General features: G+C 40.2%; 1 protein-coding gene and 1 pseudogene across 1 annotated transcript; both read left to right on the forward strand.

Moving 5' to 3' along the window:
* Positions 1-9,833: 9,833 nt before the first annotated feature.
* WNT2 (Wnt family member 2) lies at positions 9,834-48,702 on the forward strand. Its single transcript, XM_011384438.1, has 5 exons — positions 9,834-10,219; positions 12,230-12,456; positions 17,444-17,721; positions 31,685-31,949; positions 47,867-48,702. Exons 1-5 carry the CDS (start codon positions 10,137-10,139, stop codon positions 48,094-48,096), a joined length of 1,083 nt encoding a protein of 360 aa, XP_011382740.1. The 5' UTR covers positions 9,834-10,136; the 3' UTR covers positions 48,097-48,702.
* A 9,979-nt stretch (positions 48,703-58,681) lies between these two features.
* LOC105308472 lies at positions 58,682-59,600 on the forward strand (annotated as a pseudogene).
* The last annotated feature ends 3,887 nt before the right edge of the window (positions 59,601-63,487 follow it).

Raw genomic sequence — 63,487 nt, forward strand, 5'->3', positions numbered from 1 at the left:
AAACTAAAAAAGACAATAGAAAAGCCAATGAAACTAAGAGCTGGTTCTCTGAAAAGATAAACAAAATTGACAAACCTTTAGCTAGACTCACCAAGAAAAAACAGCGAGGACTCAAAATCAGAAAGTGAAAAGAGAACTTATGCAATGAGAGAAAATATATTAACTCCTTATCTGAAAACAAGTGTTCATTGACAGATGAATGAATAAAGAAAATGTCACACACACGTGCGCGCGCGCGCGCGCACACACACACACACACACACACACACACACACACAGGAATATTATTTAGCCAAAAAAAAAGGAAATTCTGTTTTTTGTGACAACATGGATAGACCTCGAGGGCATTTTGCCAAGTGAAGTAAGTCAGGCAGAGAAAGATAAATACTGTATGATCATTAAATGTCGAACCTAAAAATACAAACTCGTACCTACAGAGAACAAATTGGTGGTTTCCAGTGGTGGTGGATGGGAAGTAGATGAAATGGGTGAAGGTGGTCAAAAGGTATAAACTTTCAGTTATATGGTAAATAAGTCCTGGGGATATAATATATAGCATGGTGATTACAGTCAACAGTATTGTATATTTTAAAGTTGCTAATATAATAAATCTTAAAAGTTCTCATTACAAGAAAGAAAAAAGCATCACTATGTACAATGATAGATGTTAACTAATTGTGGTAATCATTTCACAGTATATACATATATCGGATCATTATAGGCATACTTTGTTTTATTGTGCTTACTTTTATTACACTTCACAGATATTTCATTTTTTACAAATTTAAGGTCTGTGGCAACCTTGTGCCTTCTGGAAAACCTTCTGAAAAGGATTCATTTAGATGCCCTAAGAATATTCGTAATTCCTTGGGAAGAGGTTAAAATATCAACATTAGCAGCAGTTGGGGAAAGAGTTGATTCCAACTCTCCTAGATGACACTAAGGGGATTTAAAACTTCAGAGGAAGAAGTAACTGCAGATGTGGTAGAAATAGCAAGAGAATCAGAATTGTAAGTGGAGCCTAAAGATGTGACTGAATTGCTACAATTTTATAATAAAACTTGACAGATGAGGAGTTGCTGCTTATGGATGAGCAAAGAAAGTAGTTTCTTCAGATGGAATCTGCTCCTGTTGAAGATGCTGTGAAGATGGTTGAAATGATAACAAAGAGTTTAGATCATTACATAAAATTCATTGATAAAGCAGCAACAGAGTTTGAGAGGATTGACTCCAATTTTAAAAGAAGCTGCTGTGGGTAAAATTCTATCAAACAGCATTGCATGCTTCAGAGAAATTGTTTGTGACAGGACAAGTCAGCCAATGAGGCAAACTTCATTGCTGTCTTAATTTAAGAAATTGCCACAGCCACCTCAACCTTCAGCAGCCACCATGCTGATCAGTCAGCAGCCATCAAAATCGAGGCAAGACCCTCTACCAGCAAAACAATTTCGACTTGCTGAAGACTCAGATGATAGTTAGCACTTTGTAGCAATAAAGTATTTTTTTAACTAAAGTATGTATATTATTATTTTAGACATAATGCTATTGCACACTTCATAGACTACAGTATAGTATAACATAACTTTCATATGCACTGGAAAACCAAAAAATTAATGTGACTCACTTTATTGTCATATTATTTATTGAGTGGTCTAGAACCAAACCCATTAAATCTCTGAGGTATGCCTTTATGTTGTACACCTAAAACTAATACAGTGTTACATGTCAATTATATCCCAATTTTTAAAAAGCTGTTATTTTGGGGATGATTTATTATACAACAATAAATAACTGGAAAACTTATTGTGTTATTTCTTTAGTGGTTAATCTGGAGATTGCAATATGTATTCTTGTAGTATCTATTAAATATGGTTTTACAATAAGGTATTCAGGATAAAATATTGTATAATAGCTCTTGAGACTTTTTTGATTAATAGATTATTTAGAGGTATGTTGCATAATTTTCAAGATTTTAGAGATATTTTGATTCCTCTTATTGATTTCCACTTAATTCCATTATGAGCAGGGAACATACTTTGTATGATTTCAATTCTTTTAATTTATTAAGATTTATCTCATTACCCGGCATGTTATCTAGTTTAGTGAATGTTTCATGTTCACTTGGAAAAAATGTATATTTGCTGCTGTAGAGTGACTTATTTTATAAATGTCAACTAAATCCAGTTTGTTGATGGTGCTATTGAATTCTACATCTTGCTGATTTGGTCTGTTCATTCTTTCAACTTCTGAAAGTAGAGTGTTGACATCTCCAACTATAATTGAATATTTGTTTTTATTTCAATTCTGTCAATTTTTGCTCCATATGTTTTGAAAGTCTATTTTTTGGTGCATACATATTTAAACTGTATTTTTTCTTGGTGAATTAACTCTATTATTATTACGTCACGTCTCCCATTTCAGGTAAATATTTTTGATCGAATACCTATTTTGATGTTGATACATCTACTTTGGCTTTTAAAAAATTGTTTGCATAATTTATCTTTTTCTATCTTTCTCTTTATTATATTTGAAGTCAGTTTCTGGTAGGCAGCATACAGTTGGGTCTTATGTTTTTGTTCATTCAGACAATCTTTGTTTAAAATTTTTGTGTTGGGACTATATATTTTATATAACTATTGATATGTTTTGATTTACATCTAACATTTAATTATTTGTTTTGTTTCCTGTTTGTTCTGTTTTCCATTCTTCTTATTCCCTTTTCTTGCCTTCTTTTGGAGTATTTGAACATTTTTTATTTTAATGTATTATGGGGTTTTTTGCTATATTTCTTTGTATAGTTTTTTTTAGTGGTGAAATATGGATTATGTTATGTACACATACCTTTTTTATAGTGTACTTAGAATCGTTTTATGACTTCAAGTGGAATGTAGAAAGCTATCACCATGTAAGTTCCCTTTATCCCCCCTGCTTGATATAGTCTCTATGTATTACCTCTACATACAATGAAAACACTACATACAATGAAAACACTATTTTTGCCTTCAACTATCAAACATACTTTATATAACTGGAGAGAAGTGGAAGTTAATAATATTTACCATTTCTCTTGCTTTTCCTTCATTCTGGATTTTCCTAGTTTCCTTCTTGTATCATTTCCCTTTTGTCTTAAAAACTTCCTTTACCATTTATTTTAGAACAGGTCTGTTAACAATGAATTCTTTGTTAGTCTTCTTATAAGAGTGTCTTTATTTCACTTTCATTGATGAATTTTTTCACTGGATATAGAATTCTAGGCTGAGCGTTCTTTTCATTCAGAGCTTTAAAAATACCTATTCTTTCCCTTCTAGTTTCATAATTTCTGTTGAGAAATCTACAGTCATTCAAATCATCGTTCTCCTTTGTTTCTCATAAGTAATATGTCATCTGTCTCTGTTAAGACTTTGTCTTCGCCTTTAGCTTTCAGCAGTTTTATTATGATGTACCTTGCATAGATTTCTTAAGGTTTGGAATTTGCCGAACTTTTAGAATCTCTAGGTTTATACCTTAGACAAAATTTAGAAAGTTTTTAGCCATTATTTCTGTAAATATTTTTTGTTGCAATGGATTTTTTCTCATCTCCTTCTAGGATTCCATGAGACAATGTTATATCTTATAAAATTGTTTCAGAGATTAGATCTATGAAGCTTTGCTCACTTCCTTTCAATCTTTTTTTTTTTTCTTCTGTTGTTAGGACTGGATTATTTACATTGATCTATCTTCAATTTCACTCATACTTTCCTCTGTCATCTCCTTTTCTATATTGGCCTTAGCCAGTGAGATAAATATTTCACTATCTCACTGTGAAGGTAGTACATACATTTTCAGTTTTAAAACTTCTATGTAGTTCTTCTTTCCATTTTGTGTGTCTTTGCTGATATTTTCTATTGTTCATGTATTTCAAAATTATTCACCCTTATTTCCTGGAGCATTTTCAAAATAGATGCTTTAAAAGTGTTCAATCATTTCAACATCTGTGTCATCTAGGACTTAGTGTCTGTAGATTGTCTTTTCCTATTTGAGTTGGAATTGTCCTGGTTCTTTATAAGCAAGGTAATTTTGATTCTATCTTGGACATTTTAAATAGAATGTTAAGAGACTCTGGGTCTTGTTTAAATCCTATGGTGTTCTTATTTTAGTACACAATCAACCCAGTCAGGCCAAAGATTCTGACCAGATTTCTCTGGGTTCTTGTTCTGATGTTATTTCAGTTCCTGAGGCCTTTGCAATGCTAGTCTTGCCTGCCTCGCACGTGTAAACCCAGTGGTTCGTCTGGGATCTGGGGGATGGTCTGTCTCATAGTTCAGTTCTCAAAGTCTTTGGTGTGCTCTTCAGGGTCAGATCTACATGTGCACAACTGTGGGGGTGGGGACGGAGAGTAAGAATAGCAGTTCGCATGTGACTTTTGGGGGATCACTTTCTCAAGCTCTTCATTTTTCATGACTTTCCAGATGCTTTCTAGTTCCCAAGAACTTCCCTTTTTGGTCCTCTGGCCAGAAAATGAAGCTTTAGTTATCTCACTCTGCAATACACTTTCTGTGACTTCACCCATGTCTGGAGCCACATAGCAGAAGAGAAAGAGAAAGAAAAAGAAAAAAATGGATTTTTGTCCCACCTTCTTGGGATCTCAGTTGGATTTTTGTCCCACCTTCTTGGGACCTCTGTTTGGAAATGATTTTTACCATTTCTCAAAAGTTTTAGGCTTATGCGGGCTCTCACTGCTGCCTCTGTCACTACTGCCAACATCAACACAGGACTTCCCAGGGGACTGGGATATAAGAGAAATGGAGTGGAGCAGAACCAAGGGGATTTCTCCCACTCTGAAGATGTTAAGAGTCCCTTTCGTGCTTCTTGAATTGAAATGAGATGGCTTCTCTGGAGACTTCTTCTGTAGGTCTTTTTGTCCAGGAAAGGTACCCACTTCAAGGTTTTGGCTGCCTTGGATCCAGGCTTTAGGATACCAGAGGAGATACAACGTAAGAAACTCACTGTCATTTAGTGGTCCTTAAAATTTTGGTCTTTCTCAACTCACCTGCTTTCATTTACTTTTCAGAGTCCTCAAATAGCTTTTCCATGCATTCATTCCAAGACACATGACTATATTCAGAGAGAGAGAGATAGGGTCAAATTTATTATTCCATTTTACCTGGACTCAGTACTCTCCTGCTTTTTGTGCTAATGATTTCATATATTTTCCTTCCATATGTTTTAAACCTCACAAGATATGATAATCATGATTTTAACATTCAGTATTATTTTATGTTTTCCCACAAATTTACCCTCCCCAGTGTTCATTACTTTCTGCAATTTCATAATATCATCTCGTATAATTTTTCTTTAGCCTAAAGAACTGGCTTAATACTTATTTTCTTAGCTTTTGTTTGAAAGCATCTTTATTTTGTCTTCATTTTTTAAAGAGCTTTACAATGATTATGAAATTCCATTTTAGCAGTCTCCCTCCCCCCACTTTAAACAAGTTATTCTACTCTCTTCTGATTTCAATAGTTTCTGTCTAAAAGTCAACCATGTCTTATGATTTCTCCCATGAAACTATGGTGTCTGTTTTTTGTGTAGCTTTAGTATTTTCTCCTTGTCTTTGTTTCTTATGGCTTCTATTTCTTTACTGATTCTGCATCTATTTGTTCACTGTGACCATATTTTCCTTTTCTTGAACATTCAGTATATAAGAGCTATTTTAAAATTTCCTTCCTACCTGTTCCTACATCTGGGCCATCTAAGAGTCAGTTCTTTTTGACTGCATTCTCTCAAGTATGGGTCACATTTTTCAGGTTTTTCACTTGCCTATTAATTTTCTATTGTATTCTTAAGATTATAAATGATGCAATTTTGTCTTCCTGTAATGAATGTTGGTTTTATTCTTATAAATTCCCCTTGGCTTGTCTGTTTTCATTCTTTGTTAAAGCTTGTGATATGGGGAAACAAAATTTTGAATTTTTTTTGTTCTAAGACATGCTTTTTACATTAAAGTATGACCCTTACTTTAAGGGGATGTCCTTTCTAGCATCTCAGCTGGATGTCTGAAGTACTTAACGAAGTCTCTACATCCTGCTAAGTTGGAACTCTAACGTCTCTCAATATCACATGACATGCCGCAGGCTACTTCCGCTAGATCTTGCAGAGTCTCATCATATCTACATTTAGTTCAGCTCTTGGCCAAGGACCATGGTGACTCTCCATGTAGACTTGTGGGACCCCCCTTTTCACAGATACCTACTTTCATATATGCTACCTTGCCAATTTCAGCTGCTTCAACAGTGCAAAACTCTATTCTCTTCCTCAACTGAGTCTATTGCCCTGCTTGTGTTCCACTTCCTTGCACCCCAGAAAAAGTGCCCTTCAGTAGAAAAAACTTCATGTATTTCCCTTCTCTCAAGGATCACAGCTGTGTGCTGCCTATTGTTCAATCCCTGAAAAACATTTGCCCCATCTAGTTTTGTCCAGTCTTAGAGAGTTTGTTTGTTTGTTTGTTTGTTTGTTTGTTTGTTTTTAGCAGGAGAATAAATTAGGTACCTATTACTCTCTCATGGCTGGAAGCAAGCTTTTGGTGCACATTAATTTAAATGCACGTTGAGATTTAAATCACTGATATTAAAATTTTTCCTTAAAGCAATTTCTGACAAAAAAAATAGGTAAATAAATGTGTTAATAAAAATTTTAGGAGTGACTAAAGGGAAAAGGGAGTAATCTTTTAAGGGCATTGCAGGCAAACTTCAAATTTTAAACTTAACCTATGATAGTCTTAGTTGAATAGATTTAGTAAATAAAAGAGTTCTAGTGACATATATTCTATGTTATTCGATATGTAACCTATATTGTTATGTATATAATACTCATAGATTTAGAAAGTAAAGAAGACACATATATTTTTATTTCCCATTCTTGGCCTGTGCTGTTAGTACACAATGTTCTCTCTTAAGGTCATTGAATCTAAGTTGGAGATACTCGACCTTTAAATCATTGGTTAGTAGCTAAATTAGGAGACACTGCCTTAGGAAGAAGCCAGTTCAGACTGAAAGGCAAATGACTATTTGGTTTTAGAAGTAACTCTCCATTTTTAAAGGGTGGAGATAGTTTGGTAGTAAATTAGTTCTCTCTCTCTGCCCTGGGAGATTAGACAAACAATGGATCTAACTAAGAAAATAGACTGACTCATTTGGCTATAATGCTTTACTGAAGTTACAAGCAAACTATCATTAATCTCCAGAAAGAGAATTGGATTCTGCATACTGTAAATGAGTTTTACAGCCAATTCTGAGATTTCTCATTGAAGAAACCAAAATTCAGACATTAAATTCCTAGATCTAAAGGCACTCTGAACCCTGTCTTTCCTTACCTCATCATGAGCTATAGCAAGGCTGAAGTCATATGCAATTTACTTCATTATTTATTAACTCTTCTTTAGAATGGTACTTTTTATTGCAAGAGAAGTGAGGTTTGCGACAACCTTCTTTCCTACTAATTTTCTTGAGCATTTCTGAAATTCTGCTGGTAGTGAACACTCTGTCTTCAAAGTGAAAATGTCCATCAGGAGAAGAGGTACAGATGAGAGGAAAGTCAGACCTGTCTGGAAGGAAGAGACGTTTCACAGGGCTGTTAATGGCCATACATGGTCAGGGGTGGAGAAAGAGAGGGCAACGGAATCACAGATGTGAAAGAGACAAGTCATCTGGTTTAGGCAGCCTCTAGACAGGTAGGGAAGGGGTGTTTGGGTGGGCCTTTTAGCTTCTTTTGAACTTTTTCAGCTTTTTGCCTCTCACCAAGCCTGACTTCTTCTCTGCAAGTGGTGTGGTACTTTTCCTCCTGTCCCAGGATGAAGTCTTTGGGTAGGTTTCATCTGGGGGATGGTCCCTTTTATCCCCAGGAGATCTATTTCAGGTTTAAGTCTCCCTCTTGGCCACACCAACATCAGGGCAGACCTCCTGGCCGCTCCATAATTCCCTGGGCAGAGAGAAAGGACCTCTAAGCTGATGGTCACACTTCATGTATTTCTAATTCCCTGTGGCTGTGAGAACATGAAGTGATGAGGTGGGTGGAACTTTGAGTTGAGGAGTTTTTTAGGTAGTTTCAGGTCTCTTTGTCTATGAGAGAAACATACAACTGCCTACCTTTCCAACATACACATCCACACCCCTACATTATTCACTGGTAGAAGTGGAATTTTGGCAACTTATGGTTCCTCTGGGGCCACCCATCTCTTGTACATATCCCAAGTGTCTGGATTTACTGTAGGAGACTGTGGACAAAGGAGGGCGAAATTAAATGTTAGCTTCTGCTTCACCCAGAAGAGGTTTGTGAGCATAAGCATAGAAGTAAATGAGATATTTGTTGCTATTTGATGCCTATCACATCACGCCCCTTGCCCTCCCCCCGCCCCCCACCAGTGTGTGCATACACAGTGAGCAGAGACGCAGTGGCCCCTCCCTCGCGACCGGCACAGACCGACCAGAACTTCCCCTGGGTGGTGGCCCAGCGATACGGAGCGGCCCTGGCGCGGAGCCCTGCTCTTCCCGAGTCGTGGGTGGCGCGGTACTTGTTTCCCTCCCCTCCCTTTCCGGACCCAAACGGGGATGTATCTGGGTCAGCCTGGGAGGGGCTGGACCTGCCAGGGACCGGCGGGGGGAAAGGGGGTGGCGATGACAGCATCTTTCAGGTTTTTGGCGTTTCTGAGCTTCGCCCCGTCTAGCCTCTCGCTGCTCTCGCGCCCAGCAGGGCTGCTGCTCTCGCCGGAGGACTGGGTGGAGGGAGAGCGGGTTCTTCCTATCTGGACCGCCACCTCTCCACGCTCTGCAAATAATGCGGCGCTCGTCTTCATCCCCGCCCCCAGTACGCACACACATTTCGGGTTCCCCAAGGCGTGTTTCCCAGGCGGGCGGCGGGCTCCTCCGCCCTAGGAAAAGAGCAGTGGAACAGTTCACGGCCGCCGCGAGTTCCTGGTCTTCCTTCCTTTCCGGTGATAAACGGCGGGGCTACAAGCCAATTGCTGCTCAAGATGCTCCACCCGCGGGCCCGAGCCTCTCTCTCTCTCTCCGCTCTGCAGGGGCCCAGATCCAGGACGGAGAAGGTCCTTTTGCCTCCACAAAGCTCAAATGCTGAAAGCCAGGGCGGCGGGAGGCGCGACCCACGGCAGGCTCTTCGCCGCCTGGGTGCCTCCCTCCGTGATCTTTTGCGCTCCACAGCGCTGGGGAGGAGCTGAGTGTGCGTCAAAACCGCATCTTCCCCGGACGCTTTGGCCGAGGACGCCTGGGTGAGGTCCATAGGGTCATGGACCTTCTCGACTCCCCTCCCTGCGAGCTCTGCATATTATCCCAGCACCGAGGAATCAAGGCCACAGGTCTTCATTTCCCTGAGGCCCGGCCCCTCCCTCCCCAGCCTTGCCCTGCCTAGACTCGGCAGCTCCAAATTTACAAGTGCTCGCTCTTCCTCTCGGCGTTAGAGAGAGAAGCGGAGCAATTAGTTGAAAATCTTCTCTGGTTTCCTGATCCTGTACACAGTTATCTCCTTATCCTCTCTCTCTCGATCCCTCACACATCGCACGCTCCGGGACTTCGGACTGCAGGAGGGTAGCCTCGCTTATCCTGAACGCGCGTCCCTGTGGCCGGAGTCCACAGATGCTCTTTGGCTGGGAGCTTCCCGAAAGGTGTCTCCATCCTCAGGAGCTCGAGGTCACGCAGAGGTGTTCCTCCTCGCCCGCCTCACCTCGCCCGCACACACCTCTTGCCATTATTTTATCCACCCTTGTATAAACCCCGCGCCCCTCCCCGCCGGCGCCGGGCGCAGCGCCCCCTCCCTCGGCTGCGCTGGAGCGGGCGGGGAGCAGAACGGACAGGGGCGCGCGGGAGGTGCGCAGAGCTCTCCCGCTGCCTGCGCTCGCCGCGCCTAGGGAATTGGGCTTTGGGCGAGGCGGCCCAGGCTGGCCTTTATCGCTCGCCCCGCTGGTCGTTTGAAACTTTATCAGCGAGTCTCGCCACTCGCCGCAGACCAAGAGGGGGGCGGGGGCGGGGGCGAGGCGCGGCGCCGGCGACCGTGACGAGGCGCTCCAAGCGCTGAGCGCTTCTGCTCTGGGCACGGATGGCGCCCGCACACGGAGTCTGACCTAATGCGGACGCAAGGGGGTTAATATGAACACCCCTCTCGGTGGAATCTGGCTCTGGCTCCCTCTGCTCTTGACCTGGCTCAGCCCGGAGGTCAGCTCTTCATGGTGGTAAGTCCACGCGCATGGGCGCGGGGGGATTTTCGAGATGGAATGGGGACCGCACTGGATACAGAGACCCTCCCCGGCGGTGGTTCCCCGTGGCTGCGGCAGTCGCGGATTCCAGCTCCAGCACTGGCTGCTGCCCTCTCCTACCGCCCCATCCTGAGCCCCTTTGCTTTTCCTCTGAAGCCCGTTCCAGCTTTGATAACTCCAAAGGGGGAATAAAAACAACCCACATTCCCCCTCAAATGAGAGATGTGATGTTTGGTTTATTTGGATCCAGCTGAGCGACAGCAAAATCAGCCAATTTCTTATCCCGTTGAGAGACGCGCTAGCTGGGTCTCTAGCTCAGACGTACGTGTGTGTGTGTGTGTGTGTGTGTGTGTGTGTGTGTGTGTGTGTGTGTGTGTTTTCACCTTGAAAACTGTAATAGTACCCCCGCCACCACCAATCCCACCCGCCCACACGCACAAAACCTCAGGATAAACCGAGGGGCCAATACAGTCAGTCAGGAGCTGTAGAACCCAAAGTGTGTGATTTTGCATTATTTCCCGTCCTTCCACATTCCTAATGCTTTGCCCCAGTGGGGCGGAAGAACGTTGTGCTGCCTCCAAGTAGAGACTACCTCTTTAATGCGCAGCTCAGGAGCTGGGAGCTTTAAGATGTTACCTTGTTCAAAACCATAGTCAATCCCCCTCCTCCCCCGCCAAAAGAGTAACTTTTGCTGCTGTTCTCTGTACGTTGATCAGCGACTTATTTATTTTGCACAGTGAACGTTACAAGTCTTAGCATCGTTACACGTGCCAAAGGGAGATTTTCTCCCTACCCAGAAACTCTTCTGCATCTCCCCGCCTAATGATCTTGAAAAGATGGAGTTAGGAGGTCCTTAACTTCCTTGCACCTAAAAGTTTCCCAACAGATATTAAAATACTAATTCGGAAAGATCTGTTACAGTGGGGTGTTTTTTCAAGAATCTCGCAAAAGTAAGGAGTCTTAGTCAAATGAAAAACCAGAGCAGAGAACTTCAGGAAGACACTGGAGCTCTTCAAAGGAGCAAAGCAGAGACGTTGATGGCAAGAAGAGTTCAATTCCTTCTTAAGCCACTTCGAACAGGAAGGCGTTTAGCCTTGACATTGCTGACACAGGATCAAAGATTGATTTATCAGAATGACCATTTTTCAATAAAATGACTACTTCTGTTTCCGTGGGTGTATAAACATTATTTATTGCCCAGGCTTTTTGTCACATTGTCTCTCACCTGTCACTTAAATATATTTTTTGGAAGTCACAGCTGTAACAATTTTATGATCATATAAAATAATGAAAATACAAGAAAAAGACATTCTCCTTGTTTGATCGCTTCAAAAGACACCTATGGCAGCTTGGGTTATATAAAAGGTACCTTTCTAAACATTTCACAACTAATAGAGAACATCTGGGCAGAGATGATGATGTAATTTTTTGTTAAAGTTTCTTTTCAAAAGTACTTTATGGAGCTATAACACTATTTGATTCTTCCAAACATTTAGTGTCCTTAATAACAATAGAAAGAATTTTTTCCAAAGGTTCTCTATAAAAGCCAAGAAGAGCTGGAAAATGGAAATATTTAAAGGATTCTTTAGTAAGGAAGGAATGGCATGTCTGTGAAGAGAGTGTAACATCAGATACCAGCAGGTGTCAGTTAGACAGATACAGACAGTTTCTCAACACACTTAAACCTAATGTTTAAATAAATGAGAAAGAGAAACTTCTAAAGGTCGGCTCCCCCAAAGCCAAGTCCAGACACATTGCGTCCTTAAGATGAGAGCCTTCTTGGGGGGTGGTTTCAGCCACATCACTCTCCCTGCCTGCCGTGTTGCTTCTTCACCGAACTAAAATTAAATAACCTTTGCTTTCTAATATTTCCCAAAGCATAAGGAATTCATATTTGAAACATGCTTTGAACGCGTTAGTCTCCCAGGAAACACTGCTCGGAGCCTCATAGTTCAGTGTTCTCACCTCTGTCTTGGTCCTTGCCAGGTACATGAAAGCAACAGGAGGCTCCTCCAGGGTGATGTGCGACAATGTGCCAGGACTGGTGAGCCGCCAGCGGCAGCTGTGCCACCGACACCCAGATGTGATGCGTGCCATTGGCCTGGGCGTGGCGGAGTGGACAGCCGAGTGCCAGCACCAGTTCCGCCAGCACCGCTGGAACTGCAACACCCTGGACAGGGACCACAGCCTCTTTGGCAGAGTCCTGCTCCGAAGTAAGTCTCCTGCCCTTGGGCAGCTGCATGGGCTTTCCTCTCACACCACATCCTCATAGTTGGTCTTCAAAGTTCCTGCTAATTTTTTCTTGCATTTTATTCAGCCAGAAGCTTCTTCTGTTGCGGGGTAGAGGGAGCATTGTCCCTATTTACAGATAAGGACTTGAGAAATCAAGGAACTTGCCTAAAGTTTTATTGGAGGCCAGTCATATATTAGTATGAATACCCCAGGCTGGTGTCTTTTTATTCTTTGCTCTGTCCATCTATGTCATGTCACAGCCATGCCTGTCCCTCTGGGTTCAGATTTTGTCAATTACACATAAACATTATTGAGAAGCAGAGACGATTCTCTGCTCATCACCTTTGACCTTCCATTCAGCCACTCAACTTTGAGTCACACTGTATCTAAATATTTTTTTCAGCAAACTGTGAATTCTATAAAACAGGGCTAGTCTGGCTTCCCTGCACCTCACTTAGTGTTTTGTGTGTTGCAGGCACCATTCATTCAATGAATGGTCAAATGAATGAATGAATGAACTTGTAGTGAAGGCCTTGTGTTTTCCAGGTGCATTTCAGGCAGGTGGGGATGCGAACCATGAATACATAGTTAGTTTTGTTGTTGTTTTCTTAGAAGGAGCATTAAACATTATCTAATTACATGATAAACGCTGTAAAAGTTCTTAATGTGGAGAGTAGCTCACTAGCTGGTGTACAATCAGAGAAAATTAACTGAAAAATAGGTTTCATTTAAAAAAAATATCTATCTCTTAACCTGACATTATTCTCCAAGAAATAACATGGCCTATTTGCTACTGGGAAATCTGACTGAAAATACAACAGCTTATGTGTGAACCCCAGAAACAGATAACTTTACACTTGTTTTTGCCCACCCCTCCATTCCTAAGAAAATCATCCAGGCTGTACACTTGGTAATGCTTAACAGAGGGTGTTTCTATCATGTAATCATCACAGCCCTAGGGTTTTATGAGGCCAAATGCATAACTGAATGTCTCTGAAATCCCCCAAGGGCGTAGTGCACTCACTCGAAGTGTATCCCTTAAGTGAATTTACTGCCATGTTCTGCAATTTTATTCTGTAGTTTAAGAACTATATTCTTCTGCATTCCTTTTGGAGTTTCGATATGACATCGCAAATTTTTGAAAGGTTAATAGTAAATTTCAGCAGCATGGAATTTTCAGACTTCACCTAGATTAGCTCACCAATGAGTCAATTAAAGTGCCGGACCTTGTCAGAGAGTTTGCAAATATCTGGCACAAGACATCGTTGGGTACAGACTCTGTAGTTAAGACACATCAAGGTTTTTCCTTTTCAAAGTGCTCACAACCATTTTTCAATGTCTACAAATTAAATGTGCTTCTCATTTATGAAATGATCACCTTTCAATTCTGTTTATGAAAATTAAGATGTCTCTATGTTGAAAAAAACCCCTTTAGATTATAAATTAAAGGAAGTTATTTTGACCACCGATCCTAAAGATCTGCTAAAGCTGGGGATCCATTCGTAAAATACTTTAACTTAATCTTGGCAATGTTTGTTTCTTCAAAGCTACAGAGTTGCTGAGAAGGAAGAGGTTGGAACTAGTTTGACTTAGTCTAAGGCCACAGGTAAATAAGAGATTCTAACTTGTACTCTCCTCAGAGTTCTTTCAGATAAAGCTGAATGCTTTGTTAAAGACTCAAAACTTAAAACACACGTGCTACACAATTTCTTTTCATTCGTCACAGCCAGATTTCTTCCTGGACATTTATGTAAACTCCTGTGATTGTCAGTGACAATTCTGTGTTGGTTCTGGGAGGGCCAAATTTGGCCTATGGTAGCTTATCCTGGAAATAATCATGAAATTCCAGAGAAGCTAACCAGAGACTTTTACAACTGATTGCTTGGAGGGAAATTCACGTCTTAGAGTTGTGAAGAACGCTCCTTTGGAAAACTAGATGTCTTTATAGGTGACTAGGAAGGTAAAAGGGGAACATAAAAATCACAAAATACCCCACGGTCACCTAGACAGAATTTAGAGGTGATCATTTTATAAATGAGAAGCACATTTAATTTGTAATCATTGAAAAATGGTTGTGAGCACTTTGAAAAGGAAAAACCTTGATGCATCTTAACTACAGAGCATATACATAATATACCCAATGATGTCTTGTGCCAGATATTTGCGAACTCTCTGACAAGGTCTGGCACTTTAATTGACTCACTGGTGAGCTAATCTAGGTGAAGTCACAGAGAAATGGAGAACATTTGCCTCTTTTGCTCCAAGGAAGACAGAACGAGTTTTCAGAACATTTGTAATTCACTCGTTCAATAGACTGCCATCAGTCACAGGCAGAAAAACTTAAAAACTACAAATATTTACAAGAATATACTCTAGAATTCTAGAATAAGCCTTAAACGAAAAGTGATTAGGTCTTATCCTTATAACTGTTTAAAAAAAAAAAAAAAGAAAAAGAAAGAAAGAAAGAAACAAGCATTTTAAAAGAGTTGAACAACCCATAAACTTCCAGAAAGCCTATCTTCTAGTGTTCTGCCCTCCTAGATCAAAAATTATGCCTACACACTTAGTAGACATTGCTTGACTTATCTCAATCCAAAAATTAGAGAAAGTTCAACAGTAACACATCAAGAAGTCTAAATATCACTATTTAGATTTAGATTTTGTTTTATATTGTGATGGCTTTAAAAAGAATTCATTTTTCTAAGAAGAGCACCAAGATCGAAATTTGTTTTGCTACAAAGCCAACTCGTGAAATGTGCTACTATTTCACACATAGCATTTTGGTGATTCATCTAAGACATTTAACTGAAAACATCTTAAGGCAGCATCTACATGATACCAAAACAGCTGGATGTCAAATGAAAAGTCAATCCCTGTGCTAAATTTTTTATTTAAATAAATATCTAGCTATTTAGTAATATGTTTGAGTAATAAGTGACAAATATTTAGAAAGGTGATATTTTTGCTTTGGATATTATTTCTAAAATGTAGCAGATTTTAAGTGATTTTTTTTTCTTTAAGCCAACAACTCAATGTAATTGTTCGCAAGTTAAGCCAGAATGAGTGCTTTGCCTAGACAATTTATTCCTCTACTACTTTCAAACTATTGACACTGACATTCTATCATTCACATTTGCCATATCTTCCCCCTAAAAGACCACCTCATAAGATTTCTTTCTCCTTAAAAAATAAGACTAGTGCAAAGTACATTAAGCATTTGTGAATTTTCTCACTATGTGATATCTCTAAATGTGGACGCTGAACTCTGAATCCAAAACCAGCCTTTAGCAGCCTCAGGGAGTAACTACGGACAAAGAATTTTCCTAAACTGCAAATGGATACAATATCTTATATATCTGAGAGCCACCACCTGAGATTAAGCCACATTAGCATCTATTAGTCACCGTCTTTTAGAAAACATCTCAATTGCACTTAGAAAATCTGTGATCCTTATAATTTGCGACTCTGAAACAGCCCCCACGCCCATCACATTTCTCTCTAGAGAGTGCTACCTGCTACTATGGCAAATATTCATATAATTGATTTTACCTAACTACAAGGCATGACTGATTCCTTTTTATGATGGTTAGAGGTTTCGGGGAGATATTTTTTGAAGGCTGAGGTAAGTGCCACTTAATATGGTGTAGATATGTTTTCCTGATTTTTAATAATGAGACTAGCAGAGCAAATATTGCAAGGGGCATATAATAAATTTTAGCACTGAATGACAAATAGAACCAAGCAGGGCTTCGATACGAAAAAGTGGTTTGTTCTCTCAGCTGTGTGGTTCAAAAAGTCACACTCGTCTTGACATATTGAATCACCAAATGGGTCTCCGTTTTCTGCCTTGCATTGGCATGAGATTGTTCAGCTTATATTTTGATTGTTAATAAATTCGCTGCAGCAATCATTAATAAAAAGGCATGCTAATAACAATGAAATACAGCTCCACTTGAAAAATGAGGTGCACATGTACCCTAAAGAGCCTTATATCTGTCACTGCACCACAACACCGTGTTATGAGTTACTACAGATTATTAAAATAATTTAATGTAGTTATTGCACTGAAATATGTACCTTTCAGCCTGTAAGTGAAAGTAGCCTGTGCGCTAATAAAGAACAATTCTAAGAAAGCACCCCAAAGGGCTCTTGCCCAAGTCTAATTATAGGCGGTAAATTTGTTTCCTTCCAGAAAAACCAAAGAAAAGCTTTTCACTGTCTTTTACCAATACCAGTGATTAGTGCAGGTGTTCCAGAAGAAAGTAAATTCACCTTAATAGTCAGACACAGTATGTAACTCTAGGATATTGCATATTGCCTTCAACAATCTCTCAATTACTTGTGAAAGTTGATGCCAAGCCAAAGCTCTCCGGCGTTAGAGCGGGGGGCTGGTTACTGCCTCGAATTCTCTTCCCACCTCAGCTCCCAGATTTCTTTGAGTTCAGTATTTCAGTCTCCACTATCCAAATACGCATGAGTGTCCTCAGTAATGCCTGGAGGCTTGGGAGGTTTTCTTCGAGCTGTAGCAGCATTAATGCCAAAATATATTATGAAATAATAGAACTGGAGAATTCAGACTGTCAGTTACAGATGAGGAAAGAAAGGCACAGAAATGTTACGCTTCTCTCTTCTAGGACATTTAGGATTCTAGAATAAAGCAAGCATGTGTCTGAGACCAATGTGAAGCCAGGAGCTGGGCACGGCAGGCTTTTGCTGTATTTTTAGAAATATTCTATTTACTCCAAGGATAGCTGTCATACAGGTTATCTATTGACCATGGCTTATATTAGATGGTGATGATTCATATTAAAGAATTCCTCTAGAGAGGAATCCTTCAAGAATACCACTACCTTTTTGTCTAGTGTTGAAGCATGTCAGAGGCAGAGCAAGTATTAACCAGACATCAGGCAAAAGTCATTCCCAACTAGAAACTCCAGACCGCTTTTAAGAAAAGCATTTTTGTTTCAGGTAGTCGAGAATCTGCCTTTGTTTACGCCATCTCCTCAGCTGGAGTTGTATTTGCCATCACCAGGGCCTGTAGCCAAGGAGAATTAAAATCCTGTTCCTGTGATCCAAAGAAGAAGGGAACCGCCAAGGACAGCAAGGGCACTTTCGACTGGGGTGGCTGCAGTGATAACATTGACTATGGGATCAAATTTGCTCGAGCGTTTGTGGACGCCAAGGAAAGGAAAGGAAAGGACGCCAGAGCCCTGATGAATCTGCACAACAACAGAGCTGGCAGGAAGGTATGGACTGCGATGGTGCTTATTTCATAGACTGCATGGCCTTATAGTCACCTGAGTTGAGTTTATGTTATACTTTCCTAGCGCAGATAAAATGCTATATAGTCACAACTTCTCACTGTCCCCCAGCCCGGAGCTCTTTGTTCTGAAGAATACCACCAACTGGGTTGAAATATCCCCACCCACACTCCACCTTCCTTCCCACAGCTGAGCTGAAGGAATCCACCCATTGCTTTTGGCAAAGTGTAGAGTCAAGTGTTATATGGTTCCCCTGGATACAGCATCATCTAGATAGAAGATATAATCTGTGGGTGAGGCTAGTGCTTCATCCCACATACCAATGGGACATTGAATGCTTGTATCTAAGGGATAGCAAGACCCAGAGCACCTTCTCTCAAACTTATCACAAAAGCCGCTCATCAGGCACAGCTTACTGGCTTCTTCTAGATTCAGAGGTGCTCTTTTTAGAACCAGACTGCCTTGGAGTTTCTGGCACTGAATAAGTAAGTACCAGGGAAAGAGATGGCCTCAACGCAGTACTCTAGCCTCTTATCCTCTAGTCCTAACTTCCTGGGCTGTGGACGCCTGGTCAGTATTCACTCCCTATCCCCTTCCCATTTGTTAGATGAGAAAATAGACCCTCAGGTGTTGAAGGTCACATGGAGAATCAGTAGAAAAGTCAGAACTAGAACTCAGGTTTCAAATCCTAGCCCAGAAGTATTGTGGCCTAGGGGTAAATCATTTCAATGACAGTGTTCAGATCCATTGATGAGCCACATCTCTCTGCATGACCAGAATAACTGAATGCTGCATGTTGTGCTTTTGGCAAAAAGCATAAAATGGCTTGGCTAATCAAACATTTAGTCAGAATGATTCTAAAATTATCTAATTGCCAATAAGAAGTGATAACCATAATTTGTCTATTGTCAACACAAAATTAAAACATGCTTGATATTAATATGTAAAGGAAGATCAACATAAAATTGAAAGGTCCCAGGGGAGGAGGGCTTTAATATGAAAAAGAATAGGAAAAAATGCAGATCTGTTTGGTTGAAAACTTTTACTAGGCTCATGGAGAGACCAAATCTCATTTAAAGGAAGTTGGAAAGAAAGAATTCTTGCTTAGCACATGGAATAAGATGAGTGTGACCTGAACTGTTTACAAATAGTAACTTTCTTGAACTTTAAAAATCAACATTCCTTATTTCCATGAATTTATGAATTTGTAGTGACTACTGCCAAGAATATAAACTATGGTTGTGCAATCCTATAACTATTGGTAATTATTGTTCGTGCAATAGTTAGGATAAAGGAAAATTTACGTTGACCTTTGTGTTGACATCGATATTGCATGTGTAAGTTATAAAGTGTGGTGTCTTTGATAGGACTGTGCTGCTTAATTATTCAAGCAGGAAAAATAGTTAGATTATTTGTAAAGATAAAGGCATATAGTCATGCATTGTAGCCAAAAGAATGTTGACTCATCAAAATAAATGTTAACTTTGCTTAATAGGTCATTAGATATTGAATGTTTTAACTCTCGAAGACAACAGATCTTAGCTATTATCTTGTAGGCTCTGAATAAACATGACTTTTAATGTAAGTCACATGACTCCTCACTGTGTAGAGGTGAACAGCTGTCAGGCCTCAGATCCTCCTGCCTACTCTGCAAAACTGAGGCTACTTTTGATTGGAATAAAAGTGCACACACTGACTTTTTAAAATGTGGCTTTAATTAATGGTGGGTGGGCAGACTTTTTCAAGGAGATGCATGATGTCAGTGAATATGAACTTTAATGAGAGTAAATGTATTGAGATAAACATGCGTCTCTAATTCTCTTTTTGCGGTCATTAGACCCCTAGTCTCTACTCCCCCTTTGTATGAGCAGAAGGTCTGTGGAATCAAAATGAGAACAGGCTGCGCTCGTGTTTGGAGGCAGGCCTCCTGAGCTAATCCTCCGACTGGCCTGGCTCTTGAAAACCCCAACCTCCCAGAATGACAGCAACACCAGCTCATTTTTGTTTCTTCTTTGTGCTTTTCAGTATTTCCCAAATTGTCCAATATGAACATCTACTCCTTTAAATGGTGGTAGTGGTCGGGAGAACCAATGCATTCCAAAAAAAAAAAACTATTCCAAGATTGTTCTGTTTAGCCAATGTTATAAACAGGAATTCAACACTGCCATTCACAAAAGACCTTAATTTCCCCCAATATTTGAGCAGTTTAATTCATTTATTATAGCAGCTGGTTAGAGCACCCTCATGTGTCTCTGTATGGTAATATCATTTTAGATCTTCTGTGCTGTTATATCACTTCGTTTCAATCAGAGCTTCAACAGAATTTATGATGTTTCTTTCTTTCATGTTTACTTGAAACTCATTCTTGATTGAGTCTAGTTTTCTACCTTGACATAGGACTATTAATAATTCCTAAATAGATAAATCTACCTGTTCAATACAAACATTCTATCGAGAAAGATATTTCACAGCTTCCCTCAGTAGTTCTTTTTACATCTAAAGAAGCCATACTATCAAACTTCTAAATTATATCTTAAGATATGTTTAGGTAAATTATCAGCAAAAGGTACATGGATGATATCCACCATTTGTTCCCTTTCAGGAGGTTAAAAACGACTTTTAAATGAGTCCACTCTTTCCTCTTGGTGAGATAATTGCAACTTCTTTCTTAAGAGAATCTGTATCAAAATCATCCATGTATGCAATCAAATACTGCCCCCAATCACTGGACATTTCTATAATAAGGAATTTCAAAACAATACTTTCCCCAGAAGGTAAAGCTTAGAACATGGGATTTGAAATAAGACACACCGTAGTTTCATTTGCAGTACCAGTGGCTTTGCTCACTGAATTTCAGGTTCTGTCATATGGAAAAGGGTGCTGTGGGAAGACAAATGTAAGGCAAATAGCAGAGAACCTGGCATATAGTAGGTGTTCAATAAAAATGAGTTTCTTTCCCTTTAGTGAAGTGACCTTTATTTGTAAGTCAGGTAATAGAGCTAGACATAAATTCAGTCTTAACTGTTACTTAGGATTCACTCTGATCACTCTATGTATCTATATACTCATCTTTGGTACAGTTTAACATACTAATAAAAACCAGACATATAATAATTTGCTAATGTATAAAATGCTGTCAAACATTTTGTAATTTGATCTTCCAAAAACCCATATAGGAATAAAAAACAGTATTAGTATTTCTATTTTTCAGATGAGAAACTGGTCCTCAGAGGGATCAAGTGACTAACTCAGGGTCACACAATTATGAAGTGCCGGGCTTGGAGGAGCAAACCCAGTTGTCTTCACCTTTATGTCCTTATCTACCTTTCCATGTCGCCTCTGTTGAGAATTTCACACACACACACACACACACTATTTCTGTATTTAAAAAAGTAGCAGCAGCCACCACCCTTGGAAGGTAGTTTACCAATGGACATCTTTATTTTACAAGTTTTCTAAAAAGAATAGGTATTATTTTTTAAACAACAGGAAAAATGTTTTTAATGTCAGGAACATAACTGCTAGTATTGAGAGCAGCCCAAAGCAACTTAAGTCTTTTTTGGTGGATTCACAAAATTTTAACTAATAGCACTGTAAGTTTGAGAACACTATTCTTATGTGCTGAACTAAATTTGTTTCAACAGATAATTTATTATGGAATTACTTTGGAAAAGCACTGTTTTTTTGGTACAAGACAAATCCCCTGAGCACAAGAAAGTAAATTTTAGTCAGGGAGACAAGTGAAATACAACTGTGAGACAAGGTCTATGCTAGGTAGTATATAGAAAAATTAGCCAAAGGGCCAGTTAGTTAAGGAGAGAAAGGTTATGTCATAAAACAACTGGGTGTTTGAGCTGGAGATATTTTCTACTGAGATAGGAGAGATGCTTTCCATGATAAAGAGATTACAAGACCAAGAAACATACAGGAACAGAAAAAACATCAGAGTTGAGGAATGATGAGACTAAGGTCTATAATAGGGTGGTAAGAAGTAACAAAAGAAACTGAATTTATTTGGTAGCTGAAATTCAAGCTTTACTTGACATTTTATATGAGAGAAGTTCAGAGGGTGAAGGGATCCAGAGTTTCTGGTTCCACGCCCTGCCCAAACCAGCACCACTCAAGGTCAGTGCTGTGGAGCACTGGGGCGCCCAGACAAAGCAGATGCGTCTAAGTTCTGTCTACAGGAAATACCACCAGAGTCAACAGGAATGGATATTGTACAAAATGTAAACACAACCTTATAGGCAAGTAAACCCAGGGCCTAATGAAGGCCTCCAAGAATAGATCCTGTGATGCCATTTAAGATAAATAATAAATAGGTCTGAACCAAGAGAACTGGATAGGATTCAAAAGAAATCACTCTCAAAGAGCAAGGAATATCAATAGAAAAGAAAATGATAAAGCTGAAGGGAACTATGGAACCAGATTGCTTTAACCTCCTATTCATACTAACCCTCTTGTTTATAGTGTTCAGCGTCCTCATGAGGCACAACCTTCATTTAGTAAATATGTTTTCTGATTGGTCTCCTTAGTTTATCAAATTAAATGCATTTTGAAAAATTAGATCAGCTCTGCCAGCCTCACCTCTGTCTTCTTGGACCCAAAAGTAGTATGTGCCTGATACTGTAGATCTTTATATAGCATATGAATCAAAACCCAACCAGAATTAAAGTCCCAAAGCAGAGAACAACTCTTAACAAAATTGTTACAGTTCCATGTAAAGTTCTATTATTCATAGAAAAATGTCTTTTAGACTGGCCTCATTAGTCAACAAGAATTATTATACATATGGATAGTCAACAGTAATGTTCTTGAATTCCACAAATATAAATTCCACACCTTATATTTCCTAGCTAAGCCCACCCGTAGTCACTGTTTTTAAAGAATGACAGTGCTCAAGAAATCACAATGTCTTATTTAAGTTAATAAAAGACTGCATAAGCAAATTAACTGCAGTCTTCTCATAAATATTCCTTGTTTTCCTAGTTCCAGAACATGTATTTTTGAAAGATGTAAGTTGGTCTGATTTTTAGTAACTCTTAGAGATGTGGACATGTCAAAAGGATTTAATTGTTTATAAATGTACTTGGCTTTAAGCCAGCATTTGAAAATTAAATAATATGTTTTTAATGTGCTTCTCTCAGGAAAACTGATATAGGACCAGAAATATGTTAGTTGTTTTATGGCATACACCCAACTAAAAAGTCAAGTACTAACACTTCTTTGAATGCTCAAGTTAACTAAATCAGTTAGTTAAAACACAGCATCTAAGAACCTAAAATAAATTCTAAGTAGGATTTCTAAGGCAAGCTAGGCCGTTGAGTTGGAGCACTGGGGCATTCCCTTTACAGACGCAGAATGCCCTTTTTCTGATAAGAAGAGACTCCATATGGCACATACAGGGGTCATAAACTTAGCAAAATGCAGGTCCTTAAAAGAATTCTCATGTAATAAATTTTACAAAGACATCCTGGTATTGCTTTGGCTCAGTCTTCAGAAAAGCTGACTTAGGAAACTAAAATTTCATTCTCCATAGAAGTTTGTCTTTACAACCGTGTTTGCATATCTAATTAGTCTACAAAGAAAACAATTCTTTGTAGACTAATTAGATATGCAAACACTAAGTGTAAAAACTCTTGTAGAACTCATTGAACCCAGAGAACATGAACCCCTGGGGGTTGGTGAACCCCAGTATGATAAATGCTCACAGAGTGATTTGAGGTGGCGACAGGCTTGGGTTACATCCTGCCCCAGCCACATTGGCTATTAGACTGAGGGCAAGGTCCTCAGCTTCAGGGTGTCTGAATCCCCTCATCTGTAAAGTGGGGCAAAAGTAGTATATACCTTACGTGCTTGGTAGGACTAAGTAAATAGTGAATATTAAGTTCTTAGCAAGGTTTGACATATGATAAGAGACTAATGAATGTTATGCCTCATTATTATGGTCTGGCAATAACTTGGAGCAGATAAATATAAAACAGGATTGTTCTAGCCTGAACAATGCATGTATTTCCTTCTTCCAAAGCTTTTTTTTTTTTCTTTTTTTAAATTCAGACTTCTGTCTCTGTGGTATAAAATGCAAACATTTATAAGTTTCTAAAATTCTAAGAGTAGAGAATAGCCTCTGTAGACCTGAAGACTTAAAATGCTCAAATTCAAAGATTCAAAGGCCATCAAAAATCAGCTAAGATTTTAACACTTAAGCAATTATGAGCTCATTGGAGATTTTTTATTGAGAAAAGTTATTCATTAAATTAAACTCATTTCCATGAGGCTAACCACCAAGGAGTCCTCAGCAGTCAAATTTACTTGCCTTTTTAAAAGCAGTCATGTCCAATAAGCAAGTTTTTACTGACAGTATGCCACAGAGTAAACATTAAATGGGATCAAGCAATTGGTGAGAGGACAATTGTTGATGAAGAATTGTGTTGACCAAGATGGTGATATAAAAAGCCATGAGGTACTGCCATTTGCAACAACATAGATGGATCTTGAGAATATCATGCTTAGCAAAATAAGTTAAATGGAAAAAGTCAAGAACCATGATTTCACTCATATGTAGGATATAAAACTGAAAGCAACAAATGAACAAACAAGACACACAAACGAAAACTCATAGACACGAACAATAGTATGGTGGTTACCAGAGGGAAGGGTGGGGCGGGGAGTACAAAAGGGTAAAGGGGGTCAAATATATTGGTGACAGAAAGAGATTTGACTGAAGGAGATTTGACTTTGGGTGGTGAACATACAATGCAATATACAGATTATGTGTTATAAAATCATATACTTGAAATCTATATAATTTTCTTAACCACTGTCACCCCAATAAATAAAAATTTTTTTAAAGAAGCCATGAGAGCTGTGAATATGTGAAGAGGAGCATAAGAGAAGGCTGAAAACGGAATCTTGAAAGCAGCCTATTTTAAAAATCAAAGATAAAGAAAGAAGAATAAGAGATCCTTTAGAAAAGATTTAAGAGACAAAACAGAAAACAAGACTTAACTGTGTCTGGGGGCTGTGGCCTATGTTTCTGGAAAAAGCAGTCAGCATCAGTCATTGGAGAGAGACAGCAAGTCATTGTAATGGGTTCTTTCTCATGTTTTTTCTTTCTGTTGTAAAAACAGTGATTGCACAAACAAAAGTAACAAGTTGAGCAGTGCCGAAGTATATCATAAAATGGGAACATTTCCTCCCCTCACGATCCTTGTCTCCTTCCAGAACATTTCACAGTGCAAATGGACTCAAGACTGTAGGCAGGACATATGCTGTTTCACCTCTTCCTTCTCCAAACCTCATTAAAGACATAGAGATGGGGTAAAAATGGTTTAAATAAACAATAAAGAGAATGGTCAAAGAAATGAGAGCGCTCAACAAATTTCTGGAGAGTGGAAAGGAAATGATGAAATCGTAACTGATAGAGAGGAAGGGAGAAGCCACAGCAGATGGTGGAAAAGAAAAAGCAGATGAGGCAATAGCCAAAGTGAGAACCAAGATGCCCTGAGAAAATTTCACATCCAAATGAGCACTGGAGAGAAGCACAGGCCTGAGACTGGGATTAACTGGAAAACCCACAAATGTAATTCCGAACCCCATCCCCTCCTCTCCTCCATTGAGCAGAACTCCTGGAAGTCAAGTCTTTCGGAGTTAGTTAGTACCCAGCATGATAACCAATGTCTTACTTACTCACCAGAAAACAAATCTCTCTGCCCCGTAAGCTCCACCCATATAACAAGAGTTCCTAAATACCTTTTTATGACTTCATTCTTTGATATGAAGAGACCGTCCAGGGATTATCATATATTTGATTAAATTCGGCACCATGAAATTAAAAAGACCAACAGTGCAGGAAAAATGGCCCCAAGAAGAAAAATCAACAAATCAGGGATGAGAAGATAATTTTTTAAAAGCTTAATTATTCTCTTTACGGAGATTCAAGAAGATAGTAAAATCCATGAACAACAAGAATGGACGCTTTGCAAAAGTGACAAGTAGAGAACAGGAAAGAACCTGAAAGAGAAAGCCAAAGAAATCTCCCAGAAAATAAAACAAGAAGCCCAAAAAAAGACAAACGGATTCTAAGGAGATCCATAAATAGCACCCATCTTTCCCAACTGAATTTGAAACCAGCTGAAAAATGAACAAGGGAGGCAGCTAGATGGAATAAACACGTCCGTTGCACTACTGAAAAAAGTTGCACTGAGGATGTAGCTTCGAAGCTATGAATTGCTTCCTAGCACTTCACCCCTGCACCGGGCAGCCTTACTCACCCTGTCACTGGGTGGGTGCTGGGGGCTGTGCAGGGGAGCCCCTTGCTGGAGGCAGGAGCTGATTTTAACTCATCATCTCCAAAGACAAAGAGCTCAGGAGCTCTCAAGCCCTGCTCCTTCCTCTAAACTCACAGTTGGGCAAGTCACTTCTCCCCCTGGGAAGAAATGAATAAGGGGGAGGAGAGAGCCAGGAGTGTTACTCTAATGGAATGTCTTCCTCAATAAACCAGGAAGTGTTAAAAATATTAAAGAGAAAATATGAGATACATGGAGGATGGATTCAGAAGGCTCAGCAACTGAGTAATTAGAATGCCATAAAGAGATACTTAAAACAATGAAGGGGAGGAAAATATGAAGAGAACGTCTCAGTGCTGAGGGACAAGAGGTTCCAGATTGAAAGAGCCCACTGACTGCTGAGCAGGATTAATTTTTTAAAAATCCTAAATATATTATTGTGATATTTTAGAACACCAAGGATAGTGGAAAGTTTCTAGAACCTTTTATGTAGGAAAAAAAACCACAAAGTGAAATGAAAACAAAAATCAGTTGCCAAAGAATCAGCCAGACATCAGCCTCCCAACCATAACACTATTGGCCAAACCCGGGGAGCAACACCGCCACAGTTTTCAGGGAAAATTATTTTCAACCCAGAATTCTATACACAGCCAAATTATTAATCAAGTGTTAGGGCTAAATAAAGACATCTTAGATATGCAAGAATTCAGGAAATGTGTCCCCTGAGCACCTTGAAGGAGTTACTCAAGAAGGGGCTGTAGCAAAGGAATAAAGGAATAAAACAAGAGAGAAGACGTGGCATCTAGCAGAGCGTGTCCACAACAGGAGAGCACGATGTCAGGTCTCGGCTGGATAGCCAGTCCAGGTTGGAGTAAGTAGAGGACCGTGGAGCTCCCCAAGAAACGAGGAGAAGTGATGGAGCAGGTGGAATGACTGTGAGAGTGGAAAACATTAAGTTATAGGAAATGCAACTGGTAGCCAGTAAAATGAGAAAACACCAAACCTCACTCCAGGAACGTTCTTCTTTGGCACAGAGATGGTGATATTGGATTATGGATTGTACAATGCAGTCCTGGCACTGTCCTTGGTTGTGCGGTTAACCGTTTTACATAGATGTTTATTGTTTTCAGTTTTTAGAATCAACGTCTAGACATATTGTGGAAGACTTAACTATAGTTACAGAACAGAACTTTAGTGCTATCAGCTTTGTCACTATGAAAGGACAGGCACTGTTGGCTGAGACTGGAAAGCAGAAGGGGAGAGGGACTGCAATATCTTCATAAGAGATAGCACCTGTGACTTCTGGATGAAGACAAGGTGTAAGATTGCTCCTTGAAGTTGCCGAGGTCAGCAGAATCGTGATACAACCATGTTGGGAGTTGGAGTGAGGGAAGTGAGGCCTGAGTTCTCACTCTCCATAATAAGAAGACTATTAGGAAATATGGAATGTTGATTGGTAGGTAAATAAACAGTGACAGGCAGACCTGCCACATTCAGTTGTGTCTGCCTTGCATTGCACCCTTCCAGAGGGCTAGTCACCTGTTATTGTAAATTTGTTTAGTTATGATGGCAATTTTCTGGCAGATGTCTATAAAATGTCTTGAGGATGGGATGCCTTTCTCTATTTCTCACAAAGCTGGCGGTCCACTAGCACAGAACTGGTCGTATAAGCATTTAGGACGAAAAGCAGAATTCATCGAAAGTGACTGATGCCGGGGCTGGGCTGTGCCAAAGGGGAGAGTCAGGACAGCAGAGAGAAGAAGGGTGCAAAGACTGCTGCTGCTTTTCACCCTGATCTTATCTGGACTATCTGATATTTTTAAAATCATGTGCACGCATTTCCATAATTAAAAAACTTGAAAGTAATCATTGAAAACAAACACAAGAAGCCCCAGACTATCTGGCAGCCCCTGGGATGTCCCCAGGTCCCCTTTGCTCGCTACTTCTTTTACTGAGCAAATAAAATGTGGCCAGCGGCTCTGTTAGCGGCCTGCGGGGAAGGCACCCAGCCCCTCACCCCTGAGACCCCTGGAGTGAGGGTGGGGCGCGGCCTTTTGGACAGGACCCTCTTCTACAGCCTGTTCCTCTAAAAACGCTTGGCTTTTACTCCACTGGTCACCTCCGTGTTTCATTTCCTCCAAAGAAGCACTTGGGCTAATTGTTGCTCGTGGCGGACTTTCTTCCGGAGGTGAGGATGTTTTGGAGACATAGGGTAGGACACAACTTCTTATTCAATAATGAGACATCTCTGTTCCCGGAACCGTAACGCCGCCCCCTCTGCGGGAATGGCTGGCCTGCTCCGACTCTCCTGGGCCGAGACCTGGGCGGTGGCACTGGAGCTCCTCTCGTCCTCCGTGGCTTTCCTGGCTTTGGGCGAGATTCTCAGCCAGGGCTCAGTGTAAGAAGCACCTGAGACCCGAAGTGCCCTCAAGACCCGGCCCCATCCCGCCCACAGTCTGATTTGTTCTGTCCCGGGGGAGGCCGGAATCCGTGGGCCGGAAGGACCCCCAGGTGATCTAATGTGCAGCCCGAATAAGAACCACTGCTTGGCTCTCTCCAGGAGCCAGGGAACTAGTCCCAGACTCCTGTGTTTTACTGTGCAGATAGTTGGACTCTTTTTGTTTTACTCTTTTTTTCAGACCGTGCAACCCTTCAGATAGCAGCCAGGTTGTAAAAGAGCATTCTTTCTCTTCCTCCTCTGTGTATACGCATGTATTCAGGACTTTAAAAGTGGATCATACCACATATATTATTCTGCATTTTGCTTAGATCAACTGACTTTTTTTTACGCCTGTAAGACTGATCTATCTCATTCAAAGACTACATAATATTCCATTATGCTTTACCATTTTCCTATTGATGTTATTTGGGTTTTTTCCTAATATTTTACTATTGCTAACTATGCTACAATGAACATCCAAGTGGGTGTGTGTCCTCAAAATCAATGCAAATATTTCCAAGATGGAATCACCAAGGTCAAAGGATATGTACATTTAAAATTTTTAAATGTGTTGCAAAAACGCTCTCCGTTTAAATGGCTTATCAACCTACTCTCCCACCAGCAGTTTGTTAAAAGCATCTCCTTCCCTATACTCTTACCAACACCAGATATCATCATCTATCTTTTTACTACTTGCTAAACTGCTAGGCAAAAAATAAAATAAAATAATAAAATAAAACAAGGTGTTGCATTTTTCAGTTTGTATTTCTCTGATTACTAGTGAAGTTGAACATCTTTTGTCTTTTTGTTAGTACTTTGTATTTCTCCTGTGAATAGATTTTTGATGACTATTAGTTTGGAAGATGCAATGCCATCCCCCCTATTTCTGTATTTTTTTCCCTGTTATAGTAGGTCTGTAATGTTACTCAGTTAATTCTTGATTTATTCAAAAGAAAGGAGGATAGCAGAGTATTAATAATTCAAAATTTGAGAAAAGCACAATATAATCTATATTAGGATTTTAAATGTGTTTCTTAAAGAGTGAAGAAACCTTTCTCACTAGTCCCTCAACAGATTACTCTTGACATCGTATTGGCCCAAATTGAATCATCATATGTCATCTGTTGAAAAAAAAATCGTGACAGGACAATGAAATTACTTTATTGATTTGGGCTGCTCTGGGGTCAGAGAGAAGCCTGGCTACCTCTGAAACACGTGGCTGCCCAACACCTGAATAAAGTGAGGAAGGAAGAGGGGAGTGGCCTTGGCCATTCAACAGTGAGTGAATGATGATCAGCAGTGTGCACCACTGTCCTGTGTATTTTTAGATTTATAAGGTGTATCATTAAGATCCAACTTAAATTAATATGCAAATTCCTCAATTAACCATATAAAAATAACCAGCTTTGAAGTTTGCAACCTGGGAACTTGTATTACAAAGGGAAGATGGTAATATTTCCTGTCATTTGGAAACCTAGGGGTATTATTTGTGAGTAAATGACTCAGCTTTGAAAGAAATAAGCTGTGAAGAATTAGCATTCATAATCAATTCCCAAGCTCAAGGGAGATCACAACTGACAATAAGAGACTGTCCCCAACAGGTACCTAAAGCAATGTGACAGGAAGAAGTGCTGTGGGGGTGATCGTCTTAGGGATCTCAACAAGACCATGGTTTTGGTCCTTGGCTCAGTTACAGAGCAGAAAAAGAGAACCCCCTGCCAAGAGTCCCCATCCTCAACTTGCATCCCCAAAACAGAGGGTATCTGGGGTGGGGGGCATAGATGGAGGGAGCAGGGCACCCTCTTGTTGACATTCTCCAAGATAGTACTCTGAACAAAATTCTTAAGGTAACAAACACATTAGGAGAACTATTTCTAACAAATTGGAGGTGGTAGTTGAAAGCCTGCTGTGCCCACTCCCTGAGATTCTGGTACAGTTGGTGTGAGTGAGGGACATGGGTGAGAGGCTCCGGCATGCAGCCCAGGTGGAGCTACCCAAACCACTCATGCTCACCCCTCCCCTAGACACCCCAAACATACAGATACCAATATTCCAGGGCCTCGCCATGGGTAACTGAAACCTGGTGCTCAGACCTGGTTTGCCTCTTCCACAGACTCGGTTTCTGACCAACACTCTAGCAGAACTGAGTGTGCAGAAATGTTCTTTATTCCAGAAAGTCAGTCCAAATTTATTCACATGCCTGGAAATGTGTCAAAAGCATTCTAGAGCTGAAGGAGCCAAGACCTCACGGTGGCCCTACGGCTGTTAATTCATTCCCAGGTTGGGCCTCAGCATCCAGATGTTTCCCACATAGCTAGTCATAGCGGATGGAGCCCTGTTACATTTGGAATTGTCCTCGTCAACATGAGCCAGCTTTAGAGGGCAAGGACGGAGAAGAGAGCAGGAGGAAGGTCATTAGTTTGGTCCTCCATGTCACAGAGATCTGGGCATCTTTAAAGAATATTGGCATGAACTCCTTTTCTGGAACTCCACTCCCCCATGTGCCCCCACCCCTGTATCTTTATATTTTGGGTGTTTGGTATTAGGCTCACTGGGTGACCTGGACTGCAAGCCTGTGCCACTAACACAATCCTAGGAGGGCTATCTTGGTCCCCCACTCTGCCCCACTTGGTTCCCATCTGTCCAGCAGCTTTCCCTCCTGAGATGCAAAAAATAAGTACATTATGGAAGCATAGGATTGTTGTGAAGACTAAGGTAATTGACACAGAGTGTAGAAAGCATTAACACAATGCCTAGAATGTGGAGAGAACCCCATAAATAGTAATAATCACTAGTATTGGCTTATTAAAAGATGCGGGTTTAGCAACTACTTTGTTCTTCTCATTTGAGTAATAATATACATTTTAATAATAATATACATTTTAATATAATAAAGCTTTATTTATTTAGAAAATGCTCTAATTTTCTTACTCTTCAAACTGGCCTTGTACCCTATTAAATTAAAATTGCTGAGGTTTTTGATATACTGATAACCTAATGGGGGTCACAGTTAGGCATTGTCCTCCACTCTCTCCCTGCCTCCCCACATGCTGTCATCAGGGCAGTGTGGCTGAAGTGACCAGCAAGTGACCTTGGACATCTCCCAGTCCTAAGCCCCAGGGTCCTGTATCTTCAGTCATTTTTTGGTTGCTCCAAAAGTTGTAGCATGTGTCACAAGCTCGAGTCCATCTCCACTGAACTTGCCTGTCTTTCCCCACAGGCTGTAAAGAGGTTTTTGAAACAGGAGTGCAAGTGTCACGGCGTGAGTGGTTCATGCACTCTGCGGACATGCTGGCTGGCCATGGCCGACTTCAGAAAAACGGGTGATTATCTGTGGAGAAAGTACAATGGGGCCATCCAAGTCGTCATGAACCAGGATGGCACTGGCTTCACTGTGGCTAACAAGAGGTTTAAGAAGCCAACGAAAAACGACCTCGTGTATTTTGAGAATTCTCCAGACTACTGTATCAGGGACCGAGATGCAGGTAAGTTCAAAACACTTCATTCACAGCACCTAATTCTTGCAATGGTCAATACTTCCCAATTTAAATGCAGTTCTGTATTTTCAGCCTGCCAATTTTATAAGTGCATCCTGCTGCTTTCAGGTTCAAAGCTCATGTTCTTATAATTCATGTTTAAAGTACACGAAGAGCTCTTCTAAGATTCTGAGAAATGGGAACCCAACAAGAATGTACATGGCAAAAAGTCAAAATATGCTAATTAGCAAAATCCTTCGGCCTGGACCAAACCTTTCCTGTGATCGTGAAGCTGAGAGGAGCTTCGCAGTGTGTCTTCTCCTTTATGAATCTCACCTCTGTGATTACGGAAGAGGGTCCTAGGGCTTTAAAGTTCACCTTTCTCGATATCTGCCATACTTCACATTCCCTTGCTCTTTCCAATATGCTCAGAAGTTGCCGAATATTAGAAAAGCAAGAATTCATCCCCACTGGTTTGGCTGTTGGTGGGCAGTGGATGAGGGCTGTGTAAGAAGCACTTCATTTATTAAAACCACACCCTTTCCTTGCATGCAACTTTTTCTCCGTCCTGAACTCGCTAGAGCATCTCCTTCAGCCTCAACACAGCTATTTCCACGTGTGTATCTCATATCTGTGCTGTTCTCCACCTCTCACCGCTCCTGGTCAGCACCAAACTCCAGGCTTAGCACAGTCTTTGCAAAGACTGGTACAAATGTGAATGAATACAAGTCTCAGTGGATAGGAGGTGATGGGAAACCCAAAGCCAATTTTGGCTCAAGCCAACTTCTCAGACTTAGTAGAAAGCAAAGGAATTCATTATCAGAAAAAACATTCTCGAATATAAATTCTGACTTTACTTTTCATTCCAAAGTAATTGCAAAGAACCAATAAAACAATGCAGATGGCAGCCAGCTCCTAACATTAGATCGACCAAGAGACACGATTACAAGAGAATATCACAAGAAGTCCAAAGCCTATTCTTTGTCCCAAGAGGTTGAATTTCCTTCACGGTTGATGAGGTAGCTCTTTGCAGCACTTGAGCAGGTTTGTACACGCAGTCTCTGGATTAATAACTACTGAGAGGAAGGGCCAGATTCTGTGCCCTGCTGCATTCCTGACATGCTTTGGGACCTCTAACAAGTCATCCTTTTTGTCGGGCCAAAGTTTTGGCAGAACCCCTGTGAAACCTGTGCTTTTTGATACAGAATTGTCTCAGAGGCTTGGGTCCCTTTCTGCCATTAACTAGCTGCTTAAATTAACTTCAGTCTCTTCAGACAGAACATGGAAACGATGATATCAGAATCATTTTAGGAACTACGTATTGACTCCTGTGTGCCAGGTACTGGGCTAAGATCATTGCACACATGGTTTTATTTAATCCTTAGAGCCGCCCTATGATATCAGTGCATTGGAATTGGATACTAGAGGAAAAAAGAGAAGAGGGTGGTTCCTGGTTGATCAATACCAAGCAAGGACGAAATTCGCATCTTATATTTTAAAATCAGATAAGCAGCCCTGGATGTCATCATCTCAGTTGTACGGGCAAGAAAAGTGAATGATCAGCTCAAGATCTCATTGGTCTTAGAGGGGACAGATGTCTGGCTCTCTGACCCCATGACCTGTGCTCTTGACCCTTACACTATGATAGTTTGTCCCTGCCTATCTCCCAGAGTATGTATGTGAAGAGGCCTTGTGAAGTAAAAACCTCATTGCAAATGTAAGAGGACCTGCTTCCCTGAAATATCTTTTCTCGTTTTTTTTGGATTGGAGCAGTTTAAACAGTGAAACAAACAATTATGCTTGATGATCCATCATTTCACTGCCTCCTGAATATTCAATGAAATAAAGACCTTACTTTCTCTTCCCACAGAAGAGATTCTGAAACCCCTGATGTACCTTCAGGATACTAAGTTATTCTTGCACACTTTGATTTTTCTACTCCCTGTAGTAGAACACGATTCTGCAGCACCTGCCACGTGTTATGGCTTGACTTACATTCTCTCCTTGGTTTTCATGGGAAGCCTATTGGTGGGTATGTTATTATTTCATTTTATGGGAGAAGAAGCTGAGGCTCTGACAGACAGGTTATGGATTTTGCCCAAAGACTCTCAACTGGTAAGAGGCAGAGCAGGGACTTGAATGTGAGTCCATCCATTCTTTTAATCATTTTACTCTGCCTCCAGAAGTGCCAGCCACAAGGCACACCGCAGCTGGTGTGGGCTTTCTGAGAGAACCTATATAATCTGTTCATGCTCTTAATTTATTTATCTTCTCCCTTAGGCTCATTTAAGCTTATCTGACTTGAGGAGATGTGAATGGTTGGTGTTGATTAACCAGGAGCCACCCTGTTATTCTTTTATTATTTAAGTAACCTGTTCTAATATATTAGATCAGATTTCCACTAAGATTCCTAGATTATTCATAAATTACGTGAACTATATGTAATGCCTTCTTTAGCTGAGCCTAAGAAAATGCAGTCATTAATGCAAACCTTGCAATATTTTTTTAATTCTGTTGACCATCAGATGATTACTTCAGTGAAAATATGATTCAGGGTATTTGACATCATGTAAGCAGAGAATATTTTTTTTGTTCATATTTGGAGGCATGTACAGATAGCCAGCCACATGTATGAGATGCAGCTTTACCTTGAGAAAGCCTGTTTCAACCACACAGGCTTCATACCTGTCTGTATAATTGATGACCTTCTATAGACGAGGCTTTATCCTGGCCATAGCGTGCACTTTATCAAGTCGGTCAAAACAGTCGTGGAAGTGTGTGGTTCAGAAACATCCTGGAGTAGCTCCTAACTTCTGCTTGTGGAGGCAGGGAGATGGGACAGATCTGCAAGAAGGGGAGATTCCTGCATCTAACTCACACTGGCATTCCTTCTCTGAGCTCTGCTCCCTCCTCTGAAACAAAGGTATTGGGTGGATGCTGACATCCTCTCAGCATGCAGATGTCACTGAAAGAGCACATCACTGAGGAACCCTTCTCTTACTAGAATCATACTATGTTAGGAACGGCCTGTTTTCTGGTAAATGGAACTCCCACATGTTCGAAATGGGTTACCATCATAGGTATCCAGGCTCTAAAATAAGTCAGAAGTTTGCAGTCAAATTTAAAGCAAATGATGTGTGTGTATGTATGTGTGTGTGTGTGTGTGTGTGTAATCTTTTTTTTCTCTATGAAAATGAACATAACCTTTCCCTGGAGTACATCTTGTACCATCCAATCTGCTTTATTATGCTCATATTGTTTTATTTTTCTTTTTAAAAATATCACACAGATTTAATATTCAACTTATTAGGCACCTGCTACTTACCAGCACTAGAAAAGCAATGGTGGTAGGCAGGTTGAACATTGTCAAGTAATAGATTCTTGGAACTGACTGCCTTTGCTCTTGCTGGTCAGCACCGGTTTCCTGTTCAAGTTAACTTGGATTTGACTGGAGCAAAATGGCTTGTGTTGTCATTTCAATTTGTGGAGTGAACATATCTATAGGTCTAGTCTACTGTTTGCCGAAATGAGGCCCCCTTCAGAGACCTATTGAGTCAAAATCTCAGGGAGTTGTTCCTGAGATTCTGTATGTGTTTGAAACTTAAACACATCAAAATTTGAAAAATCAATGGTTTAGGTAAACCATGAATCCTGATTTTTCTATAAGTATTGGGTAAGAAGAAATCCAGGGAGAAATTATTATTTTGGGTGGTGAGAGGGATATCTGATCTCTTACAAAGAAGTTCTTTATTTGAGGATTTCTAAATAAATGTCACCCCAAAAATATCCCCCACACTGGCTTGCCCAGTATAATAGGGTGTTTCTTCACATTTAAGCCCTGCATTTTCAGAAACCCTTTTTTACTGTAAGCACATTAAAATTATTTCAGCCAGACTCCAGGTGGGGAAGGGTGATGGGAACATTGGGTGAATTCTGCTAAGAGTTAGGCCCTGTGCTACACATCTATATGCATTTTCTCTTAATCTGCACAGCAGTGCCCTCTCTTTAGAGAGAAGGAAACTGAGGCTCTGAAAAGCTACTTAACTTGCCCAAGACTTTGTGGCCTGTAAGTGGTAAACAAAACAAAATAAAACTCAAAAGAGAAATCTATACTTTTCTCACTATACCACTTTACCTTCTGAAATTTGAGAGGGAAGGGGAGATCTGTGTAATAAAGAGGCAGCCTAGGGACGTGGGAACACAATCGGATGATGAGGTATCCGCAAAGTGGGAAGGTAGGAAGTGGTTAGGCTCAACTCACCGAGGTTTGGCTCAGGTTACCTTGACACTCCGGTCAATTACAAGCCCTTCAAGGTTTCAAGAGTGTTAATGATGTTTATTGTTCCTAAGAAATGATAAGCTCAAAAGGCAATTATGGAAGAAATTCTTATGGCAACAACAACAACAACAAAAGACCTTTTCCCCTAGTCTTCAACTATAAATATTCCCCTCAGATTCAAAGAGTACATACAACCATGTGATGCCGTGCATATGACATTCTGCAGGCCAAATTGGAGGATAGATCTAGGGAACCAGGCTTTCTGGGATGGGTATTCTGGCAATTTGTGGTTATCTACTCTGGTTATTGCTCCAGGCAGCCATAAATCAAAGAAGCCCTTAAGTTAGAGATAGGTTCATCTCCAGCTAAGGAATGCTGCTGTCCCCTCCAGAGAAGCGTCTGCACCTAATCACAGGCCACTTTCACTGGTTCTGATGTAAAAGCCCTGACCTGGGCCAGAGGTCACCCTGAGGTCTCCTCATCAACTAGAGGAAACAAGCAACTCTCCACCCCTTCTCCAGTCAAGTTCAGAAAACAAACAGTCCAGCGGTTGTTTAACTTGTTGCCTGCAGAAAGCTCAATACCTGGCTGACAGCTGTAGGCTGTGAATGGTGTAAGTGCTCAGATATCACGGTTTTTTTCCACGTAAATCATATTTGGCAAACAGCTCAGAATCCATAGGAACACAATTTCAACCGTGGTTTACAGAGATTGGGGTTCTAGACACGTCCTGTAGTGTGTGGTCAGCTTTGCAGGACCTCTGAACACTGTGACTTTGACCTGATTAAAAACAAGGGAGCAACATGTAAGCAAATGGCAATGGGTGGACCTTATTTTGATACTAAATGTACAGTTCCCACCAGTTCACGTTAAGGCCCTCGTTCCTTCACGGAACAAATGTTTGTTGAGCCCCTTCCATACGCCAGACACGATGATAAGCCCCAGGAATGCAAAGCTGAGGAAGATGAGCTTGGTCCGTGACCTCATGGCCTCATAGGCCCCAGTCCCAGGTTGGCAAGGGGTGGGACACGGCCCTTGAGTCCAGACAGGAAAGTGGTGTTTCTTAGGTTTCAGTCCTCACTCCATTGCTTAGTTGCAAGGTCTTTCCTATCATTTGTCATTCTGAAAAAGTTATTTACTCCTTTCTGCTTTGGGGCTTATTATAGGCACTCATGAATTAATATCTAAAATTTGCTAAGATAGCTAGACCAGAGGAGAGCAATATGAAAAATGTACTTGTGAGGCTTTTAAGTCACCATTTTCATAGGCAATTAATTGATTATGCTGCATAATTAATATTAATTATTATCCAGTGGACCATCTTTTCAAACTGTTAGTGGCATGTAATGCCATTAACCTGTCTCTCCTTCCTAAAACACTCCATTTCCTTGTCCTCTGTAACACCACATCCTCCTGGTTTTCTTCCTGCCCCAATAGCTGGTCTTTTGCAGTTTCAGTTGCTAGTTCCTTCTCTTCCACTTTCTAAATTCTGAAGATCTTCAGGGTTCCTTCCCAGCCTTCTTCTCTTCTCTCTGTATCTTCTCCCTGGGTGGTCTCCTTCATTTAACTATTTCAGTCCTCATCTGTGTCCTCTCTCCTCCCGAATCACACAGACATCCACCGCATCGGTCAGACCACACACCTGTAAGTCGGTTGTTACCCTACTTTCTCATTTCCACATCCAGTCAATCACCAGGTCTATCTGGTATCAAGTATCTCTCTGCTTCTCCATCTCGGAAAGCCTTGTTCTCATTCATAGCACATGCCACCAGTTTTAGTTAACTTGTTTAAATATTTGTTTGTTACCTGTCTGTTCCACTAGACTCTGATTCTGTGATGGCAAGAACTACATCCGTCTGTTCACCACTGGGTCCCCAGCACCTACTAAATAGACATGTGTTGAATTGAATTGAATGGCAAGATATAAACAACACAAAATATGTTCATCGTGTTAGCTGAATTCTTAGATATGTTGGTACAGTGTCATAGCTTGAAGATAACTTGATTTCTCCAACAGGTAATTACTAAACATGACTTCACTCGTCACTGATTGATTACTTTGTAATACACAGCTTATGAAAATTCCTATTTAATCTTAACTTAAGTGTTAAGTGGATTTTCCCCTCATATTCAAGTGCATTAGTGGAGCATTTACAGAGCTGAAGATGTTACTGGCTGCCCATTTCCCTGGATGAGATAAAAAGTCTCCAGTGCAGTGGCAGACTTTATCTATCGCTTTTAACTGCCACTACTTCTTTTACTCTTCGGGGGCCTTTTTCTTTGACTATTATCAGTGGAATTACTGGGTAGTTCATCCATTTTCATTGTTAATATGAGAAAAAATATTACTAATTTTATTTTGCTGTAGACGTGATCTGTAAATCTGCATTACTTTTCAGAATATAGACTTTCTAAAATTACTATACTTCTAGGGTATACTAAAAAGTGCCCTGATTTCAAATAATTGACAGTGGCAATCAGATTTAATTTATGAAAATACAACTTATTTCTTTCAAAACAAAGAAAATTTCAGGAAAAAAATTTCAAGAAACAATTTTATTTCTTTTGGTTTTGAAGTCTTCGATGTAATTTCAACTACTAACAAAGAATTTACCAAATAGATGTCTTTTTTTGTGTGTGAAAATAGAGAAAAATTAATTTCCAATTACCATATTATTGTGTGCAAACAAAAGAATGATGTGATGTTCAAGTACTTTAAAATAATGTATCTACTTAATTCATCTAAGCTTTCTCACGAAACTAGTTTGTGCCGGTGTGGTAAATCTCCTCTTCAAAGTAATCATATTTCACACTCTTGGGGACAAAGCCTGCACTGTGGAGTAGGAGACTCTGGGGCTACCTATTGCTGCCTATTGCTATTTCTACTGATTACTAATGGGGTAGCCATTGACAAATTAACTTCTCTGAAGGTATGTGTCAATGGCTTAAGATAAATGTTTCACCTAGAAATTCTTAAGGTTCTGATGAGTCCATAAATGAATAATTAATTGTTAATTAATTTTACTCTGCTTGCAGTTACAGAACCAGAACTTGATGCCACAAACTCTAAGTTGTCATTTTGAATTTCTACCATGTAAAAATGTGCCACAGTTTTTGTATATGTTCTCTATATTCAAATGAGGTAATTTGAATAGAAACAAGCTTTTAGCTAGTCTACTCTCACTGTAGTGCCCCAGGACTAGGTGACTGCTCCCTGGAGAAGTATGCCTCATTTGGAGAGGGACGGCTGATCTTAATTTTAAGAAATTATTTTAAATTTAATATTTAATAAATCAGAAAAATATATGTTGGCCACCTGAGCTTTATGCAGTATATAGAAGAAATATAAAACTTAACCCTGTCCTTGGGGAGACAAGATACGTGAGAAATCATCAAACATTTCAAAATAGTGTATGAGCCCTATTGCATGACTTGCCTTATAGGACTTAGGAAGGAGGTCAGCTAGGCTTGGAGCAGACAGAGAGAGCTCTCTGAAAGGTACAGAAGTAGGCCTGAATCTTGAAGGATGAGAAGACTTTCAATCTAAAAGAGGGAGAAGAAAGCCCAGAGCAACAGATAAGAGTAACTCTTATGAGTCAACAGTGTACAGGTCTGTGATATCAGAAAGTCACTTCAGTGGGACAGTGAGAAGGTAGCCTGATTAGAGGGTGCAGGTGAGAAGTAATGGGAAATAAACTTGGGTAGACTAGTTTGTACCAGATATGGAAAGCCTTGAAGAGTCTGATTTCAACAACTTTAATTCATGATGGGATTTGCTAATTTAATGGGACATGCTTTCCTGTGCTAGTCACTTTTCCTAGTTATTATGAAAACATTGAATAAAATCATCTGAGATAAGTGGAGACATTGTCTTTCCTAGCTTTAGCTTTGTGATTCTTAATGAAAGGAAGAGGTAAGCCTTGCAAGTATGAATGTGAGGTCTCTAACATTCGCTCTTTAACATTCTTTTCTTCCCTCCATAAATCTGTGTCATTAGTGACAACGCGTAAGTCAACCAGAGGAGAAACAGCCTATTGGATGACGGGCTTAAGTGAATCTTGCTTTACACTCTAATGGTCAACATATGGGCTTCTGTCAGCCTGGAGTGGCAGGAATTTCCAAAGACACAGGCCCATCCACAGAGAGAGAGCATGAGAGAGCGCCCTTCCTCCAGGTCCCAGAGGTGTGGGTCTGGGAACTATTAGCAAAAGCCCTCCATCCTGCTCTGCTGTCAGGAAGATGCATGTCGGTGGAGACAGAAATGCTTTTGCCCTGGGAACCCTGACTCCGTTATTAATTTTATAGCTCTGGGGATGGGATGCTTTATTCTGTAAAGTTCCTTCAGCATTGCCTACAGAAAGTTCATTATGTGGTCCCAAATTTACATGATTTTGGAACTTTGATTCTTCATCTTTTTCCCTATGACTATACGAGCTCTTGTGTGAGTCAAGGTGAGGACAGCGCCTAAGGGGAGGAGAAGGGTAGATCTGGCTGGAGCCCACACCTCCCATGGCATAGACCTTACAGACTGCCTGGATCTTACAGATACTGAATCTAGGCAGATGACCTCATGACAGTGTGGTGTGTAAAGATGGCGGAAGAAGATTGGGCTTGCTGAGCCTGCATCTGCCACACTGCCTGGGGACTGGGCTGTGTGCCCAGGCAGGCCACACAACTGGGCACACCTCACAAACATAAAGCAAAGGGAAGTCTGGGAAATGAGCTTCCGACTTGTCACTTCTCTTAAGTAAACCGAGTAAATCAAAGTGCAGTAAGAGGTAACATATTTAAGCAATATAAATGATGGTTTAAATAAACATACTAAATGCAAAGCATCTAACTATATGTTTATCCTTTTAACATATCAATTTGGGAGGCTAATTTTGGCTGTTACTCAAAAATATTTTTACAATTTCACCTTCGAAATATTTTTTGAGCCAGGCACATGTGCTTCTGTAGACATCGTATGCTGCAGATATTTGATTTATAAAGATCAGTTTGGTTTTTGGAAGTTATTCAGAGAATCTTAGAATAAAGTCTGGAATAAAGTGGTCAGGCTATGTCCTCCATTTTGGGTGAGATACAGATTGATGCTATGGGCTTTCAGAACCAGAAAGTTCTGCTTAGAGAAGGTTCTTCCTATACCAGTCAAACTTTTGTCTTCAGCTGCTGCCACATCAGTGACATACGATAAAACCACCTTGAGGGCACGCATGTTTTGGAGATGTCACCTTGATATTGCAAATGAATTAATCTCATTTCTCAAAAAGGCGACAGGAATATAAGTACAGGAAAAATGCAGTGTAAGCTACTAACACCATGTTAATTCACCTTGTTCACTTTCTAACATAACTTTAGGTGTCTTAATTGTCTATGGCATATCATGCACTAGAGAAAAACTCCCCTCTAAAAAAGTTGCATATCATGACCTTTCCAAGTTCTTCATTTGATAAACTAATGAAAGGAAAGAGGAGGAAATAAGCTAATGCGCTGATTGTGTAATGTTACACGCGAGCCTGCTTTTCGGGGCCTGCCAGGGCATCCGGATGAAGCTCTCTGCTGAGATGCCAAATATCACAAAGGTCGAGAGCTGCGGAGTCAGACAAGCCTGACTTCAAAACCTGACCCTGCCACCTGCTGGCCATGTGATCTTGGGCAAGCAGCTTAAGCTCTCTGACCCTCCATGTCCTCATTTCCAAAATGGTGGTGATAATAGTACTTACTTTATTAGCTTACGAGCATTAAATAAGATAATGTGAGCAAGTGCTTATTATAGGGCCTCTCCCATGTCGGTGCTGTGAACATACTGGTCCCCATTATGAACAGAAAGAAGAAAAAGAAGATAAAAAAGAAGGTAGAGAAGGAAGAAAGGAGAAGAATAAGGGAAAATAAAAGATAAAAAGAAAGGGTGGATGAACCTCAGCTCAATACGGCTTTGAAAATGTGTAAACTGTCCCTTCTGGGCTCAAGGCTGATAATAGGTGTAGCTAGCTGGCTTTGTTTCCCCAGGAGCTCTTGTGGCCCAGGCAGGGGTGAGTGACTCATTAATAAGTCGCTATATTATTTAGAAAAAAAAGGTCTAAAAATATATGTCCCAAATATTCAGAACTAAACAAGTAAGCAGGTCATAAAACTCAGTGGCTCCCTTTTATAAAGAGCCTGTGCATACACGCACACGCACTCATACGCACACACACACGCACGTGCACACATGGACACAAACAACGAATGCATAGTCTTGAGTTTAATCTTTTATTTTAAGAATAATGGTGATACTTTTAGTTTTGGAAAGGCTAATGGGAGGTTCCTGGGACAGTATAACTCTATTGTTATCAATGAGTTCTTATTATAATTCCAATAAAAGAAAGCAATACCAAAAAATTTTGGATAGTTCTGCACTCCAGAAATGGAGTTTTGATAAAATGGCTTTATATTCTTCTCAAATGACAGCAAGTGTCAATACTGCCCTCCACCCTAGAATCGGTTGTTAGATCTAACGAGGTTCTGACCCCAAACCAGGTCAATTTGTAGTCTATCGCTTTGCAGCCTCCTCCTCTCCCCAGACCTCAGAACCTGCCCTTCACTCCCTGGTGGCCCATTCCTGGGTGCTGCTGACACCTCAGAGGTGCCCATTACCCCTCCAGGCTGTTCTTCCATCGTGGCTCTCAAACTTCAAACACCCCTCTCATCTCCCCCTGTTTCTGGGCCCTCATTTTGCTCTGTTAGGGTGGCCAGTGGAGAGTGATTTGTTCAGATCAATCTCGTTTTCCAGCATCCTCTACCTGCACGTTGAACTACTGAGCCAGCTACTGCTGCCTTGTCTCCTTTACTAAAACTGCTTCTGGGTTAAGCTCTTGTCAGTTTGCCACTGCTTTGTCTGCTCTTCTCTGTTTTGAAGGTGTCGAGGTCACTTCACTGAGCAATTCTTCTGTTCAGAGAGTCTACTTCAGTTTTCTGCACTTTGGGGGACAAAAACCACCATGATCATTACTCAAGGCTGAGTTGGACCATCAGCTCAGACCTCCTCAGGCTTCAAGCCACTGGGGAAAGACCACCAAATTCAATGTCAGTAAGAGGCCTTCAGCCTGATTCAGGAATGAGACTTCCTATCTATCCTGACCCTCTGTGCCCCACAGCCCCACGGAGGACAAGGAAATCTAATTGCATGGCAACGTATTTATATTCTGATAAATGCATTTTGGTAGAAGTGAAGAATATTTACTGGTGTGAAGGACTTATGAACAAAACACTAAAAAGTAAAAATTCGGAGTCACCTCTTGGATGGCAGGTTATAGTGCTTTTCACACTCACCGGGGGTCTCATTTGCACTCTTGGCTTCAGTCATTACCACTGGGCAAAAGATCTCCTAAGCTGCATCTCCATCCTGACCTCTCTCCTGAGTCCCAGAGAACATTTTCAGTGAGCTTTTCTACCTGGATGACCCACAGTCATAGCATGTTGAAAACTAAACTAATTATCATTTCTCAAAGCCTGCCCCTCCCCAAGTGGTCCCCACCTCAGGGATGTCACCAGCATAAACTCAGTCACTCAAGCCAGAAACCTGGAAGTACTTTTTGACTCTTCTCATCCTCTCAGCCATCCGTCCAATCAGTCACCACATCCTGAAGTGCTGCCACCTTAACTTCTCTGAAGTCTGTTAACGTCTCCTCTTCCCACTGCCACTGTCTCCATCCAGGCCACATCATGTCCCATCCAGAGTCCTTTATTGGTCTCTAACTTGTCTCCTTGCCTTTACTCTGGCCCCCTTCAATCCATTTGACTTCAGCACCTATAGTGATTCATCTGAATCACAAATCATGTTGCCTTTTTGTGTGAAAACTCTCAATAGCATTCCCTGGCCTTGGTTAAAATTTAACCCCGCTACTCTATTCCACAAGGCCTTCACAGTGCAGCTTCTACCCACCTCTCCAGCTCATCTCTTTTCACTCTTCCCTTTGAATGCTACATTCCAGCCATGTTCAACACGTTTCTGCTCCTCACATATTTACAGGTCTTTGCAAATGTGGCCACCTTCTATCAGCGCCTCCTTCTTCTTCTTGTTATTGACATATGCAATGTAAAGTGCACATATCACATGTGAATAGCTCAGTAAATTGTCTCAAATGAGTCACCCATATAATATGTGCCCAGATCAAGACCTGGAGGACCAGTATTCCAAAAACCTCTTTCATGCCTCTTTTCACTACCCCCAAGAGAAACAACTACCCTGACTTCTAATAGCATAGACTATTTTTTCCCACTTTTTTACTTATATAAATGAATACCTACAGAATTGTGTCAGATATCTCTTGCTATATAACAAGATGCCAATAAACTTAAATGGCCTAAAATAACCTAAAAGTCCCATCTTCAGCCTCATTACTCCTTGCAGCCATGCTCTATCACCTGCTTCATCACTAAGCTTCTTAAACACTGCCTCCACTCAGTGTCCACCTGTCCCCTCTGCCCATTTGCTCTTCAGTCCGCTGCATCCATCCGGGTCATTCCACAAAAGTTGCTCTCATCAAAGGGCACCAGTTATGTCCTTACTGTTGAACCAAACGAACATTTTTTCAGTCTTTTCCTACTTGACACCCCCCGCTACCCACTCCTTAATTCAGTGAGTCACCAAATCCTAATGATTCTCTCTCTTTGACCCATTGTGTATTTGTCTTACTTCTATTTCCACTCATTACCTCTTGCCTGGACTAAGCCCTAAGCCACTCTTTCAGACTTACCATTCTGATATGGTTTCCCTTGATTAAAAATCTGGACTAGTTCACCATGTACCATGGAATAAAATCCAAACTGTAGCAAGGCAGGAAGATTCTTTAATCCATTGCCCCAACCTCCCTTTCCCTGCTCTTTGCCTAACACACACCTGTGCCTTGGCCACATTGAATCTGTAATCTCGTGAACTTGCCCTCTGAATTCTGCTGGGAGATTCTCTCTTGCCTGGAATGCCTTTCAGCCTATTTTCCCCTGCAAATCTATTCATTCTTCATGTCATATCTCTAATGCTACCTCCTCTATAATACCGTGCTGTTAACAGCTCCTCTTCTGATCCTGTTTGCTACTATTAATATTGATGCCGATAAATATTCTAAGATGCTTGGCTCCCTTCCTCTAGAACATACGCTTTTTAGGGAAGGATCTTTGTTTTGTTCACTGATATATCCTGAGCTCCCAGAACTGTGCCTCACATATAGTAGGCACTCGGAAAACATTTGTTAAGTGAATGAATGGTTGACATTTATTGAGCACTTATGATGCCAGGCATTTTCACACTATCTCATTTCATCCTCACTACAGCCCTGTGAGGAAGAAACTATATTTATCTCAATCTTGCATGGGGGGAAACTGAAGCTTAATGAGATTAAGTAACTTGCCCAAGGCCACATTATTGATACATGACAAAGCCAGGACTTGAACGCTGATTTGTTCAAGCCCTAAATAACCTCACTTCACCACCTTTGAGCTTTGTCTACCATGGTGCTTTGCACAAAACTCTACTGTAGGTTACAGCAGGTTTTCAGCAAATGGAACTTTACCTTGAATACTGAAAATATTGCTTTACATATTTGTTTCTTCATTTATATTATGAGTTCTCTGAGACTAGGAAGTGAATACTAATTATTTTATTTCCCTACCACCACTACCAAAACCTCCAAACAGCCAGCATAGTGTCTTACACATATTTGTGTTCACTAAATGTTTATCGAATTAAATAAATGAGTGTGTTGTTAAGAGGCAGCATTTGGCAGAGTCCTTTTTGCACAATCAGTAATTTTGAGCATTGTCCTGTTGGTTGCTGTGAATTCAGGCCTAACTGCTGCCTCTTCTAATCCTTTGCTTCTTCAGCGCGATGTAGGCTCAGGGCCATCCCTGGCTGACCCGCCCACCACCCTGACCCCAGCCCTTTGCCATCCTTCCTGTCCTCATGACATTCCCCTGACGGTCTTCCTGCTGTCAGTGGCTTGATCACGCAAAGCAAGTTCTGCACCCCCCGCCCCCACTTCTTCTTGAGCCCATACCCTGCTTGAACCTGGCTGCTTCCCTGGTCATTCTTGACAGTCAGGGCAACATGACATTTATATAGATAATTGGAACACAGTGCAGATTGCGATAAACCCAGAGAGAATCATGAGGCACTGCAGAAGTTATGAAGAGGGAGAAATTCCTAGTTAAATGATGGAGGAACGGAAAATAAATTAAGTCACTGTCTTTTTCATCCTGATAACAAAAAATTTTTTTTAAATAGAGAGTTTAGCTTTTCTAGGTCTATCAACTATTTAGGATTGTTAATTGCACGTAATAGAAACTAGAGTGGTAGAAGTTTTCTGAAAGGGGAAATTTATAATCAAGATACAGAGTCTCTAGAAACCCAAAACTTGGAATACAGCCAGGCCTCAGTGAAAGATGGAAGGAGGACTAGAAAATAGTACAGGATCTGGGCAGCATTCTCTTTTCAGATCTCACCCTTGTCGTCTATATATCTGCCTCATTCTTGTCTCTCTGTGGATCTCTTAGTCCACAGACCTCAATGTGGTACACGGCTGCCATTGGCTACTGAGTTTATACTTGGCAAGACGGTTTCCATCAAAATCACAAATCCCCAGGAAGACATACTTGATTGGCCCAGTTCAAGTCAGGTGCCCACCCCTGCTCTAATCACCTGCTACCAACAGAGCAGGGTAATGTTGTTCAGTTATGGCTGCCAGCCACCCATCTCTGTTCAAGAGGAAGAAGCAGAAAGGATTGTTGTAAGCTGAGCAGACTCTCCAAAAATGTCCACAAGTCTTGCTTCTGTTGTCTGACAATGTCCTTGTGAAAGAATTCCGGGTGTTTCCTCAGAAATGGAACAAATTAAGAGGCTTTCTATCTTGGAGATTCTTTATCAAAAACAAATACATAAATATGAATTGCCATTTAGCAAACATCACCCTAATTAGCTAAGATGATGTTCCTCTGGTCATTTTTAACAGTTTTTTTTTTATGCCAATTTTGTTTATCAAAGGCCTAGAATCCTGGCCTGTGAGACCACAGCACAAAAGATAAACCCGGCTGGGCGTTGCTTCCTCCTCAAGGTCTCACGAATGATACCAGCACCTCCTCTGCAGCAACCAGAACTCTCTCCTCTTCCTAATAAGTCAGTGTAATCAGGTCTGAGGAGACAGAATCCCCTCCCTTGGAGGGCGCCACACCCCAGCAAATTCCGAGAGAGATAACTTTGGCCACTGCTTCCTTAATGGGGTTTGAGATCAGGAGAGAGGGACTAGGATAGATCCTTTTTTTCCACTCTGATCTGGCCTTGCCCATCCAGTGATCCATATTTCCAAGGCTAGGTAAGAAAAATCTAAAAAATTTATCTACCTCAAAAGTGGGAATGCTGAAGTCAGGTTCCTCAAAGCTTCACTTACATCCATCCGTCCTGGGCTTGGCCCTCTAAGTACCACCACACTCCCTGCAGTTGGCCACCAGGGTTGACCCATGCTGCATGGGCCCCCAGAATTGGTGGTACAGTCCCAGGATGTGGTGAGGTGAGGTCAGAGCCCTATCCTGGGGTGTGACTTCATAACTCTTCTCAAGAGGCATGTTGCATTCCACCTACACCTTTTCAGTGACATCTCCCTGGCTTGTCTTCCAGGCTCCCTGGGTACAGCAGGACGTGTGTGCAACCTGACCTCCAGAGGCATGGACAGCTGTGAAGTCATGTGCTGCGGGAGAGGCTACGACACCTCCCATGTCACAAGGATGACCAAGTGTGAGTGTAAGTTCCACTGGTGCTGTGCCGTCCGCTGTCAGGACTGCCTGGAGGCCCTGGACGTGCACACGTGCAAGGCCCCTAAGAGCGCTGACTGGGCGGCTACCACATGACCATAGCAGAGGTCACCGTCCGCCTTCCCTCTCTCAAGAACTCCACTGGATCTGAAGGACACTGGGCCTTTGGGTTCTCTTGGGGAGATATTTCCTAAGGCATGTGGCCTTTGTCTCAACAGAAGCTCCTCCTCCCTCCCTGGAGGCCCCGGGACAGGGCCACATGCTGCACGTAGAGCAGGCCCTACTCTCTTCACTTCCGGTACTCTGGGGCACATCTCTGCCTGGTCACTAGAGGGGAGGGTGGGGGTGGGCCCAGATCACTGTCTCCACCCACCTAAAGGGTTCCTCTTTTGAGAGCATTTGGCCTGAGGGAGAAGGAGTGTCTCAAATGAGCTTTCTCTGTTTTTCAACAAATGATCAAGTTAAATTCCATACTTCTCTCTGGAGGGTAAAGTAAAGAAAGCAAGATGGACTGCCACTGAATTAACTTTAATTTTTGAAAAGACCAAGCAAGGCTTTTGCCCAGTCACGTGACTTCTACAGCCACTACTGCCAGGGCTAATTGGTAATCACCTGGAGAATGGTGGTTTTCAATAAACTTTAGGTTTAAAATGCATATATTTCAAGGCATTTATGACCATATTAAAATCTGATGTGACAAGGTGGGACCGTTGTCCTTTGGTACAGCAATAGCAAAAGCCTCAGAAAGTGATTGCTTTGCGTAACTGCCCCCTGATGTAAAGAACCTTTAGGTAATGAGACTTTTTTCTCACCTAGGATCTGAAGGGAGTTAAAAAGAAGATTGACAGTCTGGCAGTATTCTGTAACTATTGGGTAAAGATGGAGGAAAATAACTTAGTGAGTGATATATCAGAAAATGTGTCTGTACAGATAAGGAAAAGGGAGGGAGGGATAAAATTCCTATCTGGTATGATGCATGAGGCCTATGGAATTTTGTAGCTGAAACAATTTTGAGGATGAAAATTTTTGAGATAACAAGAGAAGGGAACCAAAATGCTGACAGAGAGATTTTCAGAGCTAAGTCATGCCTAGACAGCCTCTACCATGAGCAGCTGCCCAGAAGAAGTTGGCCATGTGTGCAGAGAAGTGTCAACTAGTACCTATCACCCTTCAAGCACATTTTAAAGACCTGTCATATGTTATTGTGTTCGTTTGTGCTTACATGATGACAAAATACCGTAGCCTAAAACAAATGACACATAGCCTTGCTTATAAAGTTGGTAACCCTAGTATGTTATACTGCAAACAAATTGTAACTTGGAGACTATATTTAAGGGACCTAGCTATAATTATGGGAACATCAATATGCAAGTTGTGCTTGGCTTCTACCATGAGCTAAAAGATGACTTCCAAGGGAAATGGAGAGGCTGCCTGCCCCATTTTGTATATTACATGAAAGAAAGGTAAAATATATGAAGCTACTTCTCATCCGCTCCTACAATTAGGTTCTTGTTCAAAACGTGATCTCTTCACGGAGCTACACCGACTTACAGGATGTTTCATTACATGTATCTGATGTCAAATTATTAATGCTTGTTCTTTTTTTTCACTACTTTGGGCTTCAGTTTCTCTATCCTTGGTTTACAGCAAGACATTTAGACTGAGGCTTGTGGAAAACAACCTGCTGGAGTACTTTGTCATAATTGATATTTGACTCCTAGCCCTCTTAAAAATGACGGCATTCATCTCTTTGCCCTCATTCCCAAATCCCAAAATTAGTTGTCTAATTTTTTCAAAGCGTCTCTTCCCTCTTTCAGTGGGTGGGAAAAGTGACGTGTAACGGTAGCTGCTCTGAGCTCAGCATGGGCCAGCAGGGGGTGGAAAGGCTGGGCAAATAGGCTTGGTCTTAGTTACACTGAAGCTTGCTGTGAATGCCTTCCTGGGAGGACGAAGGGACTTTCATGGGGTCCATAAGCCATCATGATGCATATATTTCAAGGCATTTATTGTCTCAACAGAAGCCCCTCCTCCCTCCCTGGAGGCCTACTGGATGAACTGTGAAAGTATAAATCTATGGGTATATTTACACATGGAAAGGATCTTAGAGGACATCTCAGCTCCCCTCAGTTTGTATCTGGGGAAACTGAGACCAAGAGAGGTGAAGGGGTTTTGCAAATAGCCATTACCCCAGTGTTTCATCACAAACAAGACCACACTCCAAGAATATTCAAGAAAATCAAGCACTTTATTAAATGAAACTAGTTTGTCTCAGAATCAACTTGATGGATTCTAAATATTAGCATCCAAAGGCAATGTTCATTTTTTCATTCCTAGGATGTTTAGATCCGACTTTCTTTTTACGCTGAAATGCATCCTTCCTGGTAAGGAGCAAGGGGACAAGGTACATCCATGTAGAAACCTACATAAATTGTTAATTTGTAAGGGAGTTTGGCAACCATCTCAAGTGGCAGTGGATGTGGCTGTTGTGGAGGGCATAATAGGAGAGTGAACATTTTTATCTTCTTTTACTTCTAAAAGAGGAAATCTCCATTATTTGAAAAAAATGGGGAAAAACGGTGAGGATAATTTCAAACTCAATTTCTTTAGGGGTTGGAGGAAGATGGATATTCCATGATTCTAAAATATACCAAATTTTTGACTATCTGAGGCTTTTAAGGGAATGCATGGCATGAATTACCCAAAACAAAATGAGAGAATCTATTTAGGTCAAATTCCCTTACAAATTCCCTCCCAATAAAAGTCTCCTTATAAAATGAAGTTTTTTAGGCCCAAGATGAAACTCATTAATTTTATGCAATATCCAAAAAAGTTCCACACAATACATCTTGACTAATCCACTGGAGTTTTCCTCAATAAAGATAAAATCTGGACATGACTCTGAGACTTAGCAAATGTTTTCTTCAATAGATTTGCCTCCCTAAACTAGTCTGCATTGCCAACTAATCTTTGTCTGTATTCTGTGAACACACTTGTCAAAGTACATTCTAGTTACAGCCTCCTGGATAGCCCCTCATGCTCTGAAAACATTAATGCCTGCCTTAAGTGACCAGTTTACCCCCTCAAATGGCTTAAGCTCAAGCACAAAATCCCCTAGTGCCATGACACTTGGCTCTGGCTCTGTGCCCTTCTGGGATGGGGGCCCTGGCATGTTAACCATAGATGCTTCAGGATGGAAGTAGAAGGGGCATAGGACACCCCAGAACACTGACAGTCTTAAACGGGTATCAACAGATTAAAATGAGCATCTCAGAAAGATCTGTCAAATGGCAATGTAGTGCATGGAGCCAGGTGAAGAAGTCAGGTGGCTTTCCCTAAGTGACCTGCTGAGCTTGGTGATGGCGGAGAGTGGCTTTTTCAGTTCTTATTGATAACTTTGATCCTTCCTTCAGCTGTTGCTTCCTCGTCCCCTCCAGCACCTGCTTCAGGGCCTCAGGACCTTGCCCACATCCTCCACACCTGTGATGCAGCTAGAGGCTGCCAACATTAATTTCAAGAGATGTTTTCAATTGTCACAACCATATTCCTTTTTACTGGCATTTTGTAGCTTGGGAACATCAGCTATTACATTTCTTTTTCAAAGACAGTAGCTTTAAAGTCAGAAAATCTACCTTGACATTGACATTTCTTGTCCTTACTAACTCGTTAAGGGATCTTGCATCGGCTCTAGGAGACCTAAAGGAAGCCGACCTCCTTTTCAGAAGCAGCCGACATGACTGTGCGTGTGCTGTGCTTGATGGCACTTTCAGGCCAGGATTTTGTTATTACTTCCCATTCATTGAAGGCTGGCCCTGGGGCTGGTGTTTTCTCGCTCAGCTGAAGAGCATTCATCTCACCTCTTGCCCACTCTCAAAATAAAGGCTCAGAGAGGCGTCCAATGGACCAGAACCATTCTTTCATGTCTATTTACTGTACTGCCACCTGGGTTTCCTTATCTTAAGAGCAAGAGTTGTACTCTTAACAAATAGGCTTCACCATTTCCAAAGCTGGTAAGTTGCTTTTGTCAGATCTGTGCCGACCTTCTGAAAAGCAATGCACTGGTGGAAGCTGACAGCTAAGGCGTGCTTATTCTGACCTTTTCCTTAACCAGGCAGAGAAAATTTTCACTCATCCATGAGAATGTTCTTTACATTTTTCTGTAGATCAGCAAGGTGACAGGTGGTTTGCAAAGCCCAACATGATCATTATTTTTCTAAATCATAGTTATTCCAACTCTAAGTTTTTTTCCCCCCTGATATTCACTTGGATTCCTGTTTAACCAAACCTCCTACTTCCACAAGCTAATAAAAGTGTCATGCAGATTGTTACAAAGAACTATTGTTATTTACAAGTCTACATTTTCTGTAAAATCAAAACATAATAAAGTGAATTTTCAGTGTTGACTTTGTTATTTTAAACTTGTGATCATCTTGCCAATCCCTCTGCTGAAATGCAATCCCTGCAGGTTGTGGGAATTATACCCTTGTCTTTTCTCAGCACCATGCTTAACACAACTAGATCAAGAGATGTCTTTCAAGTTTGTAAAGATTTTCGAGGAAGGCCATTGACTTAGCTTGTTGATAACTACGCTCGTGAGTTAATGGGTAATACTTACATTCTGGATCAAGAAGTCGTTCCAGATCTCCGCCCTGTGTTCTCCTGTGGTTGCCGTGTAAGTTCTAGTGCCCCTCTTGGTCTCTCCACACCCGATGACTTCTCCGAATTATTGCTTTTCATGTGAGTGCTTGCTCTGCGCTGAAATGATATTTTCTCAGGTCGATTAAACACATACAAGACCCCTCACCCTTTTATTGAGATCTGTGCATCCTGATTGTGTGCTGCTTATATACAAGCAGTGAAAGTTCAAAACACGGAAATAAACTCTCCCCTAGCAAAGGAGCTCCACTCCTGCTTTCTTCTCTCTGATGAACTATGTTTTGGGGTAACCTGCCTAAGCAAGGTGCTGATTCTGCACTTCAAGCACGCCTAGTGGTTCTACAGTCAGCTTCTCTAGGATTGTTTCTCTAGGATTCCACTGTTCTTTCCAGAAACTCCCATGCTGGATGATCCGAAGAAGAGGTGGTGTCACATGTGTCTGTGTGTGTCTGGCAAAGGGCATCTCCCCAAATACTTTTGCCCAAATGTTGTCAATGAAATTTCCCTGTTACCCAACCCTTTGGGTGAGTGGGCTGTCCTGTGCCTTGTGGGATCTTTAGAGGCAATTCTGGTCTCTACCCACTAAATGCCTGAAGTAACTCCCCTGTTTCCTGGTGCGACAACCAAAAGTATCTCCAGACATTGCCAAGTGTCCCTGGGGAGGGAAGGAGGCAGCAAGAGGAGAGCTTAAAACTATTCCTACTGTGAAGCACTGGAGTTAAGTCCTCTATTCAAATGTGAGCCATCTATATCCCTGCCATTTTCACTTAGAAACACCTCACTGGGAGTATTAGTTTAAGGAGATGAGTTCTCAGTGTTAGTGCATCAGACCAGCTGGGAAGGAATCTTTTGGAAAGGGTATAGTCTTAGAACCCCTCAGGTCATGGGCAGAACGAGACAGGCTGAGACTTGAAGCTCACTTGGGCCACACTGCAGGTCCCCAGATGATGGGGAAGCATGAGGCTCCTGGGTTTCTGAGGTTGGGAATCAAATGAAGGATGGAAGTTTAGCAAAGAGAAACAATAATGTGGTTTTAGAAGCTGGCAGCAAAATTCCTCTTAGGAAATCCTCAGTTTCACAACACTCAGTGGGAGAAAAAAAAAGAAAGAAAAAGCTCAAAACCTGTCCTGGAAGGTGGAGGAGTGGGAATGATCTAGCTCTGCCTACAATAGTTGAGTAATTTTGAGTTGCTCAGGACAGATGGGCGGGTAATAATAAAGAGGGGGCATTGTAACATGGATTAAGTTTGAGTTTCAAGCAAAGACATAGTGAGACTTTTCAGTTTAAGACCAGTGGGGGTAATCATCTGGGTGTTTGTTGAAAGCCCCACCCCCCACCAACACACACACACACACACACACACACACACACACACACACACACACACACACACACACACACACACTGCCAGATGTCCCTATTGCAGATAGATAACCCTGGCCTTGTATGGGTGGTATTTTAGTGGTGTGAAAGAATCAAAGTGCTGTCCAACATGTGCCAACGAAGGTAGAAAGGGACAGTGCAGGCTGGACACAAGATGGGGTAGAGTGGGGAAAGAAAGAAGTCTGGGTGATGGACAAAATAAAGGGTAATCCCGACTGGCTAAAGAATTTGGGACAGATGATAACTGGCTGAAAGAAGGAAGAAGAAAGCCTTCTTTTACTTGACAAACTTTCATGAGCCAAACTGAATTTATATTTTAGGCTGCCCAAGGAAGCGAAGAGCAGATGAGAATAACTTGGATCAATAAATAACTCTTCATCTGTTCCTTCATGCTATTATCTAGTTCTAGATAATATAGCATGATTAAAAACTGATCAACATGATCAATTGACCACTCAGATTATTTTTAGACTCTTAATTTGATTTCGTAATTTCCGAGTAGTGTCTGACTCTGTGAAAGCCCCTGTAATTGAATCACAGGCTCTGGATTTCCCCAGGCAGTCCACTCAATCCTGTTTTAACAGCATCGCAGGCTTTCCTAAATTCCACAGATGAGAAGAATCACATTACTGCCCATAAACCCTATTCAAATAATAAATGGTGAAGATGCATCCAGTATCTACTCAGCTGGATTGCTCACACTTGTTACTTTAGCAGAGGCTGGGGAGCTTGGCAAACCCATCTGTAAATGTTTAGGGGCTTCATGTTACAGGTGGAGGTCACACACCAGCCGAACGCATAACAGGAAATACAGAGGACAAAATTTGAATTGGAGTCTCTAAAAGTCTACCCTCCCATATAAACTTTGGCATCTCTCCTTGATCATTATTCTCCAATAGTAATGAAGACTTCATGAAAGACCTTGAACTCTGAGTCGTCATTGTGGAATTGTGCTTAATCAAGACAAATATTCCCAGCCTAAGAATACAACTAAAAGGATTGGGGAGTACGGGTTTAATTTTCCTATATATTGCTGTAACTATAAACAATGCCCTATCTTCTCAGCAACTCTCATGGAATAATAAGCACTAGTATTTTTTAAAGTATTTACAGCAGTCCTTAGAGATTTTATTAGAACCATGATTCACAGATGAGAAATTTCCCTCTTCTACAGGATTTAGTAACTGGAGTAAGAATTACTCAGTAGACTGTCTATATAGACAAATGAATTTGAATACTTCTTCTGGCTATTAACCATTCATTCACTGTGATTTTTCTTTTCTTTTTGGTTTTTCTTTTTCTTTTTTTTTTAACCGACTGAATAACAATGATCTCTCTGGTTTGCATATTGCAGACATATAATTAAAGTTTCTGAAAATTACGTTGTTCTGCCATATGGATATGGGACTTCAACAGGGCAGTGAGGTTCTGTGACACTCCGAGGATCCTGAGAGTGAGGATTCATGGAATCACAAAAATGTCACATTTGGAAGGAACAATGCACATCAGTGATTCTAACCTCTTCATTTTATTCCTGGGAAAACAAAAGAAATTTTATGGTTTGGACCATGATGTAAACAAGACACTCTGATTCATCTTCAGGGAAGAACAGTTATTATTCACTCAATCTGTCTGTACTGAGTATCTCCTGTGAGTCAACCACTGTGCTGCATACTGGAAATGTAATAGTGACTAAAACAGAAGTGCCTTTGCTCAGAGCCTCCTGGGAGGGTTAACGTGTAACACAGCACACTTTACTTCTTACCTTACAAGTCTTTTCACAAGTCCTTTCCTCCTTAGAACCACCTAAGATATAAATATAATTATCTTCCTCTTTGAAATGAGGCAAGCTTCAGAGAGATTTAGTAATTTGCCCGAGGTCATAAAAAAAAGCATTGTAAGAGGCAGAGCTTGGACTCAAATATTTATTTCCTAACTTTCATCTTTCATTCCAGCATCCTTTCCAGTATACCAGAGCTCCCTCTGATTAAAATTACATGAGAAGCATTCTGTCCAATGGGCTGTTGAAAATTACTTAGTTGATTCCATGACAATATCCTCAAAAAAAAAAAAGAGAATGCATGGATTTCCAAACGATTTCAGTGATTTCTGATTTCATTTATATGCAATCCAGATAGCAAATTATATGTAGATGCAGTTAACAAAATTCTACCAGAAAGCAAGTGACTTTTAATTACTTATTTAACAAAGTACTTTTATTTAAAATAAAATAGTTTTAAGATTCTTCTAAAAAATCTGAGATTCCTGGTCATAAGAAATCTACTTTCTCTATCATGTGGAGAATCAATCTACAATTGAAGATTGTTCAAAAGTATTATGTATCAACTCAAACATGGTATGCATCATGATTTATTTATTAAGTTTTCCCCAGACTCCTACCTAAATGCTTGATTATCCAGGTTGAATTAACATGTCAATAATTTTAAAAAATATTTTTCATAAGTTTTGCCTTCTTTCTCTGAAGAAAGGAGACAGTTAAAATTTTTTTAGCAATAATGCGCAAGAATTATTTTTTCAGAATTGTATTCAAATGTAACAATGTATTTTAAAATATTTTTGAAGGTACAAACTATATATAAATATGATTTGAGCATCTATTAGCAATAGTAATATTTCCACCTTGTTTAATATGAAATATGGGTGGTCTTTCTTTCCATAAAGCAAACTGGGAAGATTTGTATAATCCTAGATTATTAGGTCATATTTCTGGAACAACAGGTGATCCCTCCTCTACATTCTGATCTAAAACCAATCCAGCAGGACATGTTGCTGGCACTGACCTTCAACTGACCTCTGATAGACTGATTCCAGTCTTGTGGTTGGGCTTGTTCCTGATGGTGGCCAAATCAGGAGAAGGAAAGTCTCTTCAGAATATAAAGGAACCAACAATAAGTCCTTGCACAAATATCTGAGGCATGTAACAGAGTAAGAGAGAAATGTCTTAAATGGAATCTTAAACAATGGGTCAGAGGAGAGGGTGAAGAGTTTTTATTATAATTACTCTAGAAATGTATGGAATAGATTTACAGTCATGTTTATTCATGATGAAAAAAGAAAAACTGTCCCTAGATATGCATTTTAATTCGTGAGAAAGCTTCTAAGAAATGTGAGATCATGGAGAAGGTGGTCCTTAAAATAAGTAAGTAAATAAAATCCAGGGAGTGTAATCCTGCCTAGAATGTGATTCATTCTTTTGGAGCAATAAATAGAGTGAGGTGATGTCCAAAATCAATTTTCTATTTCTTGGACATGAAAGCATTTTCCCTATAATAACTATAGCAGAATCAGATCCCTAGGTAGATAGTACTGACAACCATGAAGGGGAACAACTCAACCCCAAATGTCATTTTTCTTTCACTTGTCCTTAAATGGAGCCTAAAATTCTCATCCTTGCTAATGCTACCTGAGGATTAAAAATCTATTTTAGGAAATTTTCTTTTAAAATGCAAGAATGTTATTCAGTTTTATTCCTTAATTTAACAATTATTTAACAAATATCTGGCACAATTTATCATCTATCAAATATTTTCCCCAGTGTTGGGGAAACGGCATTGAATAAGGTAAATGAAATATATGGGACTTCTATTTATGGAAATATGGCAGACTAAATATTCCAGAAAGAAGTATCCTACTGCAAAATGCCTAGAAATTTGACAGCAGGTAAAATAAGCATCCTTTGAAATAAATAAGTGGACTCTATCCACTCCTACTCTCAAATACAGAAAAGGTCCAAAGGCCAAAAAGTGAAGAAGAAGCTTAAAACTCAAACTTTGGTACTCCAGTGAAGGCTTACTAATCTACCTCTCTAGAGCACTGATTTTTAAAGCCCATGTCAATTAAGAAAACAAGGTCTCAGGCCCTCTTGAAGTGAGGAATTGGAATTAGGATGCAACATCCCAGTCCTTCCTTCATAAAGTCAGAACCTCCAAAGTGCTACGCATTCAATAAAAGAAAAATCTGACCACCAGCATAGAGAATAAACTGGGAACTAGCTTGTTATGAAATGAGATTAAGGTAGGGAAAGATTAATTAGTTAAAACAAATTTACAGCTCTGACCATTTACAGGCTACTAGCCTCTTTTCACCTTAGTTTGATGTTAGAATTTACATAATCGTATACTCTAGGAATTGTCTACCCAAGAAATTAACCTTAAAAAACAAGACAAAATGAAACAAAACAATTTTAGACTAAAGTGCCTAGCAGATGCAAGAACAAAATCTCTTTGGGGGTCACATTCTCAACCAGGCTGCAGAGGATTTTCACAGATAAAGCTTCACCAAACCCGAGTTCATAATCTAAAATTACAAAACACACCAAAAATCAAGAGGTAAGGAAAAATCAAACCACAGACTTAGATTCCCAAGAATATTAGATAGTATAATTTTTATACTTAGACTGTAAAACAAATCTATCTAGAAATTATAAAAGAAAACTAAAATGACTAATAAACATAGATAAGATATTTAATATTTGAAGAAAAAAATTAAACTAAAATATATTTGAAAAAATTAAAAGAACATCCATAAATTAAAATGATAGCTATTGGTATTAAAAACTCAGTGGGTTTCTGCTTGTGGCCACAGCTGAAGAAACATTGTTCAAGTCTTCCCTCACATCGCCATCATGTCTAATTCGGAGTCTCCCAAAGAACCCAAAAAGCTTCAGAGACTCTTCACCACAGGTTTGAACTTTAAAATAATGAAGGAGAGACTGAGGGGTCATTTTGAGCCAGGGAGAACACTCATAGATTGTGTGGTAATGAAAAATTCAAATTCCAAGCGCTCCGGGAACTTTGGGTTTGTTACATATGCTACTGTGGAGCAAGCAGACATAGTCATGAATGCAAGGCCACTCAAGGTGGCTAGAAGAGTTGTGGAACCAAAGAGGGCTGTCTCAAGAAAGGGTTTCAAGACCAAATGCCCAGTGACTTATTTAAAAAGTGTTATTAAAAAAGACACTGAAGAACATCATGTGAGAGATTATTTTGATTAGTATAGGAAGATTGAGGTGATTGAAATCATTAATGACTAAGGCAGTGACAAGAAGAGCTTTGCTTTTGTAACCTTTGGTGACTATAGCTCCACAGATAAGACTGTCATTCAGAAATACCATACTGTGAATAGCTATAACTGTAAAGTAAGGAGAACCATGGATAAGCAAGAGATGGTTGATGCCTCATCCAAACGTCGTTCTGAAAACTTTGGCAGTGATTGTGGAGGTTGTTTTAGAGGGAATGACAACTTTGGTCATGGAGTTTCAGTGGTTGTGATGGCCTTGGTGGCAGCCATGGTGTTGGTGGATACAGTGGTATACATGAATCGAGTGATGATGGAAGCAGTTTGAGAGGTCATAGAAGCTACAATGACTTTGGCAATTGTGATAATCAATCTTCGACTCTGGACCCATGAAAGGAGAAAACTTTGAAGGCAAAAGCTCTGGTCCCTATAGAGGTATAGGCCAATACTTTTCCAAACCACAAAACCAATGTGGTTACAAATGTTCCAGCAACACCAGTAGTTATAGCAGTGACAGGAATTTTTAATTGCTTCCAAAAAAAAAAAAAAAAAGCAGCTTATTAGAAGAGGAGAGCCAGAGAAGTGACAGAAAAGCTATAGGTTACAACATTCTTAAGGCCAAAAAAAATTTTTTTTTAATGAGGATTTTATTTGTGACTACCTGTAAAACAGGTATTTAAATTTCTATTCGTGGAAAGTGCAAAGCGTTCCAATAAAAAATTTAAATGTAGGATTGTGTTTGTTTTTGTTGTTCACATGTTGTCGATTGCTAAATGTATTCGTTTGATCATGATGGTGATTAAATGTGTCTTAAAAAAAAACTTAGTGATGAACAGAAAAGTAGATATAGCCAAAGTGAAAGTTAGTGAAGTGGAAGATAGATCTAAGGAAATTACTCAGAATGCTGCCCAAGATATAAGAAAATGGAAAATATGAAAGGAGTTAAGATACATGGAAAGTAGAATGAATAGATCCATCTTATATCTCATAATAGGAATTCCAGAAAGAAAAAAGACAGAAAATGAGAAAGATAAGCTTTTTTCAGAATTGATGAAAAATATAAACCTTCAATTTCGAGAAGTATAAGTTCCAAGTAAGATAAACAAAAAAAATTCCACAATAAAACATATTTCTGAGAAAGGACAGACAGTAAAAGAAAAAGAGGAGATATCAAAAGCTAGCAGAGAGAAAAGACAAGTTTCCTACAAAAGTAAATAATCAGACCAAAAGCAGACTTTTCCAAAGCAATAATGAAAACAAGAATGTAATGGAATAATATTCTTAAAACTCTGAAAAAAATAGATATTAATCTATAACTCTATATCCAGCTGAACAAAGGTGAAATATAGACATTTTCCGACAAATAAAATCTACCAAGAGCGGACCTTATCTATAGAAACTTTAGGAAAAGAAATATATTCCATGAGAAATGCAAGAAGAAATAATGAGCAAAGAAATTTATATATGTGCCATTAAATTACAATACTAAATACGTAAAAATAACTAGTAATTACTAATTTCTGATAATAAATCAAGGTGAAATAAAGTGTTAGCAACAATATTAAGATGGAAGGAAAATGATTAAATATAAGCATTTTAAGTTTTTTTAAACTTTAGATATTGTTAAGTAAGCCTATTAGAAAATGTAAGGATAAAAATCGAAACAAAAATTCATAATTTCCTATTAATTAAAGAGATAAAAAAATTTAAATTCTTAATCTAAAAGCAGAATAGATTTGCAGGTGTTGATGAGGTAGGCTTTAGACTAAAAGTAAGGAAACTGGTTAGAATTTTATTGCTCATAAGAGCAATTAATACTTAGGAGTAAAATACCTAGGAGTGCAGAACTATGGGGGGGAAAAAAAAAAGAAAACCTACAAAACTTTAGTAATGAAAATGAGATATTTGAATAAATAGACTACCATAAAAAGACCTAATATTGTAAAATGTAACTTTTCACTAAAATTAGTCTATAAAGCTACAATTCCAGTACAAGACCAGCTGAGGATGCTCACGCTTGCTTCCGTGAGGCAGGCTTTCTCCCTCCCTCCCTTTCCCCACTCCAGTTTTCCTTCTCAGTTCTCATTCTGGGTTCAACTATAGAGTACCAGGCATGTAGCAGGCATTCAATATATTCTTTTAAAATAAGGGAATGAATAAAAGAATGACTCATCCAGTCTGCAAACAATTCTGATTTACTTTCTCAAAAAAATATTCCCATCAAGCATGGCACACAATACATATCAAGATAATACCCAACTTTGACTCTCTGCATAAGTATGCAAACCAACCTCTTGCCAGTGACATCTTTTGGATTGATTACAACTGGAAAATTTCTAAAACTGAAAAATCTCAAAGGCCTAATAATCTCTGCGAGTTTGTTGTCTTGAAATACATAAATATAGGCATGTTACTAAAAATTGTACACCCCTATAGTCTTTGCCCCTGCTCCCACTACAAAATGTATAGCTAGACCTTGAAAGCTAGTATAACTAGTATACCCCTCCCCCTCCACTCCCTTATCAGCTTTACACACTTTCCCTAATTTATTGCTTATTCATCTATGTATCCTGAGTGGATATCCAGGATTTCTCACTTGGGGCTCCCGCTTAAAATTGTTCAAGAATCCCAGGGACTCACAGAACCCAAGTTGGTCAGTGCTTCCACACAGCATAACTGAAAAATGTATCTTGCTGGGCCAAATCGCTAGACAACCCACACTTAGGCTCCAAGGGTGTAGCCTGTTATGTTTTCACTTTCTGTTCAGCCATCATTCTCAAAATGTGACAACATATCTTGGTGGCTGAGTCCAGAGGTCCCTCAGCCTCACCTGAAACTTTAGCTGGAGCTTCTTTTTCTGTGCAGCATGTATCACCAGGAGATTCTCTTATAAGGAATCCCCTTCGGGGCTCTTGCCACCCTCTGATGCTAGCAGATATTTGTTAGGACCACACTTTTAAAAACAGGTTTTTCTAATTTCGGCTCTCAGGAAGAAGAGCCTGAGGTCTAACACTCATTCCCTATCAGAAGCTCACTCGTTTTGCAAACTAATCAGCCACAGGAATTTAGAAAAGATGTTCTCCCTAGGGCAAAGAGATCTAGTGCTCTTATATTAGTATAACTAAGACTAGGCACAAAATTATTCCCCTCATAATGAAATTCTGCTCCAAACTAATTGTGTCTTCATTTCTACACCTAGTAGTTACAGCACCAAAAGACACACTAGCTTAAAAATCTAACCTGTGCCCTTTGCTTTCAGGTAAAATGTGGTAGGCCAGAGCAGGCCCAGCCTCCTGCTCTGATAGCTCTTCCTTCACTTGGCCTCCTTGCCTCTGGGCCACGGCCTCTCTCAATTTGAGCTTCTCAGCCCTCTAGGTGTGAATTTTATATTACAGATTATCTTTGGGTACACAATACCAACCTTTCAAAAGACAAACCAACCATTCTTTAAGGCCTAAGAGAAGAATAAGAAATTTGTTTCAACACCAGTGGAAAAACTGTTGAACAGTGCGAGCAGAGCTCCACTATATCTTTTTTTTAAGTAATTTTTTATTTTTCAATTACAGTTGACATACAATACTATATCAGTTTTAGGTGTACAAAGTGATAACTCTGATAAATCTAGTACCCCTTTGACACTATTCAAATTTGTTACAATAATATTGACTATATTCCTATACAATAATTTACATCTCCATGACAATTTTGTAACTACCAATTTGTACTTCTTAATATCTCCCCTTTTTTTACCCATCCCCCAACTACCCTCCCACCCGGCAACCATCAAAATGTTCTCTGTATCTATGAGTTTGTTTCTGTTTTTTTTTGTTTATTTTTTTCTCTAGATTCCACATGTAAGTGAAATCATATGGCCTTTGTCTTTGTCTTACTTATTTCACTTTTCATAACCCTCTAGATCCATCCATGTTGTTGCAGATGGCAAGATTTCATTCTTTTTTATGGCTGAGTACTATTCCACCTCTTCTTTATTCATTCATACATGGATGGACACCCACATTGCCACCATATCTTAGTTATTGTAAATAATGCTGCAATGAACATATAGATGCACATGTCCCTTCAAAGTAGTGTTTTGAGTTTCTTTGAATAAATATGCAGAAGTGGGATTACTGCGTCTCTCTTCATCTCTTGTTATAGCCTTTGTTTTAAAGTCTATTTTGTCTGTTATAAGTATTGCTCCTCCAGCCTTTTTGTTTGTTTGTTTGTTTGTTTATTCGTTTCCATTTTAATGAAATATCTTTTTCCATCTGTTTACCTTCGGTGTGTCTTTTCATCTGAAGCCCTTGTAGACAGCATATGTAAGGGTCATGTTTTTTTTATCCGTTCTACCCTCCTGTCTTTTGATTGAAACATTTAATCCATTTACTTCAAAGTAATTGTTGCTAGATATGTA

Source organism: Pteropus vampyrus, unplaced genomic scaffold (assembly GCF_000151845.1).
Source record: "Pteropus vampyrus isolate Shadow unplaced genomic scaffold, Pvam_2.0 Scaffold580, whole genome shotgun sequence".
Taxonomy (NCBI): Eukaryota; Metazoa; Chordata; class Mammalia; order Chiroptera; family Pteropodidae; genus Pteropus; species Pteropus vampyrus.

Bases quoted from the DNA above. Each gene is read 5' to 3' on its own strand.
- WNT2 (XM_011384438.1), top strand. From the start codon at position 10,137: ATGAACACCCCTCTCGGTGGAATCTGGCTCTGGCTCCCTCTGCTCTTG. The intron at 10,220-12,229 runs GTAAGTCCACGC...GGTCCTTGCCAG, and splicing joins GAGGTCAGCTCTTCATGGTG to GTACATGAAAGCAACAGGAG. The intron at 31,950-47,866 runs GTAAGTTCAAAA...CTTGTCTTCCAG, and splicing joins TATCAGGGACCGAGATGCAG to GCTCCCTGGGTACAGCAGGA.